General features: G+C 36.4%; 1 pseudogene; it reads right to left on the bottom strand.

The window, feature by feature from the left end:
- Positions 1 to 30169: 30169 nt before the first annotated feature.
- On the bottom strand, positions 30170 to 58212 carry LOC120138456 (annotated as a pseudogene).
- Positions 58213 to 69948: the final 11736 nt, after the last annotated feature.

Consider the following 69948-nt stretch of genomic DNA (forward strand, 5'->3'; position numbering starts at 1 on the left):
AAATATTATATATTTATTAATACAAAATACCCAAATCAAACCCAAACACATTACCCAATACCCAAACATTCCAACCCAATTACAAGCCCAGACATAGATCCAAACCAAAGCCCAAACCCTAACCTAACCCTAATGCATCCTATTCACTGAGCCGCCGCTGCTTCCAAGATTAACTCCACAGTATCCGGCTGAGTTCTTCCCATGCCCAGCCGTGCTGATCAGCCACCGTCAAGCCTAGCCAAACAAATCATCAGTAATCTCAGCAAATACCGAAAAAATTGGGGCATTAAAAGAGGAAATAATCACAAACAATATATTAGGTTTTTATTTTATTTTAAAATCTCTTTAAGTCTAGTCATAAAACCCGAAATCAGTTTGTAAAAAAGGGTATTCCCTTTTCGGATTTTCGAAGCAACAAAGCAAGAAATTTGTTTCAGTTCTTTTCTCCTTTTCTCGGTTATTTTTTTTTCTTTTCTTTCTTCAAAATAAAATAGAGGAATAAAAGAAAAAGGAGAGAAAGAGGGGGTTTACCTTTGGTCGGATTCCGCTGGCGTTCGGAAGGTTCGATCATGGATCGGGACGGTGAAGAGGAGCGCACGAGAGAGGAGAACAACATACTCTGGAACCAAAGCAATCTAACGGTCCGACAGCGAGATCGTGAGCAAAGAAGTCGAAAAGTTTCAGCATTGATTCATCATCGATGGGACATTTACTAGTGAAACCATGGCTATATCCAAACTCACGACACCAGATGAGAAAACCCCAAAGTTTTGTGGCCAACGACCACCGAAGACGACGATAGCATGGCGGCCGATGGTGGCTGGTGCGGCGGTCCGAGGCGGCGCTCATCGTCGGCTTCTAGAGAAGTGAAGAGAGAGGGGACAAAGTTTGAGTGAAGAGCGAGAGAGTGAAGAGGAAAAAATGAAGAAAAAAAGGGTATATATAACCCACATCGAATGGCGCCGTTTTGGCCCCCAAACTTATGCATTTTGGCCTCTGATGATCAAACCCTCTCCGCAACCATCTCCATTTTCCTTTATTTCAATTTAGTCACCATTTTCAGCTTATTTCGTGATTTTCTTAAATTAAATTTATCCTTGTTTTGTTATTTTACCATTTAATATTTTAATACTTACATATTGACTTATTTTCTTACAGGCCCCCCTATGTTTGTCGTGTTTTTGCGTTTTGGTCATTGAACCTCCCTTTTCTAATTTATTGCATTTTTATCATTCTGTTTTATTTTATTTTAATTTAGTCACTATTTTATTTTTCCATTTATTTGAAATTGATCATTGAATTTTATGTTCCTATATTTTAGTCACTAATTAGTTTTGTTCTCTTTATTTATTTATTTATTTATGAATTTGATGTGATACTTTCAATTTATTCATTTTGGTCACAATCTATTTCCGATTTGGCTATTTTTTTATTTTATTACATTTTGGTCCCTTGTTGTTTACATTCGAATATTAAGTCTTAATACGACCTTGCGATAACCCGCCATGGGGTGTGATTCGCGTTATTCATAGTCCGAGTAATAATTAAAAATTAACTCCTAATTTTATATTTTATATTTTACATTCAAATTTTTAATTACTGTTATTTTGCCTTTTAAAATTTTGTTATTTTAATTTCTGCTTAAAATTATTAATTGTTTACATTTTAGTCATTTCAATGTCAGTTTTAATTTTATGCACTGTCTAAATTTAAATTTTATATTCTGATTTCTTTACATTTAGTCCCAATATTTGATTTTAGTTATTAAACCTCTTAATTTAGATTTTAAATATTTTAGCCATAGTCTATATTATTTTTATTTTAAATTTAATCCTTAAATTAGACAAATTCTTAATTTGGTCTTCGCTTTTGCTCGAGATTCTAATTTAATTATTCGAATCGTATAATTAATTAGGATTAATATAAGAGCCTCCATTTTAGGCCTAATTTTACCTTTAGTCCCTAAATTAGGAGAATTTTTTATTTGGTCCTCGCCTTTGCTCGATGTTCCAATTTAATTCCTCGAATTGCATAATGATTAAAACTAATTTAATTTAATGTTAGAACCTCTACATTAGATTAAGATTTCAATTTAGTCCCTTTATTTTAAGGAGTAATCTGAGTTGGCCCTCGCCTAAATGCTCAAGGAACATACCGATTATTCGATTCAATAACTATTTAAAATCAAGTATGATTAATATTATAGCATATATTTTTTAGGTTTATACCTCTAGGCTCCTTAATTATTCATAATTTGACACTTTAAGCTTGATAAAGCCTTAATTTACCCTTAGTTTAAGTATGGTTAATAAAAACTGTTTGATTGCATCATGTTTTAAAACATAAGGCAATGTTCACTTATTAGGGAGTCAATAGTATATCTTCTGCAAGTATGCTTAGGGGGTGACTACTGATGAATCCTGAAATAGGTCGACATCCTTTTCAAGATAGCATCATGATTTCTAAAATATCGAGGCAATGTCCGGTTATTGGGCACAATAGTTGATCTCCCACATTCATGCTAGGGGTGAATGTTATTGGCTTTAATAAACGAATACCCTTTTCAACTTTGCATATGTAATGCTTTTTAAATTAGATAAAGTTTGAACTCAAAATTTTCAATTTTAAATATAGGGTAATCAACTAGGTACTAATTTTTTGGCACTGTGGGGGTACTAATCCTTCCCCACGCGTAACTGACTCCCGAACCCATTTTTTGGTTTTTGTATACCCTAACTTAGTATTTTGATAAAAATAAAATGTTTTATTAAAATCACTGGTTTTTATGGTGTCCCGATAGCAGCTTAAAATGATTGGTGGCAACTCCTCACATTTCAAAACCTTTTCAAAAAAAAACCCCTAAGTCGTACCAGGTTTCCCCCCACCTGGGTGAAAAATGGTATCGACAGCTTGGCAACTCTGCTGGGGATATTTTATTTTTTTAACAAATTGAGAGTCGAGCCACAAGTTGGTTACCCTGTATTTAGGATTCTGGAAGTTATGAGTTTGATCTTATTTAATTTACAGTTCATTATGTTATTTCAAAAGGAAAAAAAAAGAAAAAAAAAGATTTTCTCTATGGTTATTGCTTACACTTCTGTGAATATTTAGGAATGTTGCATATTATAGCTCTAAACCCAAGCTCAATCCCGATTTATTTAAGTAGGGGAAAAGTCACACCTCATGGGGAGCATTGGGATTCCTTGTATGGGTCTGACAAATTACCTCTGGAAAACATCGTAAGTTTCTTATCCGGATATCAGTTCTGAGCCACGCTTTTAGTGGTGTGATCCACTGAGCCAAATCCGATTCGCAAGTCTATAATGGGCTAGAATCGGAGTCAACCTTAGCACGTTGTAAAGATGGCTTGGAACCTTTTGATAGAACCTACCATTATTTAGAGAATTTAGTAGACCTACCTCGTTAAATCCATGTGGAGAGCCTAAGAGAACTAGAACGCATACGGTTAGGACTCTAAATTTCCTTTGTATGATTTATTTTTCAGTCTCAGCTTTGAGTTATATTTAATTATTTTTTATAAGTTTACATTTCTTTGAATAATCATTCTAGCTAACTTGATTCTTTTTATCTTGTTTTTACTAACTTGATTTATTTTTGTCTGGTCTTGTGTTTTATTGTATTTTTGCATGAGCATAACATATCGTTCAAAGGTATTGATCCTTGAAATAATTGATCTTTTAGAAGGTTCTTGAAAAATAATGCCAACAACAATGCCTTTCATTAGGTTAGATGAAATTTCAAAGATGCTTTACATAGATCGAGTAACGTCAAGAGATAGTCTACCTACTAAAGAGACAAGCCGGACATCTACCTACTGAGGTAACAAATTAGACTCAAGAAGATTCGACAATAAAGCCAACAGTTAAAGATCACGAAATAAGTAGATTAATTCCTGCAAGTAGATTAATTTCAGAAAGTAGGAGACAAAGTGGAAGCTTTGAAGGTTTTCAATATGCCTAAATCTGATGAAAGACGATGAATTACCCAAACGCTCGTAAGAGTGGGACAACTTGAAGATTGACTAGATTTTCACTTCCCCAGTGTACTGAGACATTGTTGGTTTCTCAAGAATTGATTAAGGAATAGTTACTTTTGGGATCAATTCCTTTGTTGTATTTATATTTGGCATTTCGCATTCCAATTTTGCATTCCAATTTTGTATATTTGCATTTTTGCGTTTGCATGTGCATCTTTTCATTAGCATCTATACATTGTATGACATACATTGTATCTCAATGTGCATTAATCACGGATTCTGGGAGTAACTCGCGGAGAATATTGTGATAGAAGTTTTTGAGGTAAATCGAAGTTACCTCATTCGTACATAAAAAAGGATTGAGAGTTATAGATGTGATGTTAGCTTCGTCTGAAGTTTGAGGCACATCATGGGGATCTGTGAGGCACCAAAGAGCAATATCCGGATTTGTTTGACTCAGGGATATTGACCTTTAACGTGTAATGAGACATTCTGGTGCTAATCAGAAAAAAGTTCTTACATCCATAATAAAGCCTTATTGCACTGGATTTGTCCTGTTCGAACGTGTACTTGTTCTTTCTTTGTATACTCTATAAATATTTTGTTAATTGAACTTATGTCATTTTCCAAGGTTATGAGCAATAAATCAAGTTTTAATCTTGCAATTCTTTGAATATTGAATGAATTAAAGGTTCTTTTACTACTTCATTATTTATATACTTTTGACAAGTGGCAAGATTAGACCTTCCATACCCCATCCAAAGCCGAAAGAACCATTACTTGGTTCCTTACCTGAAATAACATATGTTTACTACCAAAAGATTGAACATTGAAATCACTTCCCGATGAAACAATAAAGTCATGCCCTTATCATCTCCCATAGCACCAAAATTTTACTTTTACCTTCCCAAACAGAGTTGATCCTAAACCATTAACACTACCTTTCCCAAGATAGATGGCTTCAGCTTCACTCATTTCCCTTCCTAGACACAGAACCAACATTCATTTCCCAACCTTAGTAAAACCTGAAGGCATAAAGTACAAGATTTGTCGTGTACATGAACCATTCCCACAAGAGAAGCGAGATGACGTATTGTGGATCGACTTTTCGAAGATAAGCTCGAATAATTGGGCATACCAGGAGCGAATGAAAGAAGAATAAATAAAGGAAATAATTCAAAAATAATTCTATCATGCATTAATTACATTGTTTTCATGTAAATAAGGTTAATCTTGAATACTCGTCCCCTTGGGGATACCTATTTTACATGGACTTCCATGTATGAGATGGTGAATGGCTTTATTTCATTTATGCTTTTAAAAATATATATATCCCTTGTTGTCCCAAATTGAGCTTATAGTATTTTTTTCTTCTGATTCAACCCTAACCAAGGATCACCCTCCACATCGGGGGGGGCAAGGTGAAGGAAATCTGCTTACAGAGGCAAGTCATGGTGAAATAAAGTAAGAAATAATTAGATATCGCAAGATGGACCAAATACGAATCGCTCGAAGATCAAATCGAGCTGATAAAACAGAGAGAGAAATAAAAGATATAGCTAAAGAAGAAAAATAAAAATAGAGAAAAGAAAGAAAGAATATAGAAAAAGAAAGTAAAAAAAGAGATAGAAAAGAAAGCAAAAAGAAAAACCAGATCAAATACTTTAAGACGATTGATTCAATACTCCTCAAACCACAAGGTTAATCAAGTGTGACTAATTCAAAGATCCAGATTCAATAATAAGATCAAGAATGAGATGGCGTAGCGAGATGGAGATGAACTATAGAGAGAAAACCCAAAAATGGGTTGTCTAAAGGGATCCAGGAAAATAAAGAACATGAAATGGTTATAAGCATATTCAAATCAGACAGAGCGAGATTAAAGATGTCATTACAAGTTGATCCTTGGTTCAATCACCCTTAAACACTTGTTTAGGCCTATTTATCCTTTTCTTTCACAATCGTGAGCCCTAGCCTACATTACATGCCTGAAAAGTCCCTTCTAATCATACATGGATTTCTAAATGGAAAGACTATCTTTAGATTTCAAAAGGGAGGGTTCAAGACTTAAAATTTTAGATGACGTCTTGAAACCAAATGAGAATTTGAGTTAAAAACCTGAAAAGGCGACTCAAATACGAAGATTGTCAACCATTGCATAGAAAGCGATCTTATACATATTGATAAAGTACTACACAACCAAAAGACGTTCACGAGGGCTGGGAACCATTGAATGTTTACGGAAGATAAGCATAAAGGCTACTTCATCATATCAATAAACACTAAAATCAAGGATACAAGATTTCAACCAAAGAAGCCAACATGAAACATATTACCCCCTCAAATTAACCTGAAACATATTACCTCCCCAAATTAAATTGAAACACTCTACTTTCCCAAGTCAACTGAAGCCTTATATTAGCATTAATCTTTACACTTGGCAAATGTATATAGTTTTCGAAGGATTAAAAGAGTATTTAATTTATTTAATATTCAATGAACTCTAGTGTTACGATTTATTTTGATTGTGAGCCTGAAGAAAATGGTAGCATTTTTTAAATTTATTCATCAATTTTTCTCAATTTTATAAAATTGAAAAAAAAGAAGAGAAATATTTTCTAACAAGACAATCTCAAATGAAAAGGTTCCTTGCAGCTGGTGAGGTTTATTTTACCTCAATTGGAGAAAAAATAAACGATACCATAATAATGAACCATTTCACAATCTTGAAAGCAAATAATTCGAGAGATCAGAAGGAATGGAGGATAGAACTTTTAACACTTACTTGTGACGTTGTTGGTAACCCGTCAAGAAGCAGATGATCACCTTACTTGAAAGGGGACATATCCCAGCTTATAGAAAAATTCAAGACATTTCTATTAGAAGAATTGAGCATTTCTTAAGTGTCTATTTGATTGTGGCATCATGAAGAGAGTCCCTCAAGCTATTTGATAACATTATTGTTTAGTGACACTAGAGTGAGACCATTCGAGTTTAAGACTTTGGCACGAAGAGAGCCATGAGTACCTGCATTGGGGCATTACCAAAACTAGATCTTGCTGATATAATAAGATTCAAATAAAGCAGATATGGTAATAAGCCTCACCATTTGAAGTGCCAAGGGAAGAAGATGAAAACAAAAAGAGCATACCTTAAGAAACAAATCATTCATGCTTCAGTTGAAAGACCTGACTTGAGAAATAAATTTGATTGAGTGGTCGAGTCAGAGACATAAGTGGTGTCAAGGCCATATACATGGCATAACAAAGAATTCGAGAGAGAAGACATTTTCTCCGAAATAAAGACGGAAAACCAAATCCACTATATGATCAGGCTAATCCCCAGAAGATTGTAGACCTGAGCTGGCTGGTTGCTACATTTATATTGAGGCAGGATCCACTCAAGAATAATCAAGTGAAGGAAGTTTGAATTCTCCACTTTAAATCCATAAGAAGAATTGATGATCAACATTTTGTATTCAAGAACCTCATGTATTACATATAGATACATATCTATTGCATTAAATTTCATGCATCATGGCATATTTATGTATTGTTCAAAGAAAGAAGAGATCGAAGAAATAGCTTATTCAAGCCTCGAATGGAGAGGATTTTGTTCAAAGTGGCTAAGCTTCAAGGATCGAGGAGCCCAATCGAAAAGAATCATTACGTTAATATGGGGGCACGTTACCCAACGAATATGATGCTTTTAAATAAATTTTTAAAGAATTTGAACTTGATTTTCAGGGTTTCTTAATGTTTTCTAATGAATTTTTAAATAAGCTAAGCCTAATTTTCAAGGTTTCTTGATGTTTTCAATTGTTTTTTTAAAATAAGCTAAGCCTAATTTTTTAGGGGTTTCTTGATGATAACTGTAAATGAATTTTTGAAGAAACTGAGTTTAATTTTCAAGGGTTTCTAGATGATAATTTCTTCGGGCATCATAACATACAGTTGCATTATTCTAGTGATTTGATGTGCATAAATGTCGAAGTCACAAGAAATGATGAATGCTTCTTGTATCAATAGTTATGATGCTCAACCAATGTTGAGTTCATAAGGGGTTTCTATAAATTCTAATTTCACCCAGTTTGAAGGTTATGTTCTATCTGCGCCAAGATTAAAAGTGGATAATCGGGAAGTCCTCTTTCCGTTAAATGGGCGATAGAACTTTGAAAAAATCAATGCAAAGTTTGGAGTAAACACCTTCAATTTTAGTTGTTTCTAAGGTTATAACTACCATCATTAGCATAGGTATATTGTAGAACTTGTCAGGGAATGCGAATATCCTATTAGTTTCTGCGATGGTTAGTTCTAGACAGTGGCTATTAATGTTTCGCTAAAAGTTAGCAATGAGTACACGGTCTCCAAAGCTTGAAATGATAGATTCTTTTTTCAAAAACTCTTTGAAAAAGATGAAATCTCTAATTTATTTCTACACAAGGCAAGAGAAGCCAAATTTATCAAGGGCTGAAATTTACTGGGGCAAGATGTGCCAACTCACAAAGAAGACAGCCAAACCAGGAAGAGAATGAAGACTGCTCTGGCAATGAAGATTGATAAATTTTGATTTCCCTCTCATGAGAATGCCTATAAAATCTATTTTGAGAAACTATTTTGTCATTATTAGGGTAATGTTTTAGAAAATTATTTGAGTCTTTCGTAGGACCATTTTTATGGGATGTCATTATCTCCCTAAAAACCTTTTCAGTAATATATTTCTTCAACTTGACTTTTTTCGTGTAGATAAGTCAACCATGTACCAAGAAGTGGCCAGCTTTAATGTGAATGAGCAGTGTCGTTTCCAATAGGGACCCAACAAAGACGAAAACTCAGCAAAGATAAAGGAACAAAGATTCACTAGACAATACAATTTACTACCCTAAAATGTCATCACACATGAATTGAATTTTGAACATCTGAAAGGAATTCAAAGAGTCCACAAAGATTTCATTTCACGACTTCAGGAGGAAGAAGATTATTTCAACAAAGAATTAATCCATATTTTTCATCATTGAAAGAAATGGATCTCAGCAAAATTGAGGACCATCAGGTTGTTACCTTCATGTATTTTAAATACAAATAACTGACATATGATAATGTTTTGTAGGTTTAAAACTTTTCAAAAAATGATAAACTAGTCAACATTTTCAATGGAATGATTTATAATGAAAAGAACTAATCTGACGAAAGAGAAGAAGTTCATAATGAGAATAACTTGTTCAACCTTAGCACGATTCCATCATAGAAGGAGGTAGATCAACATTTTCAGTGGAGAGTTCATAATGAGAAGAACTCATTCGATGAGGGAGAATAAGTTCATAATAAGAAGAACTTGTTCAACCTTAGCTTGTTTCCCTCACATAAGGAGTTGGAACAACACCAATACTTGGCTCATCCATCGCATATGGAGTTGGATCAGCATCATCACTTTGTTCGATTCCATCACAGAAGGAGGTAGATCAACATTTCTAGTGGTGAAGTTCATAATGAGAAGAACTCATCCGATGAGGATGAAGAAATTCATAATGAGAAGAACTTTTTCAACCTTAGCTTGTTTCCATCACATAAGAAGTTGGAACAACACTAATACTTGGCTCATCCATAGCATATGGAGTTGGATCAGCATCATCACTTTGTTCGATTCCACCACAGAATGAGGTGGATCAACATTTCCAATGGAAGGGTTCATAATGAGAAGAACTCATCCAATGAGGGAGAACAAGTTCATAATGAGAAGAACTTGTTCAACTTCACCTCAATTTCATCACAGAAAAAGGTGGATCAACATCTCAAGTGGAGAGTTCATAATGAGAAGAACTCATCCGATGAGGGATAAGAAGTTCATAATGAGAAGAACTTGTTCAACCTTAGCTCGTTTCCATCATATAAGGAGTTGGAACAACACCAATACTTGGCTCATCCATCGCATATGGAGTTAAATCAACATCATCACTTTGTTTGATTCCATCACATAAGAATGTGGATCAATATTTCCAATGAAATGGTTCATAATGAGAAGAACTCAACTGATGAAAGAGAAGAAGTTCATAATGGGAAGAACTTGTTCAACCTTGGATCGATTCCATCACAGAATGAGGTGGATTGACATTTCTAGTGGAGTGTTCGTAATGAGAAGAACTCATCCGATGAGGGAGAAAAAGTTCATAATGAGAAGATCTTTCTCAACCTTATCTTGGTACTACACCATTGGCTCGTCCATTGCATAAGGAGTTAGATCAGCATCACCTTGGGCCAACCATCGCAGAAGGAGTTGGGTCAACTTTACCGAAAGAATAAGTTCATAATGAGAATAACTTGATCAATCATGTCTTATCCATCACAGAAAGAGGTGGATTGACATCCCCATCGAATATTTCGTTGTTTGACAAGAAGAGACCACGTTGAAAAATAGTGTTTTGTTTCTTTGCTCTATTATCGTTTAACTGTAATGAGCAAAGAGGGGCAGTTGTAATCGCCATTTTTCAACCCTATTATTATTATTATTAAAAATAATAATATTATTTATTTATTATTACAAAATACTCAAACCAAACCCAAACCCAAAACCATTACCCAATACCCAAACATTCCAACCCAATTACAGGCCCAAACTCGGATCCAAACCAAAGCTCAAACCCTAACCTAACCCTAACCATAACACATCTTATTCATTCAGCCACCGCCACCACCAAGATGAACTCCACATCAGCCGTCGAGTTCTTTCCATTCCCAGCGACGTCGATCAGCCACCATCAATGTAACACCCATCTCCCGTATACCCATTCGTATAGGATACACAAATGTTACATTACCAATATTAATGTTCCTAATAAGAAAACACGTAAAATTTTGTTTCATTTTTATAAAAACATTTAACTTTTTTAAAACAAAACATATCTTAACTTAAATAAACAACGAAAGAGATGTTTAAACACTTCATCATTTTACAACCATTTTATCTAAATACTTATCAGAGTGTTTGTACTAAATCATATTACATGCCAACTAAAATATAACAAAAAGTAGACAAGTATGTCATACGATTACTGATGAGGAAACTCTTATTGGATGTCCAAAAGTTCTCCTTACTTAGCTGTATTTGACCTACACGTGAAATGAGCACACGTTAAGTATTACATAGTGAGGCATGACTAATCACAAGTAAAATTCTAATCACAAGTTATTAGATTATACTTCTCATTCCAAAGAATCTTTAAATACCATAAGTAAGTCTATAATTTGTATCACTGACGCTTTTAACCTCATTTTTTCAAAATTACTAGCATCTACAAAATCAATTGGAATTTCATACAAACAGTATGATTTCCTTATCATTTTAGCACATAGAGTGCCCTATCTGGAAATTCATACACTTAGTATGATTTCCTTAATATTTTAGCACACAAAGTGCCCTATCTAGAAATTCATACACTTAGTATGATCTCCTTACCATTTTAGCACACAAAGTGCCCTATCTGGAAATTCATACACTTAGTATGATTTGCTTACCATTTTAGAACACAATGTGCCCTATCTGTAAATTCATACACTTAGTATGATTTCTTTACCATTTTAGCACACAAAGTGCCCTATCTGGAAATTCATACACATAGTATGATTTCCTTACCATTTTAGCACACAATGTGCCCTATCTAGAAATTCATACACTTAGTATGATTTCCTTACCATTCTAGCGCACAAAGTGCCCTTTGGTAATTCACTATACATACATCAATAAATCATACTATCATGACTACTATAATATATACATACATAATTAAATGCACTCACTTGGCTCGCCTTGCTTAGATATCCAAAATGAGAAGATAATTATTCTAGAGTATGTTTCCTAACAATTATAACTTAACATTAATCAAAATATTTATTATCAACTTCCTATAACATTATCAGTCCTAACTTAACATTTTCAGCCCTTAGGTATCGATACCCCTACTTATGGTATCGATACTACCCTATTAGGGTATTGATACCCTCTTCATGTATCAATACCAAAATCAGCTTTGAAGTAACATGGTATCGATACATCATCATGGTATCGATACCCCTAAGCTATGGTACTTATACCCCCTCTATGTATCGATACCCAAATTAGATTCAAAATTTACTGGTATCGATACCCTTACCATGGTATCGATACCTCATTGCTTGGGTACTGATACTGATTGAATCAGTATCGATACCTCTTATATAATTTAGCATAAATCTTGCCTAGAGTATCGGTACTGTTCCATAGGGTACTGATACCCCTACCCAGATTTTTCAGTTTTTCACTCGAAAATTATTCATCCTTGGGCAATTTTTATCTCCTTTACCCCTAGCAATACCATATAACACTTCTCTACTTAACCTTACTAACTTTCATTCATTTAGTCTCTTAGAACATCTAAAACCATTCAAGAACATTCTATTCTAAGAATCAAACCACTTTTTCTAATATGTTTTAAATCAAAAGCAAGGCTTCTAATCTCTTATATATCTCTTTGACAAGTCAAATTTACCAATAAACATCCATAAACATTCCTATTTAAACATATCCCTCAAAAACCCATTTTGTTCAATCTCTAATATTTCCTTCATAACTTATTTTTGATCCCCTTTTATCCTTCCATAAGCTTCTAGTATACTCAATGCATCCAAACCCCAACAAAAACAAAGGAGTAAACTAATAAATTAGAAACTCACCCTTGAGCTATAGAGAAAAATTAAGCACGAGAATAAGAAGAAGAAGAAATGGAGTTGACCAAGTTTTTCTCCCCTTTTTCCCTACTCTATACTTTAATACCTTAAAAGAATTAATTTAAAATGCATCTAATTCCCATTTGACTAAAATGTCCCTTTATTCCTCTATTACTACAATTTAGCTTTAATTATTATTCCCAAATCATTATTATCTTTTATAAATTACTCAAATAAATTCTAAAATCTTAAATCCTTTCAATAAAGTCCCTAATTCAACATTTTGGGGCATTACAATTCTCCCCACTTAATAAATTCATCCCCAGATTTTAAAGAAATACCTGAAGCAAAGAGATGTGGGAACTGCTTTTTCATATCCTCCTTTCTCTCCCAAGTAGCCTCTTCAATCTTATGGTTATGCCAATGTACTTTGACTAACGGAGTCCTTTTACTACGTAATTCCTTAGTTTCTTTCACCAAAATCCGTTCTGGTTCTTCTTAATACGTCAAATCTGGTCGGATTTCTATATCTTTAGGAGTGATAATATATGAGGGATCTAATATGTACCTCCTAGGCATCGATACATGGAAAACATTATGGATCTTGTCCATATCCGGAGGTAGAGCTAATTGATAAGCCACGGGTCCAATCATTTTCAATATCTCATACGGTCTAATAAACCTCGGACTTAGCTTTCCTTTTAGCCCAAATCGTAATACCTTTTTCCAAGGCGATACTTTTAAAAATACTTTATCTCCCTATTGGTATTTTATTGCTTTTCTTTTAAAATTCGCATAAGATTTCTGTCGATCTGAGGCTATCTTTAGATTACTTTGAATAATCTTTATTTTATCTTCCATATCTTTCATCAAATCTGGACCAACCAATTCTCGATCTTTCAATTCAAACCAGTTTAAGGGTGCTCTGCATTTTTTCTCATATAGAGCTTCATACGGGGCCATTTTAATATTGGATTGATAAATATTATTATACGAAAATTCTGCTAAAGGCAGATATCTTTCCCAAGATCCCTTAAATTCAATCACACATGGCTTAAGCATATCCTCCAATATCTGAATCAATCTCTCTGACTGCCCATCGGTTTAGGTTTGAAAAGTTGTACTTAAATTCAATCGAGTACCCAATGCTTCATGCAAAGACTTCCAAAATCTTGAAGTAAACCTGGGGTCTTGATCGGACACTATCGAAATCAGAACTCCGTGAAGTCAAACTATCTCCTTTATATGCAACTCTGTATACTTATTCATTGGGTAGTCTACTCGAACTAGAATGAAATGAGCCGTTTTGGTCAATATGTCTACAATTACCCAGATTTACCCGGTGAAAATGATAACCCTGAAACAAAATCCATCATGCCTCACTCCCACTTTCACTCAGGAATAGATATAGGTTGCAGTAACCCGGATGTCACTTATGTTCAGCTTTCACTTGCTGACATGTCAAATATTTGGCAACAAACTCTATGACAACTCTTTTCATGCCAGGCAACCAACAACGACTTTTCAAATCCTGATACATCTTATTCCCACCTGGGTGCATAGTCAAAGGGTTATAATGGGCTTCGTAAAGAATATCTCTCCTCATATCCTCATCATCGGGAATATAAAGTCTACCCCCGGTAATATAGACATCCATTACCTTTTCTTTTAAAATCTATGTTCTCTTCTTTTTTAGTCAACCCCAATTTCATCAAACACTTTTTATCACTCCCTTGCATTTCTTTTACTTGGTCCAATAACATCGGTTTTAACTTTAATTCATTAATCACATCACCATCTCCATCCACAGATATACATGTATCCAAAGCCCTCAAAGCTGCAAAAGTTTTACGACTGAGTGTATCCACTACCACATTAGCTTTTCTCGGATGGTAGTCGATAATCAAATCATAATCTTTCAAAAGCTCTATCCATCTTCTTTGCCTTAAATTCAGCTCTTTTTAAGTCAGCAAATATTTTAGACTTTTATGATCTGTGTAAACATGGCAACGCTCATTGTACAAATAATGGCGCCAGATTTTTAAAGCAAACACAACTACAACCAATTCTAAATCATGTGTCGGGTAATTTCGCTCTCGAGTCTTCAATTGTCTGGAGGCATAAGCCACAACCTTCCCTTCTTGCATCAACACACAACCCAACCCATTATAGAGGCATCACTATACACGACATATTCTTTACCCGACTCAGGTTGCACAAGCACTGGAGCCTCAGTTACAATTCTCTTTAACATTTCAAAGCTTTCTTGGCACTTCTCAATCTAAAAAAATGGCACATCCTTTCGCAAAAGCCTAGTTAGTGGAAGAGATAACATTGAAAAATTCTTCACAAACCGTCTGTAATAACCTGCAAGCCCTAAAAAACTCCAAACTTCCGTAATATTATTGGGAGATTGCCAATCTATTATGGCTTGAATATTCTTGGGAGATTGCCAATCTATTATGGCTTGAATTTTCCCCTAACCAGAATTACACCCAGGTCCCTCCCCAAAACGACACCATTCAGGGAGGGGTATAAATAGGCCTTATTAGGCCTAAAGAGGTTTCAAACCTCATTTCTCCTTCTCTGCTTCTCTCTCTTAGAGAGGGAAGCTCTCGCCTCTCACTAAAATTCCCTCACCGGAGGGAATTCGTCACCAGCCGGTAGCTGATCGCCGCCGTTAACCATCACCGTCGGCCACCACTCACGGTGGCTGAAAACACTAAACTTACCCAAAATACATATCTGAACACCCTTTTCCAAAATCCAACCTCATTTTCACCTAAAAATCCCTAGAAATTAGTAGATCTAAGAAAATATACCTTCGAAGTTCAACTTCTCCGGTGACACTTGGGCTCTTCCGACGATTGTAGTGCTTCCTTCACTATTTTTCTCTCTATATTCTGATTTTGGTTGCTGTTTGTGTTATTTGCTTGCTCGTTGTTGTGTTTATTTCCATTGTAGGGTCGGGCTATTTATAGCCTTCATCGAACCATCCTTCGGACTGGTTAAAAGGATGAGCCCGGTGAGTCACCGAAGCTATGGTGGTGACTCAACCTAAGGTTTGTGAGCTTTACGGTAGAGAGACTGGGTACAAATGCACCCAGATCTTGTAGATTCGGTGAGGATGTGGCTACTATTGGTTGGAGCGTTCGGCGGTGAGGATATCATCATCTCTATAGCGGCACCGGAATAGCCCTAGGGTTGTAATGAGCACCCTAGGGTTTTGCTAGTTGCACTGGTAACCGTCGATTTGCTTCCTGGATCAGATGGTTGTGGAGGAACGGTTGCTACTGCTAGGGTAAACCCTAACTAATAGAAGATCTAAGCCTTCCATCTTCATCTGTATTGAACGGTTGAGGAAGCTTGCGGTGCTAAAACATGTATGAAACCCTAAACCAAACTTGGGCCTATTCCTTGAGCATGCTGGACTGCTTGGGTCGGATTCAGGTCTGAACCGAGTCTGTTGGGCTGCTTGGATCAAATCTGGTTGTAACATGGGTTCTGGGCTAGGCTTGTAAATGGGCCTTCGGGTTGTAATTATTTTTATTTGAGGCCTGTAAAATTATAACTATTAAGAATAATAATAATAATATAAATATAATATAATAATATTTATTATAATATTTATAACGTATATATAAACGTCACTCGGAAGAAAACCATTATCGACAGCTGCCCCTCTTTGCTTATTTTTTTGTTAACAAGAATAAAGCAAAGATAAAAAGATAAAAAGTTTTCTTCGAGTGGTCTTTTATTTGATAAAAATTTGTTCCACTACTCTTTCATGGAGTTCAAACTTTTGATCTGATCTTGCTTCACTACTCTTTTTTGTGAAGGCTAAATTTGCGTTGCTTGTTTCCACTACTCTTCCGTGGAGATTGGGTTAATTTGGAAAGAATCTATTTCACTACTCTTCTGTGAAAATCAGATTCGAGGTTGATTTGCTTCCTCTACTCTTCCGTGGAGACTAAATCTACAATTTTGAAAAGAACTTGTTCCACTGCTCTTCCGTGAATACTAAGCTCATGTAATCTTTTGATATCCCTTTTTTTAAGGATTTTGAGTTGATTACTCATATTTCAAAATTCCAATATCTTGAACCTCTGGCTTTCTTTTGAAAGAACCTGCAAATGTGACATTGTATTTTCTATCATTCACTGATGAATGTCATGATCCTATTTATGCCTATATTGTGTGCAATGATAAAATTTCAGGGTATTCTCTTTTTCTTCGAACAAGGACCCCTTTTTACTATCCATTCTTAACTCAAGCTTATCATGGGTGTAGCCATCTTGATCCTTTTTTGGTTGAAACCAAACTTCTCTTTGTTCTTCTTGACTTCCATTATTATAAATAACAACCGTTCAATTGATAACAAATATTTTAGACCATTTTCAAGTATCTGAAACCTCATATGCTTCAATGTTTCATATACCATGTCATCATATGTTAAAATATTGCTAGCCTCATAATGTATGCATTTTTCAAAGACTTTTTTGTACAATAATACACCATAATTTTATATACTTCAAATTAAACTACATGTTTTAAAATTTCAACTCCAAATGCTTTGCAAAAAGAAAATATTTTTATTCATACAAAGAATTTACATGGCAAACTTTTATTTATAAAGACAAAATAAGCAACATCAAATACCAATAGCATAAATGCTCTTGAACTGGCACACTGCAAAGTGATTTGAGTGTAGCTTCTGTCACAATGATCTCGAAATTATGATGCAGATATGGAATTCTTCAAATCATCCCTTTCTTCTATGTAAAATATCTTTTAACTACATCTGAATTTACTGGGTAAGGTAATTCAGGTCCATCTATTTCAATAAGGACTAAAACTCCTCCATAAAAAACCTCTTTTACAACATAAGGTCCTTCCCAATTTGGCATCCACTTTCCTCGATGATCCTTTTGAAATGGTAAAAATCTTTCTGAGCACAAGATCTCTTTCATAGAATTATCGGAGGTGAACTTTCTTATCATGTGCTCGTATCATCCTCTTTTGGTACATTTGACTATGACAGATTGCTTTCATTTTTTTTCTTCAATCAAATTTAACTAGTCATATTTGGGTTTGTACCCAGTCTACCTCGTCTAGTTTTACTTCTGATAAAACCCGTAATGAAGGAATTTCTACCTCAACTGGTACGACAGCTTTCATCCCATAAGTTAATGAAAATGGAGTTTCCCCAGTTGATGTTCATACTGAGGTTCGATAGGCTAACAGAGCAAATGTTAATTTTTCATGCCAATCCTTATAAGTTCCAGTCATATTCTCTATAAGCCTCTTGATATTCTTATTAGCTGCCACAACCGTTCCATTCATATTTGGGCGATAGGTGGTGGAATTATGATGCTTTATCTGGAATTGTTCACATACTTATTTCATCATTTTGTTGTTCAAATTCAAAGCATTGTCTGTAATAATTCTCTCTGGAAGACCATATCAACAAATGATATCTTTTTTCAAGAATTTACAATCTGTGGACTGAGTAATGTTCACATTAGAAGCTGTTTCTACCCAATTGGTAAAATAATCTATCGCTACCAAAATGAAGGGATGGCCATTTGAAGCTTTGGGAAAAATTTGTCCAATAACATTTATGCCCCACATAGAGAATAACCAAGGAGTTATCATTACATGCAATGGATGAGGAGGAGTTTGCTTCCTATCTCCATAGATTTTACACTTGTGACAGTTTCGGGCATAATTAACACAATTTGTTTCCATAGTTGACTAGTAGTATCCAAATCTCATAATTTGTCTAACCATTGTATTCCCATTAGCATGAGTACCACATACTCCTTCATGTACTTCTTCAAGAATTGATTTAGCTTCTTTGGTATCCACACATCTCAACAGGACTTGATCTAGGCTCTTTTTGTACAAGACTTCCCCATCAAGTATATACCATGACGACATTCTTCGGATAGTTCTCTTATCATTTTCAGTTGCTTGTTCAGGATAACTTTGGTATCTGATATATTGCAAAATATCATAATACCAAGTTTTCTCTTCTTCTTCTTCTTCAATGTTAAGACAATGAGCTGGATATTCATAAGCCTGCATTTCAATAGGCGTCATACTTACATGTTCATTTATCTTAAATGTGGCTGCCAAAGTTGCCAAGGCATCTGCCATTTGATTTTCTTCTCTGGGGATGTAATCAAAAGTCATTTCTTCAAACTCTTTGATGAGTTTCAGAACCAGTTTCTGATATTTTACAGGCTTGAAATCTTTTGTCTCCCATTCTCCTTTGATTTGGTAAATTACTAGAGCTGAATCCCCATAAACCTTAAGCATTTTTACTTTACATTCAATGGCAGCTCTAAGACCCAAAATACATGCCTCATACTCAGCTGTATCCCAAAGCATTTGAAGCACCATCAAAAGTCAACTTCTAATATTCATTGATGGATGTAACCGATTCTCTTACTGATATTGCCATCAAATCCTCATCAAGAAAATCAAAATCTATCGGTTCATATTCTTGAGAAGTTCTACTTGCAATAAATTCAGCTATTGCACTGCCTTTTACTACTTTTCGACTGACATATTAGATGTTGATCTCTGATAACAAAATTTACCACCAGGCTAATCTTCCAGATAATTCAGGAACATTCATTAGATATTTCAAAGGATCAAATTTGGATATGAGCCAGGTAGTGTGATATAACATATATTATCTAAGCCTTCGAGTGGTCCATACCAAAGCACAACACAATTTCTCAATTGAAGAATATTTGGTTTCACATTCAGTGAACTTCTTACTGAGATAATAAATAGCTTTTTCCATTTTCTCGGTTTGATCATGCTGTCCTCATACACATCCCATTGAATTATCCCAAACTAACAAATAAAGAATTAAAGGTTTGTCTGGAATGGGTGGTACCAATATTGGAGTACTTGATAGATATTTCTTAACTATCTCAAAGGCTTCTTGACATTCTTCATTCCAAGTCCCAGAAATATTCTTTCTAAGGAGGTGAAAAATGGATCACATTTCTCAATTAGCTGCGAAATAAATCGAGCTATATAGTTAAGTCATCCTAAAAATCCTCGAACCACCTTTTGTGTTTATAGGGGTAACAAATCTTGAATAGCTTTGACTTTATCTGGAACTATTTCAATTCCTTTTTTACTTACAACAAATCCCAAAAGTTTACCAGAGGTTACCCCAAATGTGCACTTATTTGGGTTGAGCTTTAACTGACATTCCCTTAATCTCTGAAAAAGCTTACTTAAATTCCCAACATGCTCTTCTTTAAATTTGGCTTTGAAAATCATATCATCGACATAAAATTCTATTTCTTTGTGCATCATGTCATGAAATAATGTTACCATAACCCTTTGATAAGTTGCTTCTGCATTCTTTAATCCAAATGGCATTACTTAATAACAAAATGTTCCCCATAAAGTGACAAATGTTGTTTACTCCATATCATCAGGGTAATTTGATTTGATTATAGCCAAAGAAACCATCCATAAATGAGAATAAAGAATTCTTAGCAGTATTATCCACTGATATTTCTATGTGTGGCAAAGGGAAATTATCCTTTGGACTGGCTCTATTAAGATCTCGGTAATCAACACACATACGGACTTTACCATAATTTTTTGTTACATAGACAATATTTGGTACCCATTCAGGGTACTTGGCTACCTTAAGGAACCCAGCATCGAATTGTTTTTTTACTTCTTCCTTGATCTTAAGTAGAGTTTCGGGTTTCATTCTTCTCAACTTTTATTGCACAGGTTTACATTCTAATCTTATTGGCAACTTATGTACTACCAATTCTATATCTAACCCTGGTATGTAATACATCCTTGTATTCTTGCAATAATTCAATCAAGTCTTGTCGCCCTTTATTAGATAAAGTGGTACCAATTTTTACCTCCTTCTTATCCATATTAGATCTTAAATTTAAGATCCCAATAGGTTCTTTATGAGGTAGAATTTGTTTATCTTTTTTTCTACCATTTTTAACAGCTCAGAGGGTAAATCATACCCTTAACCATAATCCTCGACTTCCTCATTATACATAGGCTGCTCAAAATCAATTTCTGGGTCAGCGTCATTAGCATCTATGCCATTGATATTTGAGTTCCTGAAATAAAAATAAACAAGAGTTTATACATATAATCATGAAAATGCATTTAAAAATGATTGCCATTTATAACTAATGCATCTTTTATTGAAAAAGAAAAGCACATAGTTTAACCCTTTACACAAAATCAAACTATTGCCCCATGGTATAGGAGACAATGAAAGTTTTGGTGTATTACTCTGAAAAAGTCTTGAAAACTACAGGTAATTTTTTCGCATTCCAATTATTTAATTCAAAATCTGATGATGCAGGGTAAATGCCCATAGCTTCTCTTTCTGCAGGTTCATCATCTAATATGACATTGCTACTCATTTCTTTCAAAGCATTTTCAACAATCACCCTTTCGCTCTGCTGATTCCTTTGAAAAATATGTCCTCCAGACACAAAAGTAGCATTTAATGGTGGAAAAGTCATGAGTTCCCATGTGAGATATTTTCTAGCTAACTTTTCTTTTCTTAGTTCTTGATTCTTTCTAATGCCCTTCTGTCTCCCTTTTATTGTCGGTTGATACCCTAAACCAAATCGATCTTTCTTGGAAATAAGAAAAACTAGATTCACTGGTCCTTACAAACAGCTCCCTAATCATTTTTCAATTTTTGCCCCTTTTCCTAGGGTCAATCTGAGTCCCATTTTTGTGCAATTGGAAATTTTGGGTTTAGGTATCCTTTTCCCCTGAGCCAAAAATATTGCGTTGACAAATTCCAAGGATCTGAAAGAGCATTCAATAGCTTCTTCATCCAATTCAACATATGGAATAGTGGTAGAGAATGAAGCGATGATGTCTTCTTCAGCATTAAGACATATCAGCCTACCATCTATTACAAATTTTATCTTTTGGTGTAGTGTAGATGGAACCACCCCTGCCTGATGAATCCAGGGTCTTCCCAACAATCAATTATAAGTGGGTATAATATCCATTACAAGGAATTCTATCTCATATGTAGTCAGACCAATAACTAAGGGAATATCGATTTTTCCTAATACCTCCTTTTTGGTTCCATGAAAAGCTCGAACAATACTCTGACTACTTCTCATAAGTGTGCTATCAATCGGTATTTCTTCAGTCACTAATGGCATTACATTCAAAGCTGAGCCATTATCTACTAACACTCGAGATAAAATATGTCCTTTGCACTTAACTGTAATATGAATAGCTTTAGGGCTATCATTCATTTCAGAAGGAATTTCATCTTTAGAAAAAGAAAGGAAATTATTTGCATGTATATTTCGATCAGCCTATCCAATTTGTTTACAGGAAATTCCTTTGGTAAAAAAGTTTGATTTAACACTTTTAACAAAGCATTACGATATGCTTTAGAGCTTAATAAAAGTGCTAAAACTGATATACGATCTGACAATTTGTGTAACTGTTCAACAATGTTGTATTCACTATGCTTGAGAAACTTCAAAAATTCTACAGCTTCATTTTTAGTTACAGGTTCATTGATGACAATTTCATCCTCTTGTAGCTCAATCTTTTTCCCTTTATCAACTGGACATTGTTTATCTGATTCCTTAAAATTACATATCCCACTTCTGATAAAATGTCCAACTTCATCTACCTCTTTATTTCCTCCCATTTTTCCTTCATTTGGCATTCATAATTCCATGGAACGTGCTTGTCATCTTTATAAGGAAACAGGATAGTGAAGTGATAACCACCTTTAGAGCTTTCTTATCTGGTATCTGAGTCCTTGGTGTGATAATTAGAGGATGATTAGAGTTATAAACCTCTCTAGATAATCCTCAGATGCACAAATATCCATTTCTTCTTCTGATATTTCCTTAAAAAATTACATCTCCTTTTCATTCATCATTTTTTTACCAAAGCCCAAAAATCTAAACATTGTCGTATAACATGTCCTTCATAACTATGATAATAACATATATTTCTACAATTTAATTGTTCTGGTGACAGATCAGATTTTAGCAAACCAGCTTTGATCATTTGAGTCCATACCCATAACATAGGTGATTTTACTTCACTGACTTGTCTTATCACATGCTTTCATTTTTCCTCAATAACTGCTTTGATCACTGTTCCTGTATGATTTTGCAAAGGATTTTGAGCCACATTTGGTTATTCTTTATCACCAAAATTTATGATATTCTTTGTTCTCAGGCTTTGAACAATTCTTTTGAATGCAATTCAGTTTTTTATAGAATGCCCACGGGCTCCTTGTACCACTTAGGATATGGAAGTTGTATAGGTGATACATGATAGGGTGATATTATATGGTTTTCATATAATATCTGGTATAACTCTTTGTAGGTCATCGGAATTGGGTCAAACTAGAATTTCTCTCTTTCCACCCTTGGTTTCTTTGTTCCTTGTTTGGCGAAGTTCTGTATAGAAGATCCAATATCCTGAGGTCGAGACACTGTGATATTATTGGACTCATACTTCCTTGCATCATTTACCTCACTTTCTTTCTTTTTCATAAATGGCTTCTTACTAGATTCACCACTTTCAAGTTTCCCACTTTTAACCACCATTTCAATCATCTCGCCTACTACAACAATGTCAGCAAAGCTTTTGAAATAATTCCCTATAAGGTGAGTAAAGTAAGGAGCTTTCAAAGTGTTCACAAAGAGCGCATTTGTTTCTTCTTATTCCATGGGTGGATGTACCTGTATAGCTATGTCCCTCCATATCTGGGTATATTGTCTGAAACTTTCATTGAATTTCTTTTCAATGTTCTGCAGTACCATTCGATTAGGCCTTATGTCCTTCACATGCTTATATTGTTCCAAAAAGGATTTAGCCAAATCTTTTCAGGATTTAATATAAGTTATTCTTAGTTGGTTATACCATTGGATGGACGAACCAGTTAAACTTTCTTAGAAACAATGGATCAGTATTCGATCATTCCTTATATAACCCGTCATTTTCCTGCAAAAAATCATGATATGGGTAGAAGGACATTTCATACCATCAAACTTTTCAAAGTCTAGGATTTTGAACTTGGGTGGTAATACTAAATCAGGTACCAAACTCAATTCCTTAGCTTCGATTCCATATACATTAGAGCCTTCCTTTATTACCCTAACTTCTTCTATTAGTTGTTCCAATTGTTTGTTTGACTCTTTCTTTTCTTCCTGATCAAAATCTGGAATATTCTCAACTTGTTGTTGGCTTATGGAAGCACTAGGTAAATTTATGTTTACCCTTCTTGTTTGAGTAAATGCTCCAGACTAGGCTTTGACATGAGAGGTTGTATGATCCAAAGGCTCCTCAATTACTTTAGCTTTCAGACGATCTGCTCTTAGTGTAAAGCCTGGAGGATACAAAGGAACTTCAGTGAAAGCACCAACAGTTGGGGCATTTATTTGATCCATACTTTTCCCTTGTAACATACTTACAAATTTTTACATCATCTCATTCTGGGATTTAATCAACTGTTCATGCATTTCTTCCTGAATTCTCTTGAAATTCTCTTTCATATCAATTTGATTCCTTTCAATTTGAACGATCTTATCATCCATTTCCCTTTTCCTGGTATTATATAGATGCTTAGAGGGTCCAATATTCTTCGAAAATAAGAAAAACCTTTTTAATGAATATGGATGAAAAATATAATGTCAAAATATTCATGCTTAATATGTACATGCAAGGTGTTGGTATCAAGATGTTTTCTTAAGAACAACTTTTATATTAAAATAAAGTTTTAATACAAAGTTTTAAAACATAGTACATATTACAATACATCTGAGCAGCTTCTCCTAACTGTTGTATATGTTCAAGTAACTCAAAGACCTTATGATCTTCTTTGGTTCCTGGTTCTAGTTCTTCAATCAAAGTGGTAGCTTCATATGTCAAGTCCACTAAATATTATGCCACTCCTTGAGTTTGTTCCAAATACTTTATAATGAGGTCGTCTCTTTGTTTGACTTTCCATTGAGCACTTTCCCAACGGTAGCGCCATTGCAAAATTCCTTCGTATGGGACAATGGGGAGCTGATTTGCCTTTCTCTGAAGATCTTGGACTTTGGTTTCCAGCTCATTCACTTGCTTCCTTAGATTCTTAGCTTTCGAGTTACTTTCCTGACTTCACAATGCAGTTTCCAACCTTTCGATCTTGCTTTTTAGTCTCTGGTTTTGAGCTTGATTTTCCAATAGTCTTTGCTCTAATGCCTTCTTTTCTTTAGCAAGGATCTTGGTCTGGTGTTTACTTTGCTTGATCTCCTCTTTACCTTCTTCGATTTTCTCTTCAGACTTGTTGACTCTTTTTTGCTTGATCTTTCGGTATTCTGAGTCTTTACCACCCGTTGATAAGTTGATTGGAGATCATTGAAATCTATTCTTAGTTGCTTTTTAACTCTGCTAACTTGATATGCTCTCCTTTTTTAGATATCTATCTCGATTTCTTTATGATAGACTTTTTCTTCCAGCTTTTGCAGAGTTTTTCTCCACTGTTTTCTTTCGATCTCAAAGTCTTGTTTCTCCAGTTCCAATGAAGATGGTATAATACTCAAATGTTCTTTGATGGGTTGAACATTCTTGAAATGAACCACTGGAATATTGTCGTTGACGCGGTTGATTCTCCATTGCTCATATTCGGGTGAGATCTTTTAACTGAAAGTAAATAAATTTACTCGATGAATGCATTTCCAAGCCTCAATAACCTTTCTGATTTTTTCCATGTACTGATCGCTTCTGAATGCAAATTTTGTTTCAGATAAACCAGATGTGACAGGAATAAACTGCCTTGATCCATATTGTCTGGAGACCATCAAAGGTGTTTATCCTACGGAACCCCATATACCAGGTAAGGGAACCCAATCATGTTCTCTACACTTATACGTTATGTTTGAATAAGTATTCCATGAGGCTTGCCATAACACATCTTTATCTTCGAGATATTGAAAGATGTTCATCCATTTTTCTTCATCATAACCTCTAGGCCATTTGAGAGAAAGGAAATCTTGTAGAGGTGAGAAGCCTTATAGATATACCCGTCCAGGAGCTCTTTCTTCATGTTTAAAATGATTCAGAATCCATACCAATAATAGGGGTGCACAACCTATAAAACGTCCCTCTCCTCGCGTCTGCAGGAATTCAATGAACGAAATGTTTCAGCTAATATAGCAGGAACAGGATCTACATTTTTCTTCAATCTTTCAAACAGGTCTACAGTTGATATATCCATATGCCCCAGAATCTTCGGGAAAATGATTAATCCATAAATTCCTAAAGCCAGTATATCAATCTACTTCCTTTTGTCTGGATGGTGGTACATTACTTCTTTCAAGGCAGTCCAAGTAATGCATTCACTATCACCCTTTTTCTTGATATTTCTTGTAGCTCATTCTTCACTCGTCCCGGTCAATAAAAACAATTTCTTCTTGAAAGGAGTAGTATTAGGCGACTTGATATATACCTTGTCTCTGTAGATTCTGGGATAGCGAATAAGAGCTCGATATTCTTCTATAGTGGGTGTCAAATCTACTTTGCCAAAGGTGAAGCAACTGTAGGCAAGGTTTCAAAACTGCGATAGAGCTCTGAACAGATGTTGGTCAATAGGAATGTCCAAAAGATAAACAATGTCGCCATATAACTGATGAAATAACTGCTTGTCCGCTATTTCCCACCTTTCCTAGATTTCTTTTAACTCACCCAGGTTATTTTGGCGAACGTTGATATGTGTATATTTGACCAAATCTGACACGTATCTAATGATAAACTATTTCCCTTAATAAGTTGAGACTGCTTAAACCATCTTAAGATAACTGCATTGTCTTCTACTTTATATTGGACTCTTTGTTCCATATTTCCATCTCTCTATATGAGATCAGTCATGAATAAACACCATGATATGAAAATGCAAAATGCAGAAATGAAAATAAAGCATAAAATTAAAAAAAAAATAATTAAACCCTAATTTTATACAATCTAGTTTCATGCTTTTATTTAAAACAACAAACCTAACCATATGATTTCTAGTTCGCATGTGTTTATTCAAAAAACAAGACAATATAAAATAAAATAAAATAAAATAAAATAAAATAAAAAGACTCAACATGTTTTTCCTTGTGTGCTCATCTTAAAAGGCTTAATCGGGTTAGGCTCCACCTAAACTTAAGTTCTAAGTTTTACTATATGCTAGGTTTTGGCTCTAGATTAAGAGGATTAATGAATTATCCTTTGTTGGTGTCCTCTTGGACTGCTAACCCTCAATCCTAGTCCATTATAGACTTTCGGATTAAGTTCAATTCGAAGGAACACACTTCCTTAAGTCTATACGGAGGTGGAACATAAGGTGTGAGCTCAAATAATGGTCTCCTATCCCATATGGAGGTGAAAACCACATGAGGGAGTAGTTTCTCATTCCCTTAAACTGGATAAGAGCGGGGTTTAGCTCATGTCATGAATGTAGTGCATAGTTTATGAGGAAAAACATAAAATAAAAATAATATACAACCTATTATTCTATTCTATTAACCCAAAATTAAATTTGTACACATAAAAAACAAAAGTTAGTAAAATAATAAAAATTAAAAACAAATTTATTATTTACTGAAAAGATAAATAATTACTAAATTGTTGGCTAGACTCTCATTTTTAAAAAATGTCTCCAGCGTAGTCGCCAAGCTGTCGAGACGTTTCTCTATCCGGCGACGGAGAGTGCAAATAGTACACCCTGAACAGTGTAACTAATCTCGAAAAAGTAAGTGTTTATCCTCCTTGAATCAGATAAAACACCAAATTGTAGAGTCATCACCAATCTTTTAATTTGGTGAGATTGGTCACCAAAATGACATATTATTTTAATAAAAATTCCTAAGAATAATATTCAAATAATACAACTCGGGTCTGCGTACTAAAAAATGAGTTCGAGAGTCGGTTATGTGTGGGGAAGGATTAGCACTCCCATAATGCCCAAAATTGTATCGGTGTTTATTAATTAATGTCTTTGCAATAAATGATAAATTTTCTCAAATAATTTAATTTAGAGGATTACTAAATAATATTAATCGTAAATATTACTAATCCTACTACAATGTTTAAAACTATCAAATTATGTAAATCGATAATCCTAATATAAATACTAATAGTGTAATTAATAATTAAAATATAAAATATTAAAATCAATTTACTTAATTTAAAATATTATTAAAAATAGTATACTAATAATGTAATTTACCCTAATTTATTATATAGGTCGAAATGTACATTATTAAAGATATTAAGGACAATATATGGTATTTATCTTAAAATATATATAAATATGTTGCAGTGATCAAAACATAAATAAATAAAATTAAAATGCATAAAACATGCTTTCAGTGACTAAATTGAATGTTTACAAAATTACAGGATCACGAGTACAATTTTCCCCTACCAAGAATTACACCCAGGTCCCTCCTCAAAACGACATCGTTCGGGGAGAGGTATAAATAGGCCTCATTAGGCCTAAAGAGGTTTCAAACCTCATTTCTCCTTCTCTGCTTCTCTCTCTTAGAGAGAGAAGCTCTCGCCTTTCACTAGAATTCCCTCATCGGAGGGAATTCGTCACCGGTCGGCAGTTGATCGCCGCCGTTAACCACCACCGCCGGCCACCACTCACAATGTCCGAAAACACTAAACTTACCCAAAATAAAGATCTGAACACCCTTTTCCCAAATCAAACCTCCTTTTCACCTAAAAATCCCTAGAAATTAGTAGATCTAAGAAAATATACCTTCGATGTTCAACTTCTCCGGCGACGCTTGGGCTCTTCCGACGATGGTAATGCTTCCTTCACTCTTTTTCTCTCTATTTTCTAATTTTGGTTGCTGTTTGTGGTGCGTACTTGCTCGTTGTTGTGTTTCTTTCCTTTGAAGGGTCAGGATATTTATAGCCTTCATCCAACCATCCTTCAGACTGGTTAAAAGGATGAGCCCCCGTGGTGACTCATCCTAGGGGTGGTCAGCTGTACGGGGGAGAGACTGGATGCATTAAATGCACTCAGATCTTGCATATCCGGCGAGGACATGGCTACTGCTGGTTGGAGTGTTTGGCGACGAAGATATCATCATCTCTATGGCGGCACCGAAATAGCCCTAGGGTTGCAATGAGTACCCTAGGGTTTTGCTAGTTACACTGGTAACCATCGATTTGCTTCCTGGATCGAATGGTTGTGGAGGAACGCTGGCAATTGCTAGGGTAAACCCTAACTGATTGAAGATCTAGGCCTTCCATCTTCATCTACATCGAACAGTTGAGGAAGCTTGCAGTGCTGGAACATGTGTAAAACCCTAAACCAAACTTGGGCCTGCTCCTTAAGCCTACTGGACTACTTGGGTCGGATTCAGGTCTGGACCGAGTCTATTGGGCTGCTTGGATCAATTCTGGTTGTAACATGGGTTCTGGGCTATGCTTGTAATTGGGCCTTTGGGTTATAATTATTTTTATTTGAGGCTTGTAAAATTATAACTATTAAGAATAATAATTTAAATATCATATAATAATATTTATAATAATTTTTATAATGTATATATAAACGTCACTCAGACGAAAACCATTATCGACACTTATGCCGACACTATATGAACAATAAAGGAAATCTCAGACAACCAAAATTTGCATTTGGACAGTTTAGCATATAACTTCTTGTCGCGAAGTATTTGAAGGACCACTCGAAGATGAGCATCATGATTCTCCTTTGACTTGGAATAGACAAAGATATTATCTATAAACACTACCACAAACTAATCTAAGTATGGTTAGAAAATTCTATTCATTAAATCCAAAAATACAACAGGAGCATTTTTTTTAATCCAAACGGCATTACTACAAATTCGTAATGTCCTTACCGAGTTCGAAAAGTTGTCTTGGAAATATCCTCCTTTTCGATCTTTAACTGATGGTACCCTGACCTCATATTTATCTTAGAGAACACTGTTGTGCCTTTTAATTGGTCAAATAGATCATCAATCCTCAGAAGAGGATACTTGTTCTTTATTGTTACCTTATTTAGTTGTCAATAGTTAATACATAGCCCCATAAACCCGTCTTTCTTTTTCACAAATAGTAAAGGAGCTCCCCACTGAGAGACACTAGTTTGGATAAATCCTTTCTCAAGTAATACTTGCAACTGAGCTTTTAGTTCCCTTAACTCCGTTTGAGACATCAGATATGGAGCCATAGAAACAGGTTTAGTACCTGGATAAACCTCAATTCTAAAATCAACTTCACGATCTCGAGGTAAACCCGGTAACGCATCAGGAAAAACTTCTGGAAACTCCCTAACTGTGGGAATATCATGCAATCGCGTACCCGATAATCGAGTGTCTATCACGCTAGCAACAAAAGCAATGCATCCTTTTGACATCATTTTCTTTGCGGTCATAGCTGATATCACATTTTACATGGACTGTGACTTCTCCTCTATCACCACAATTTCAAAGCCTTCCGCATCCTTTAAGAATAATCGCTTCTGACAACAATCTACCCATCCCTGGTGTAGAGACAACCAATCCATACCCAATATGATTTCGAACTCCTCAAAAGGAAACTCCATCAAATTTTCCAAAAATACTACCCCTTGAATCTTAATTGGACATTTCCTACACACCTTAGTTACCCTTGCACTTTGACCCATAGGATTTATCGCTATCATTTCACTAGTAATTAGTTCTAAAGGAATTCCTCAAGTTCAATTAGTTTGATACTAAAGTATGAATGAGAAGAACCAGGATCTACTAGAACAAAAACAGGCTCATCAAAAAGGTGAAATGTACCTGTTATGATCTCTAGATCATTCCGATCATCATTAGTCTTAATATTATATACTCGAGCCACTCTTCGAGTCTCTTATCTTTGGCCAACCTCAGATTGACCACCAGAGCTTCTTCTCCCTCTGCTTCCTCTCCCTCTGCTTCTATTAGGTGCTGCTACTGATCTCTCAGATTGTACTGATATGTCACCATATTTCTTCGGGCAATTTCGAAAAAAGTGACCCTCTTCACCACAATTGAAACAACCACAAAAAATCAACCTACATACTCCTCCGTGTAACTTGATGCATTTTTAACATCGAGGTTTCTCTCCATGAGCTCTAGTCGAGCTAGAAGCATAGAATTGGGACTGTATAGTTTTCCGTGAAGCTGTAAAATGATCAGTTCTAATGGTGAATTGAGACCCTGAGCCCTTACCCCTTTTTGCATACTGTATAGATGAAGAAGTTTCAATTCTTTTTCCCGTCTGCATACTCTGTTCTGCCGTTAGAGTCTCCTCTTGAGCCCTTTCAATCACCTTTGCTCTAGTTATTACTTCTTGTAGGCTAGAAAAATTTAATACCAACATTATTTCCTTTATCTTCGGCCTTAAACCCTCAATGAACCAATCTCGGCGAGCTTTATCATTTGGAACAACTACTGTAGCATAACGACTGAGTTTATTATATTCAGCCTCGTATTCATGCAACGCCCGATCCCCTTGTTTTAAGCTCAAAAACCTTAGTAACATCGATCTCATGAACTGCTCCTCAATATATTTATTTTTGAACTCCTCTTAGAAGAACTGCCAATTCACCTGCACGGGCAACGCATACATCGTCTTGTTTGTCCACCATACCCGAGTCGATCCTCTGAGTAATGAAACAACTCCACCTAGTTTCTTATGATCAGAGAACTGAAAACTTTCCAACATTTCCTTAACATCATTCAACCATAAGTTTGCGTCCATCGGGCCATCACTTTCTTCTCCCCTAAACTCAAGAGCTACCAAACTTCTTAACTCATTTGGGATTAACATTCGCGGTACTGGAGGAGGAGGAGGAGGAGGTTGAAATCGTTTAAGAATAGCATCAAGAGCTTGCATAAAAGTTTTGAATTCCAGAACAGACATGCCCTGAGGTGCCGGTGCACTGGCATTGTAAGACAGAATCGGATGTTCGTTATTTTCTTCGTAGCTCTCACTACCCGATTCGTCTCTACTCTCTCACCCAGCCGCTCTTCTTGAGTTTGTAGAATAAAAAATCTATCCTATTATTCATAAAATAGTAATTACGTTAGTTAGGAGAGGCATCTTTCATATTCATTCTATACTCTATCAGTAATCTTGACAATTTTAGTGGCATGTAAACTCTTTTTATATAAAATTACACTTTCGACCGAGAATCGGCTAAAACTATAGTTCTGATACCAATAAATGTAACACCCATCTCCTGTATACCCATATGTATACAAGGAACAGATGTAACATTACCAATATTAATATTCCTAATAAGAAAATACGTAAAATTTTGTTTCATTTTTATAAAAACATTTAACTTTCTTAAAACAAAACACATCTTAACTTAAATAAACAACAAAAGAGATGTTTAAACACTTCATCATTTTACAACCGTTTAATCTAAATACTTATCAGAGTATTTTTACTAAATCATATTACATGCCAACTAAAATATAACAAAAAGTAGACAAGTATGTCATACGGTTACTGATGAGGCAACTTTGACTGGATGTCCAAAAGATCTCCTTATTACTTAACTGTATTTAACCTACACGTGAAATGAGCACACGTTAAGTATTACATAGTGAGGCATGACTAATCACAAGTAAAGTTCTAATCACAAGTTATTAGATTATACTTCTCATTCCAAAGAATCTTTAAATACCATAAGTAAGTCTATAATTTGTATCACTGATGTTTTTAACCTCATTTTTCCAACATTACTAGCATCTATAAATTCAATTGGAATTTCATAAAAACGGTATGATTTCTTTATCATTTTAGCACACAGAGTGCCCTATCTGGAAATTCATACACTTAGTATGATTTCCTTACTCTTTTAGCACACAAAGTGCCATATCTATAAATTCATACACTTAGTATGATTTCCTTACCATTTGAGCACACAAAGTGCCCTATCTGGAAATTCATACACTTAGTATGATTTCCTTACCATTTTAGCACACAAAGTGCCCTATCTGGAAGTTCATGCACTTAGTATGATTTCCTTACCATTTTAGCACACAAAGTGCCCTATCTGAAAATTCATACCCTTTGTATGATTTCCTTACCATTTTAGCACACAAAGTGCCTTATCTTGAAATTCATACACATAGTATGATTTCCTTACCATTTTAGCACACAAAATGCCCTATCTGGAAATTCATACACATAGTATGATTTCCTTACCATTTTAGCACACAAAGTGCCCTATATGGAAATTCATACACTTAGTATGATTTCCTTACCATTTTAGCACACAAAGTGCCCTTTGGTAATTCACTATACATACATCAATAAATCATACTATCATGACTACTATAGTATATAAATACATAATTAAATGCACTCACCATGCTCGCCTTGCTTAGATATCCAAAATGAGAAGATAATTATTCCGAAGTTTGGGTATTGCCTTTCGTCTTACTCGACTCAGGAGCTTGTTTGGGATCTATTTCACATTCATTAAAGACATGCATAAAGTCAATTATTAGTATGTTCCCTAACAATTATAACTTAACATTAATCAAAATATTTATTATCAACTTCCTATAACACTATCAGCCCTAACTTAACATTTTCAACCCTTAGATATCGATACCCTTGCTTATGGTATCGATACCCCCTTCACGTATCATACCAAAATTAGCTTCGAAGTAACCTAGTATCGATACCCTCATCATGGTATCGATACCCCTAAGCTATGGTACCGATACCCCCTCTAGGTACTTATACCCAAATTAGATTCAAAATTTACTGGTATCGATACCCTTACCATGATATTGATACCTCATTGCTTGGGTACCGATATTGGTTGAATCAGTATCGATACCTCTTATATAATTTAGCCTAATTCTTGCCTAGGGTATCGGTACTGTTCCATAGGGTATTGATACCCTTACCCAGATTTTCCAATTTTTCACTCGAAAATTACTCATCTTTGGGAAATTTTCATCTCCTTTACCCCTAACAATATCATATAACACTTCTTTACTTAACCTTACTAACTTTCCTTCATTTAGTCTCTTAGAACATCTAAAACCATTCAAGAACATTCTATTCTAAGAATCAAACCACTTTTTCTAATATGTTTTTAATCAAAACCAAGGTTTCTAATCTCTTATATATCTCTTTGACAAGTCAAATTTACCAATAAACATCCATAAACATTCCTATTTAAACATATACCTCAAAAACTCATTTTGTTCAATCTCTAATATTTCCTTCATAACTTAGTTTTGATCCCTTTTTATCCTTCCATAAGCTTCTAGTATACTCAATGCATCAAAACCCCAACAAAAACAAAGGAGTAAACTAATAAATTGGAAACTCACCTTTGAGCTATGGAGGAAAATTAAGCACGTGAAGAAGAATAAGAAATGGAGTTGACCAAGTTTTTCTCCCCTTTTTCCCTACTCTATACGTTAATACCTTAAAAGAATTAATTTAAAATTCATCTAATTCCTATTTGACTAAAATGTCCCTTTATTCCTCCATTACTACAATTTAGCTTTATTTATTATTCCCAAATCATTCTTATCTTTTATAAATTACTCAAATAAATTCTAAAATCTTAAATCCTTTCAATAAAGTCCCTAATTCAAAATTTTGGGGCATTACAGTCAAGCCCGGCTAACCAAATCATCAGCAATCTAAACAAAGCCCGAAAAATATGGTGCATTAAAAGAGGAAATCTTCACAAATAATATATTAGGTTCTTATTTTATTTTAAAATCTCTGTAATTCTGGGTATAAAACCTGAAATCAGTTTGTAAAAAAAGGGATTCCCTTTTCAAATTTTTGAAGCAATACAAAGCAAGAAATTGTGTTAAGTTATTTTCTCCTTTTCTCGATTATTTTTCTTTTTTTCTTCAAAGTAAAATAGAGGAGAAAAAGAAAAAGAAGATAAGGAGGGGGTTTACCTTGGGTCGAAGTTCCTCTATAGTATTCGGAAGGTCCGATCATGGATCTGGACAGTAAGGGGAGCGCACGAGATAGGAGAACAACATACTCCGGAACCAAAGCAATCCAACGGTCCGACAACAAGATCATGAGCAAAGAAGTCAAAAAGTTTCGGCGTTGATTCATCGACGATGGGATATTTTTCGGTGAAACCATGGCCATATCCGAACTCACGGCACCAAGATGAGAAAAACCCCAAATTTTGGTGGCCAACGGCCATCAGAGACGGTGGCAGCGCGACTTCTAGAAAAGTGAAGAGATAGGGGAGAGAGTTTGAGTGAAGAGAGAGTGTGAAGAGAAAAACGAGAAGAAGAAAAAAATGGTATATATAACCCAGACCAAACGACATCGTTTTGGCCCCCAAACCTGTGCGTTTTGGCGTTTGATGGCCAAACCCTCTCCGCAACCATCTCTATTTTCCTTTATTTCAATTTAGTCACCATTTTTAGCTTTTTTGTGATTTTCTTAAATAAAATTGTCCTTATTTTGTTATTTTACCATTAATGTTTTAATACTAATTTAATACTAACATTTTGACTTATTTTCTTACAGGTCCCCTATGTTTGTCGTGTTTTTGTGTTTTGGTCACTGGACCTCCCTTTTCTAATTTATTGTATTTTTATCATTCTGTTTTATTTTAATTTAGTCACTGTTTTATTTTTCCATTTATTTGAAATTGATACTGAATTTTATGTTACTACATTTTAGTCACTAATTAGTTTTGTTCTCTTTATTTATTTTTGAATTTGATGTGATACTTTCAATTTATTCATTTTGGTCACTATCTATTTCTGATTTGGCTATTATTTTTTATTTTTTTACATTTTGGTCCCTTATTGTTTACATTTGAATATTAAGTCTTAATACAACCTTGCGATGACCCGCCCTGGGGTATGATTCATGTTATTCATAGTTCGAGTAACAATTAAAATTTTATGTTATTTTAATTTCTGCTTAAAATTATTAATTGTTTACATTTTAGTCATTTCAATGCCGACTTTTAATTTTCTGCGCTGTCTAAATTTAAGTTATATATTCTGATTTCTTTACATTTAGTCCCAATTTTAGATTTTAATTATTAAACCTCTTAATTTAGATTTTAAATATTTTAGTCCTATTTTATATTATTTTTAATGGAAGTTTAATCCTTAAATTAGGCAAATTATTAATTTGGTCCTCGCTTTTGCTAGAGGTTCCAATTTAATTAGTCGAAACGTATAATTAATTAGGATTAATATAAGAGCCTCCATTTTAGAGCTAATTTCACCTTTAGTCCTTAAATTAGGAGAATTCTTAATTTGGTACTCGCTTTTGCTCGAGGTTTCAATTTAATTCCTCGAATTGCATATTGATTAAAATTAATTTAATTTAATGATAGAACCTCTACTTTAGATTAAAATTTCAATTTAGTCCCTTTAATTTAGGGAGTAATCTGAGTTGGCCCTCGCCTAAATGCTCAACGGACCATACTGATTATTCGTTTCAATAACTGGTTAAAATCAAGTAGAATTAATATTATAGCCTATATTTTTAGGTTTATGCCTCTAGGCTCCTTAATTATTCAAAATTTGACACTTTAAGCTAGAGAAAACCTTAATATACCCTTAGTTTAATTAGGGTTAATAATAAATTGTTTGATTGCATCATGTTTTAAAACTTAAGGCAATGTTCACTTATTAGGGAGTTAATAGTATATCTCCTGCAAGTATGCTCAGGGGGTGACTACTGGTGATTCCCGAAATAAGCCGACATCCTTTTCAATACCGCATCATGATTTCTAAAATATCAAGGCAATGTCTGGTTATTGGGCACAATAGTTGATCTCCTGCATTCATGCTAGGGGTGAATGCTATTGGCTTTAATAAACGAATATCATTTTCAACTTTGCATCCGTAATTATTTTTAAATTAGAGAAAGTTCGAACTCAAAATTTTTAATTTTAAATTAGGGTAATCAACTAGGCAGCAATTTTTTAGTGTTGTGAGGGTGCTAATCATTCCCCACTCATAACTAACTCCCGAACCCCTTTTTTGGTTTCATAGACATTAAACTTGGTATTTTGATAAAAATAAAATGTTTTATTAAAATCACCCAGTTTTTATGGTGTCCCGATCGCACCTTAAAATGATTGATGAGAACTCCTCACATTTCAAAACCTTTTCAAAAAAAAACTCCCAAGTCTTACCAGGTTTTTCTCCGCCTGGGCGAAAAACGGTGTCATCACACTACAATTGTAATTTAAAAATATAATTATTTTTTAATTCATCAAGTAGCATCAGTGATTAAAGGGGGTGTTGTTTTTCTAAGAAGTTCTGGGTTTGAGTTGCATCTGCATGATATGTGTACATTGTCAATGGTTAAGAAATATTATAAACAGATACTACATTGTAATTACCTACTATTCAAAAAATATATTTTTAGAAAACAAGTCACACCTTAACCTCTGTAACATCTATAATCTCAACCAAAACCATAATTGAAACCTCAACCTCCATTTAGTACCTACGGTTAAACTCAGACTGGTAATTATAGTACTAAATTATGGTCACAATGTAATATAACTTTTACATAATAAAGATTTTCAAGGTTACTGCAACACCAAAAACATAGTTATTTTCTAAAAATATCAATCAGACTATAACATCTGCAACATCTATAACCACCATTTAATACTATGATGGGGAATTGAGCCTTCGGCAAGTCCCAAAACCAGACTTACAAATCGTTCTTGGGAATCAATCGGCAAGGAGAAACTTCTTAACAGTCCTTGACAGAAACTTTAACCAATGCAATCACATCAAACTCAAGTTTCAGATCAGTAATAGCTGTATGAATTTCATCAATGCTTTGTAGCAGTGCAAAATCTGGAGACCAAGCTGGTAAAAAAGCTGAGAAATTTGGTCAGAATTTGATGCAGGCATTAATTTCTCTAAATGGGAAAGATGTTGGAAATAAAACACTCACACAAACAACTTTTATTGAAACTCAAACAAATATTACAAGAGTATTCTCACTCAAAAACAAGAACTACAACTCACTCTTATAAGACTTTGCTTCTTCACTCACTTAGAGGCTCTTAATTTTTCTTGATGCTTAAAACTAAAATGGGAAGGGGTATTTATACTACTCAAGAACAATCCTACACCACACAAATAAACTAATTTAAACCATTACAAATTCAACAAATATCTAACTCTCACCTAATTAAATTGATGTAAGCAATGACATCATTAATTAAATGATGTAAGCAATGACATCTTTAATTAAATGATGTAAGTAATGACATCAATTTAGTTTGGGTTTGGGTTTAGGCTCCCATAATGGATCAAGTTTATGATCCAACACCCTCCCTTAAACTTGATCTCGTGACCCCTAGTAGGTTCCTTAATCTTAAGAAGTCTTCGCTGGTCAGTGGCTTGGTAAAAATATCAGCAACTTGATATTGTGACTTCACATATTCAACTTCCACATCTTTTCTTGCAACACACTCCCTTATATAGTGGTAGCGAATATCAATGTGCTTGCTTCGATCATGGAATACTGGATTCTTTGCTAAGGCAATGGCTGACTTGTTGTCGACACAAACCTTGGTAGGCTCTTCTTGTATCAAACCAATCTCCTTCAATAGATTTCTAAGCCAAATTGCATGACAAACACATGAGGTAGCAGCAACATATTCCGCTTCACAAGTGGATAATGTGACAATCGGTTGTTTCTTTGACATCCATGTGAATGCAATATCTCCCATGAAAAATACGAATCCAGTAGTGCTCCTTCGATTATCTATGTCTCCACCCCAATCACTGTCGCTATATCCAACAAGCTTGTAATCATTAGAAACTGAATAGAACAAGCCAAAGTCAATTGTACCTTTCAGATAGCGAAGAATTCTCTTTGCGGCTTTAAAATGGGTGGTTGTTGGGGATTCCATGTAGCGACTAACCAATCCAACTGCGTGAAGAATATCGGGTCTCGTGCAAGTTAGATAGCGTAGACTTCCTACCAAACTTTTGAAGAATGTTGGATCTACACTTTCGCCTTCTTCATGTTTGGTCATCTTGATCCCGTATTCTGCCGGTGTGCTTATTGGCTTACAGTTCTCCATCTTGAACTTCTTCAGTATCTCCTTTGCATAGCTTTCCTGTGAAATGAAAATTCCATCATTTTGTTGCTTAACTTCAATGCCAAGGTAGTACGCCATGAGCCCCATGTCTGTCATCTCGAATTCTTTCATCATCACATCCTTGAATTCATTAAACATGCTTGGGTTGCTTCCAGTGAAGATCAAATCATCCACGTAGAGGCACACGATCAAAATATCTTCATCTTTGATCTTGATATATAGAGCATGCTCGTAGGGACATTTGTTGAAGCCATTCTCTTGGAAGTACTTGTCGATTCGGCTATTCCATGCCCTTGGTGCTTGTTTTAGCCCGTAAAGAGCCTTCTTCAACTTCAACACCTTGTCTTCATGCCCTTTGACTTCATAGCCTGATGGTTGCTGAATGTAAAGTTCCTCTTCAAGAACTCCATTTAGGAAGGCGGACTTTACATCCATCTGTTGTATCTTCCACTTGTTTTGAGCTGCCAAAGAAATGATTAGTCTGATAGTCTCCAATCGAGCAACAGGAGCAAATACCTCATCATAGTCAATTCCAGCCTTTTGACTATAGCCTTTAGCAACTAGCCTCGCCTTGTGCCTTTCAATCTCTCCTTTGGCGTTTTGCTTTGTTTTGTACACCCATTTGACACCTATCGCCTTATGTCCCTTGGGAAGTGAGGTAAGTTCCCATGTGTCATTCTTCTCAATGGCCTTGATTTCTTCGTCCATCGCATCTCTCCATTTCTTTTCTTGTACCGCTTCTTGAAAGCTCACTGGTTCACAATCGGCAAACAGACAAAATAATGTAAGATTATCTTGTCGTTCAGTTACCTCATAGAGATCTCTAAGGCTTCTTGTGCGTTGCACAACTCTTTCACTTTGACTCCCACTTGACGATGATGAAGGTGATGAGTCTCCTTGAGTGGTTGATGTTGGTGAAGTGGGTGGAGTTGCAAGCTCTTGTTGAGATTCATCTAGTTGCTCCCTCATTGTCTGCTCATCTTCTTCAAACTGAGGAAAGAAATTGAAGTCATCTGTATGAGAGTTAAAATCCCATTCTCCTTCTTCGTTGAAGACCACATCTCGACTAATCACAAACTTCTTATTGTCTGGATTGTACAACTTGTAACCCTTCGAATTAGCATCATAGCCGATGAAGATAAAACTCTCGCTTTTATCATCAAGCTTCGTTCTTCTCTCGTCTGGTACGTGAACATGGGCTATACTTCCAAAGGTTCTCAAGTGGGAAATGCCAGGCTTTCTTCCACTCCATGCCTCTTGCGGTGTCTTTCCCCATACACTTCTTGTTGGAGATCGATTTGACAAGTAGACTGCACACGATATTGCTTCCGCCCAAAATTCTTTGGGTAGTTTCTTGCTTTTGAGCATGCTTCGTGCCATGTCGAGGATTGTTCTATTCTTTCTTTCTGCCACACCATTTTGCTGGGGGATCTAGGAACTGTCATTGGTCGACGAATTCCATTTGCTTCACAGAACTCTTGAAACTCCTTGGAAGTAAATTCTCCACCTCGATCGGATCTCATGGCTTTGATCTTTCTACCGCTTTCTCTCTCCACTGCTGCTTTGAACTTCTTAAAGACTTCAAAAACTTCTGACTTCTGTTTCAAGAAATATACCCAGGTTTTTCTTGAAAAATCATCAATGAAGAGAAGAAAATAGTTATTGTTACCGAGAGAGCTTGGCTTGATCGGTCCACACACATCGGTATGGATGAGCTCAAGTGGCTTCTTAGCTCTTGTCTCTGACTCCTTTGGAAAGCTTTTCCTGAATTGTTTCCCGACTAGACACCCTTCACAGAGTTGGTCAGGATGGTTGATGTGAGGTAGTCCTTTCACCATCTCCTTCTTAGATAATAGCTCTAGACCTCCAAAATTGAGATGCCCAAATCGAAGATGCCAAAGCCATGATGCATCTTTGTAGCAAGCTTTCAGGCACTTTGGAACATCATTTTGTATGTTGATCAAGAACATTCTATTCTTTGACATCGGCACTTTAGCAATGAAGTTATTCTTATCATCTTTTATAGAAAGATTATAATTATTCATATGAATATCATAACCTTTCTCTACCAGTTGCCCTAAACTTAAAATGTTACTTTTCATATTGGGCACATAGTAGACATTTGAAATAAATTGATGTCTCCCATCTTTCAAACGGATAAGAATGTTACCTCTCCCTTTCACTGCTATTGTGGAATCATCTCCAAACGAAACATTTCCACTTACTGACTCGTCTAGCTCCACAAACATGTCTTTCCTTCCACACATGTGATTGCTTGCACCACTGTCAAGATACCAGGAATTTGCTTGGCCACCATCAGTTTCCTTTCGTGCTAGAAGAAGAGTTTCTTTGCCATCTGTCTTTTCCTCCACGTAATTGGCCTTCTCCTCAATTTTGTTGTTGGGAGCTCTACATTCTGAAGCATAATGCCCAAATTTTTGACAATTATAACATCGAATTTGAGATTTGTCATACTTTGAGTTTGGATTAATTCTTCCACGGCCTCGTGTTGAGCTTTCTCCTTTCTCATAGTTGTTGTTGGAATTGTTATTGTTGTAATTCCAGCCTCGTCCACGACCTCGACTTCCACCTCGTCCATGGCCTCTACCTCTGCCTTGGCCACGTTGGTTTCTATCATTGCGTTGGCTCTCATGCATATCCTTGAGTTGCAGCTTGAGGAGTTGCTCAGTAAACTCATGCTTCTTTTTATGCTTCTCTTCGTATGCTTGCAATGATCCTTGGAGCTGTTCGATCTTCATTTCTTCCAAGTCTTTAGTTTCTTCAATCGTCACGACGATGTGCTCAAATTTGGGATCCAACGAACGGAGTATCTTCTCTATTATCCTCACATCGTCTAACTTTTCACCATTTCTTTTTAATTGATTAGAAACAGCTACTACTCTTGAGAAATAATCTGAAATAGACTCAGATGCTTTCATGTTTAAGGATTCGAATTCACCTCTTAATGTTTGGAGACGAACCTTCTTCACTTGCTCGGATCCTTTGTAAGAGGTTTGCAGCTTCTCCCACGCTTCCTTGCTAGAGCTTGCACTTGAAATCTTTTCAAAACCATCATCATCTAATGCTTGATAGATTAGGTAGAGAGCTTTCTTGTCTCTCTTTCTTGAATCCTTCAAAGTTGTCTTTTGATCTGGTGTAAGAGTAGCAAAACATCATCATCCGCATGCTCATTATAGCCTTTCTCTATGATATCCCACACATCTTGTGATCCAAGAAGTGCCTTCATTTTGATACTCCAATTGTCGTAGTTGTTGTTGTTGAGTGTCGGAACTTGGAATGGTGCCATACCATTTGCCATATCTCTCAATATAATGAGATTTTGTAAAATCCGATTGCACGGATGAATCCGGAACGATGAAAAAAAACTTTGGAGGGACTTGGACAACTCGGTCAAGAGCTCCAACTCGGCTGAATCGGCTCAACTCGGTGAGTCAACTCGATTTTCTGGCAGCAGTCTTCCGGCGGTGCGTGGCGGTGCGTCAGAACTCAGATTGAGAAAATTCTGGCGGCGTCGTATTCCTCTCGTCGAGACCTTCGATCTTTCCAACTCTCTCTGATGCCACTTTGTTGGAAATAAAACACTCACACAAACAACTTTTATTGAAACTCAAACAAATATTACAAGAGTATTCTCACTCAAAAACAAGAACTACAACTCACTCTTATAAGACTTTGCTTCTTCACTCACTTAGAGGCTCTTAATTTTTCTTGATGCTTAAAACTAAAATGGGAAGGGGTATTTATACTACTCAAGAACAATCCTACACCACACAAATAAACTAATTTAAACCATTACAAATTCAACAAATATCTAACTCTCACCTAATTAAATTGATGTAAGCAATGACATCATTAATTAAATGATGTAAGCAATGACATCTTTAATTAAATGATGTAAGTAATGACATCAATTTAGTTTGGGTTTGGGTTTAGGCTCCCATAATGGATCAAGTTTATGATCCAACAAAAGATCAGTAATCATGTTCATCAAGCTACTTCAATGGATTGTCATCTTCAACTTCTCAAACAGGAAGTTCATTGCTTCAGCCTTATTCCTTTCCCCCATTTTCAACGGTGCCTTTAAACCATATTCTGATTACATGGAACTCAATAATTAACAGAATAGGTAAAACAAGGGCTCTCTGAGATTGTTATTCATAATGTTTTTGCAAATAAGAATCATTGTGGAAAAATTAATTGATTTTAAGCATTTTATCTTAAAAAAAAACTGTAAAGAGATGTATGCTATTTCATCTACAAATTTAAATAAGCACTAAATATCAGCTTTATTGAAGATTATAAATGGCTTAGTTTATTGCAATTTGTCTTATCGGGATCGATCAAGAGACGCAAAAGGCAAACAGTGAGTTTCCTGCAGTGAATTCTGGATTGTTGAATCCAATACTAACCTTGTATCCATGTCCTATGTAAACACATGCATTGCTAACTGACGCGCCACCGTATATGGTGGCCCCTGTGTTATAAGACCACAAGATTTCTCCTGTGTTTGCATTCATGGCATAAATTGGTCCTTGCTTAAATGTCGAACCACCGAATAGAACTCCGTTTGCCACGGTCACAGGGCCACTGGCTGTAGCATTGCTAGGGTCGGCTGTCGACCAAAGGATGTTGCCATTTTTAGAACCCATTGCTACCCATCCGCCACCAGTAGTGACCTTTGTGGATGGCTTTAAGGTGAAGTTTTTGCGCCCAGAGTTAGCAATGTTGGTGTAGACTCTCTTTTCATCTGTGGCAGCTCCCCATGTTCCTCCGCCGGCGAGACCACCAGGTCCAGCTTGCCGCATTCCAAAAGTACCAGTTGAATTTAAGGATGTAATGAACATGTTTCAAGGATGTAATGAACATTTAAGATATCTTACTGTGGACCATATAAGGTTGCCATTGTCACGGTCTAAAGCCCAAGCAACTCCACTTTTCTGAACAGCAACAGCAAGGTCTCGCATAGTTCCATTAACATATGTGGTTAGCATCATTGGTGCAGCTGCAAAATCAGCATCGGGGTTGGGAGGAGGAGGACACTTCGGGTTCGACACATTGTTGTTGCATGCGAAAAACCAAACATCATAACTGACGCCAGACAGAATAACGATTATCCTGTAGGTTAGTTCCAACAGGTGATTCACAAGAGAAAATTCGCCCAAAAACCAGAGAAAAAGTCTCTAGAGTTTAATAAAATATTATAAAATCAAAAACTATCCAAAATCAGTCCACAAGTCGAACTGTTATAGCCAAAAATATTGTTTATCGGAATTTTACCAAAAATAGCAAAATCCCGAAAATCACTCTTAATTGAAATTCAAAATAAAATAAGCAATCTGCAAAAAATCCGGCCGAAATTGGATTTAAAATGACTTCCTAATTGACAATCAAAATATTACCATAAATAGTAAAAAATATCTAAATCTAGTGATTCGGAGGGGAAAACGACAGAATTTGAGGTCTAAAAAAGGTCACATGGAGCATAGCTCATGTGGACAGCGTGCGCGTCGAAAAGAGCTTTCTGGATTGGGGTCTTATGCGCGACTCTGACACCCGTAGCCAAAGTTATGGCCAAAAGACTGAAGCACACTCAAAACGGCCCCAATGAGGAACATATCACAATCAATTCCCGCCTTTGCGCTGATCTGCCAACTCATGGTATCTCAGAGCCATCAAGGTGCAATCTGACAGCTCAGCATCATCTGTCTCGGATCCCTCTGCACCAGTCACCCCGGGTTGGAAAGAACTCGTCCTCGAGTTCAGAGTAGTGTCATCAGAATCCACAAAACAATGACTCAGATGCTTCACATTAAAGACATCAGAAGTCTTCAAGTGACTGGGAAGGCGCAACCTGTAAGCATTATCATTGATCTTCTAAACGACCTCACAAGGTCCAATATTCTGATCCTTAAGCTTATTATACTCACCAACAGGAAAACGATCACGAGTTAATACAACCCAAACAAAATCACCAACATCAAAAAGTACCTGACGACGATGATTGTCAACCCAAGTCTTGTACTTGGTATTGCTCTCATGAATGGTCTGTTTCACCTGCTCATGGATACCCCGAAGATACTTTGTCATCTCATATGCTTTAGGACTAAAACGTCCTATACGTGGAATAGGGGCTAAGTCCAGCACCCCGGTTGGGTTCTGACCATAGACAATCTCAAATGTGCTTAAACTTGTGGTTCTGTTTTTTGATCTGTTGTAGGCAAATTCTACCTAAGGCAATGCCAAATCCTACTATTTCGGCTTCGTTCCTGCTAAACACCTCAAAAGGTTTCCCAAACTTCTGTTAACCACCTCGGTCTGGCCATCCGTCTGGGGGTGGTAGGCGCTATTGAAATTCAACTGCGTTCCCAGTTTCCCCCACATGCTCTTCCAGAAATGACTGATGAACTTAGTATCACGATCTGAAGTGGTGGATCGAGGAACACCATGTAAATGCACAATCTCCTTGAAATAAAGATGGGCAATCCGGTCAGCATCCATAGTCTTTCTGCAAGCTACAAAATGAGCCATCTTGGAAAACCTGTCAACCACAACAAAGATAGAATCCGAGGCCCTTTGGGTGCGGGGTAAGCCTAGTACAAAATCCATCCTGACATCAAAACAAGGAGCTTCAGGAACATGTAAGGGAGTGTACAAGCCCGCATTGGTGAGAACTCCCTTAGACCGTTGGCACACATAACAACGGTCCACATAATGGGCCACATCACTAGTCAACTTGGGCCAATAAAAGTCAGAAGAGATATGGGCAAGGTCTTATCTCGACCAAAGTGTCCCTCATTATGAAGTTCACTTATAATTTGCTGCCTCAATGAACAATCTGGAATGCACAACTATAATCCACGAAACAGATACCCATTATGCAAAACAAAATCATGACGGTGACCCTCAGTTACCTCCTGAAATATTCTTCCAAAGAAAGGATAAGTTGCATACATATATGTGAACGTCTCAAAGCCTGCAACTTTGGTATTCATGGTGGTGAGGAGTAAGGTACGATGACTCAGGGCATCTGCGACGCGGTTCAAACTCCCTGCTTGGTGCCTCAGCGTAAAAGTGAATTCTTGCAGGTATGCCACCCACTTGGCATGACGTCTACTCAGCTTGTGTTGGACATTGATGTACTTCAAGGCCTCATGATCAGTAAATAGAATAAACTCCTTCTGTACTAGGTAGTGACGCCAATGCTTCAGTGATTGAACTATGGCATAGAACTCCAAGTCATAAGTGGAGTAGTTTTTTTTATCCTGATAGCTTCTCACTAAAAAAAGCAACCGAATAGACTGCATGACTCAGAACACCACCAATGCCAACGCCAGATGCATCACAATTTACCTCGAACACTTTGTCAAAATCAGGAAGTGACAAAACTGATGCCTCGGTCATCTTCTGCTTGACCAGTTGAAAACTGGCCTCTGCCTCCTCAGACCACTGGAAATCACGCCCCTTGAGGCATTCTGTGATAGGGGCAATTAGAGTACTGAAATTTCTAATGAACCAACGGTAGAAAGATGCCAATCCATGGAAACTTCGGATGTTATGTAAGGTCCTTGGTCTGAGCCACTCCAAGACTGCATCTATCTTTGACTGATCTGCATGAACACCATCAGTAGACACAACAAAACCAAGAAAAGTCACAGAAGTAGTGAAGAAAGAACACTTCTTTTTATTGACGAACAAGCACTCTTTTTTCAGCATCTCAAAATCAGCACGGAGGTGATCAAAGTGTGAAGTCCATGTCGGACTATAAATGTGGATATCATCGAAGTAAACTACAAAAAATTCCCCCATAAAAGGTCGCAAGACCTGATGCCTAAATCTCATGAACGTACTGGGCGCATTGGATAGCCCAAAAGGCATGACCATCCACTCATACAAACCTTGAGGCATTTTAAATGATGTCTTCCACTCATCTCCATGCCTTATTATGATTTGGTGGTATCCGCTTTTAAGGTCAATTTTTGAGAAGATCTTAGAACCGGATAGCTGATTTAACATATCATCTAGATGGGGAATTGGAAACTGGTACTTCACTGTAATTCTGTTGATCGCTCGGCTGTCAACACACATACGCCAAGAACCATCTTTCTTTGGCACTAGCAGGGCAGAGACTACACATGGGATCATACTCTCTCGGATATAGCCCCTCTCCAACAACTCTTTTACCTGTCGCTGTAACTCTTCAGCCTCCTTGGGACTGACGCGATATGATGGTCAATTTGGTAAACTTGACCCAGGAACAAGGTCAATTTGTTGCTGAATATCCCTCATAGGTGATAGCCCAAGAGGAGGATCCTTTGGCATCAAGTTAGAGAATTTTGCTAGCAGCCGCTGTACCTCTACTGGTAAATCCGTATCCACGTTTACTACACTATTCTTGCAAGGTAGTAAGGCAGAGACCACGCCTCCATGCTCAATCTAATCTAAAAACCTGGACATAGAAAGCAGGTTAGTATTATTGGTTACCGGGGTAGGAGTGAGTCCTTCCCGCCGGGGCGCCAACACAATCTTGTTTCCCTTGATGCTAAGGGAATATGTATTCTTCCGTCCGTCATGAATGACACTGCGATCATATTGCCAAGGTCGACCCAACAATATATGACAAGCATCCATATACACAACATCACACCAGGCATTATCAAAATATTTTCTACTAATTGAAAAAGATACGAGACATCGCCTATCAACTATTACCTCACTTCCTTTATTTAGCCATGATAACTTGTATGGTTTAGGATGACGGTCCGTCTTCAACTGCAATTTCTGGACAACCTCCTCGGAAACTACATTCTCACAACTGCCACTGTTAATGATCATTTTGCAGACTTTATCTGCAACTGTGCAGGTCATGTGGAAAATACTGGTTCTCAACCAATCGTCCCCTGAATCACCCTTGGGGGTAAGTAGACTCTTTCTAACGACCAGAGTCTCATGACCATCTCCATACAGCACATCATCAGTCTCATCATCGTCATACACGGGTTCGCTAATCTCCTCAGTCTCGTCTTCCGCGTTTTTCTCAATCAACAAATGTTTGCCCTTTTGACTAGCAGGCTTCCTGCAATCAGTCGCCCTATGCCCTTGTTCACCACAACGAAAACATCTAATAGTAGGGTTAGAATTACCCTGCGGTGGCTGCTGAGCAGGACGGGAATCCTGAGGGTGAACTGGTCGACTGTTGTGATCGTTTCTGATCACTGGTCTCCTGTTTTTCTATTTTTCAACAGCAAGTGCACGCTGGTATGCTTCCGAAACACTCCACAATGAATGAAGGCTGAGGACATCTTGCAAAGGTTGGCGTAAACCCCCCAAATATCATGCCACCATCTGCTCATCCGTCTCAGATAAATTGTTCCGGACGACCAATTGGTAAAACTCCTCCGTGTAATCATCGACTGATCGCGCGCCCTGCCTCAACACATGAAGTTGCTGAAATAAGGTTTGCGTATAGCCGAAGGGAAGGAAGTGACCCTTCATCTTCATCTTCATCTTCTCCCAATCAGTGATCTTGGCCTTGCCCTATCTTTCTCGTGAACGTCGCAACTATTCCCACCACGCAGATGCTCTGCCCTTGAGTTTGATGGCGATCAATTTCACTTTCATACGATCGGGGACTTCCTTATATTCAGAAATATGCTCCACTTCATTAATCCAATCCACGAATCCCTCGGCCTGTAACGTACCAAAAAACTCAGGGAGATCAACCTGAAAACCGAGGTCTCCATGACGCTCCTCCCGACCACGGTGCTCCCGGTGCTCCCGGAATTGAGCACGATTGTGATATGGGTTTTCGAAAGTGGAATTGGTATCGTGGTCAGAGGCCTCATGATCCTCGAAATCCTGCACCGCCAGGCGCTGGGTTAATTCTGCGACTTGCCTCTGCAAATCCGCAATCACCACATCCTGAACGCTGCGATCACGGCGTTGGGCTTCCTCATTCGGAACCTGCTCACGACGACCACGACCACAACCTCCAGCCATTGAAACTGGTGAAATTTCCCAAGAAGATGTTGAAGCTCTGATGCCAACTGACGCCAGACAGAATAACGATTATCCTGTAGGCTAGTTCCAACAGGTGATTCACAAGAAAAAATTCGCCCAAAAACCAGAGAAAAAGTCTTTAGAGTTTAATAAAATATTATAAAATCAAAAACTATCCAAAATCAGTCCACAAGCCGGACTGTTGTAGCCAAAAATCTTGTTTATCAGAATTTTACCAAAAATAGCAAAATCCCGAAAATCACTCTAAATTCAAATTCAAAATAAAATAAGCAATCTGCAAAAAATCCGGCCGAAATCGGATTTAAAATTACTTCCTAATTGACAATCGAAATATTACCATAAATAGTAAAAAAATATCTAAATCTAGTGATTCGGAGGGAAAAACGGCAGAATTTAAGGTTGAAAAAAGGCCACATTGAGCATAGCTCATGTGGACAGCGTGCGCGTCGAAAAGAGCTTTTCGGATTGGGGTCTTATGCGCGATTCTGACATCCGTAGCCAAAGTTATGGCCAAAAGACTGAAGCATACTCAAAACGGCCCCAATGAGAAACATATCACAATCAATTCCCGCCTTTGCGCTGATCTTCCAACTCATGGTATCTCAGCACCATCAAGATGCAATCTGACAGCTCAGCATCATCTGTCTTGGATCCTTCTGCATCAATAACCCCCTAACTGATTGAACCACTTGATCTTTCCTCTGTCCAAATCAAGAGCTAGAATTGAATCCGAGTGGTTTTCGGGTTGCACACATTCATCATTAGTAGGTGTATCTGTTCGATTGTTTTGTCTCTCCTGACAATCTCTTACCCTTTTAGGTGCCGAGTAGAGGTTTCCTGTGGCAATATACAAATGGTTCCTTCGGATATCGATCGACGGGCTGCTTCCCCAAAGGGTGGCTCCGGCATACTACCCGAGGCGGCCGAAATTGTCAGGCAACATATAGGTTCGCCACAGGATTTTTCCAGTCCGGGCATTTAGTTTAACAAAACTTCCTCGAAAGAAACAACATTGTTCAACGCTGACAGTCACCTCTACTGAAGATGTGCCAAAGTAGAAATGTCCCTTGTAATAAGTTCCCGACATGGTGATGACTGCTTTGTAGTGTTTATCGAGTTGGGCTAACCAGAGAAGTCGCCCATCCGATCGTCGAACTGCAACAACATAAGCCGGTCCACTAAGTCCAAAGATAACCAGATCATCTGCCATCACCGGAGTGGATCTCGACACTGTTGCATTGGCGTCGACATTGGATATAACTCCTGTTGAATTAAGACCAGTCAGCTGTCGCAAATTTTTCTTCCAAACAAGACTTCCGTCTGATACTTTGATGGCATAAATGTATCCATTCCAGCTGGGGAAATAAAGGGTTCCATCAAAAATTGCTGGTGTTGCAGAAATATCTCGACTTGCAAAAAATTTCCACTTCAATCGTAGCCTTGAAGCTGTTCTTGGGCTTATCTTGGTTTCAGTGTCCGCAAATCTCCTGTTTAGCATATTTCCTCCTTGGTTTAGCCAGTCCTGCACATCATCATTGTCACCTTTAACAAAACTACTTCACTATTTGACATAGGAATTTAAATTACGGTTACGATTGTATTTTTTATTGTATTACATTTATCATGATTATGAACATAACATATATTGCGGTTACAGCAAGTATTGCGGTGATGAATTTTTTAGATTCATATAATTTATTGTGAAACATAATAATTTTAATTGTCACACAACAGACTATTATACTTTTTATTTTATTATAACTGAACAATAACTGGAATAACAGTCTCTTATTAGCCACTACCCGTTAAATTATGATCGTGATTCACTACTATCAGTATGATTTTGTTTCACATCACTATTTTCTAAGATAATAGTTTTGGAAGGTATTGTTATCGTTATATAATGTTAGAAATATAACAATTCGAGACAATAAAATAAATAAAAAAATATAAAAATAAATACACAATTGGAGACAAGTTGAATCAATAGTTATATAATTGGATTTGCATCTTGCATGAATACATGAGGCAAAATTTCAACTCAAATCATTTAATAACATATTAGCGGATTGCTGTATATAAACATTTTCTATGCTTGTTATCCGACTAATATGGAATATGGATTTTTTTCATTTTCCTTACACAATGCATAAGTATCATATTTTGAGAATTAATTTCTCATTCATCACTCAAACGTTTTGAGCATATGAGATATTTTTGTAAAGATCTCATAGAATAGAATATGAATCAATAAATTACTATTTGTCAAAAAGATTGAAATTTTCATTATATTTTTTTTAAAAAAAATTAGACTATGTATGTCCCCTTACGTTTTAAAAATTAGATTAAAAGTTTTGAATTTTATATTCATATAAATGTCTTGTACTATAATCGTCTAATTATTAAATAAATTAAATTAAAACTAATTCTCATAATAAACTATATATGTTTAATTGATATTTATAAAAATAACTTAAAATAAATAAATAAATCTTATTAAAAGGTGGAAACGATGCAAATAATAATTACATATAACTTTTTTCCTTCAATCGCAACAATAAATTATGCACGTATGATATTAAATGAAATCAAAAACGTGGCACGGAAGTATAAATTATTTTTGATATTAATAATATATGAATAATGTATTTTTAATTGTTAAAGTAAAATTTTCATAAAAAGTTTGGGACATATAAAATCATGGATAGTTATCAAAACAAGATTCTACATTAATTCCATTAAATTTATAACATTTTTTTCATAATCACAAAATAATTAGCAAATATCAATTAAATTAATAAATATATGTTTAGGGATTAGTTGTAGGTTGTGTTTGATGCTCCATTAATGGTTGACTGCTTGGCATGACTGAGTTGTGCGGGTCTTATTGAGAAGAGGATATTTTCGATACTGTCAATTTGTATCGTTTGATTATTATAGATAGATCATATAGTCATAAATTAATTTTAAAAAATAAAGTGGAGTTTCAATATCCAAGATAACAAAGTTGCCCACAGCTATGAATTTAAGAAACATTAATTGAAGTACGAACCTACGTGACTTCGGTGTTAAATAAATTATTGTTATTTTTAAAATTTTAAGTTAGAGCATTAAAAATATTAGGAGTACGATTATTTAATGTTTAAAAAATTAAAAATTATCTTTAAAAATATATTACTTTATACTTACCTCATTTTTAAAAAAAAAATATTATTTGAATCAATTAAATTAAAAGTGCACCCTTCTAATTGGAGATTCAATTATTTGGCACAATACCTAATTCCACAAGTCAATGAAAGTTTTCTTCGTCAAAATGGTGGCATGTGTGGTTATGACGCAAATTGCGTTAGCTGGTTTTTGTTTGTAGGGGCATTTATTTTCGGATATCGAATATTATTTTTATTTAAAATTTTGGATATCTATACATTCGAGTTATTAAATTTGTGATATGTATCTTATTTGAAAAAGTCAAATATCAAAATTTTCGGATATATGAATATTTTGATCTAAACATAAAATTTAATTTGAGAAAAAAATTATATATAAAATTTAAATTTTTTGGCTTTATATCTTTATAAGCATATTTTATACCTCTATTGTATTTTTTATACATTTAATTATTCACACATAATAATTAATTAAACATTCTAATTTTTATTGAATTAGAGTCTTAGTTGGTTATTGAATTACTTATCTGTTGAGCTAAATAGTGTCTAAACTCTAAAGACCCAATTGTTATCGGATTTTCGAATAATCTGAAATTAGAATTTACTTGATTCATATTCAATTCGATTTTTATCGAATATTCGATCTAAATATTTGAAAATAAAAAAAAAGATCAAATTTTTCATTTTTCATATCAGATCATATCGGTTTTTTTACAGACCTCTATCCAGCAGCACTTGCTTTTATTAAAAACAAGTTAGACAAAAGAACACTAAATTTTAGAATGCCTGCGTTTTAGTCATCGAAATAGAAAGAATCATTTGAATTATGGAATTAAAGAAAACTTTGATTTCGTTCATTGAGTCATTAGATCATCAATAAGAACTAATACGGAACACTCGCATGTCAACATTTTTTAAATAAATTAAAAAGGTCCGTCTAGCTCAGTTGGTAGAACACAATGCTCTTAACTTTGTGGTTATGGGATCGAGTCCCACTGAGGGCAATTCATAACAGAGGTCTTCCACGGAAGCTGCTCTCAACCTGGCGTTGGGGATAACCTACTACCCTATCTCCCCTTATCCCATTATATATGGAAACATGATTAGCTAATTTATTTTATTTATTTTAGAAAGGTCCATGAACTAACCACTTAATTAAGTTTCTTGAATATTCTTCGCAAAATAATATTTTGAAGAATGATATTGAACCTTTATAACACAAATAATAAATATTATAGAAATATACTTATAATATTAAATAAAATATATTCAATTTAAACGAGGGTTGCAAGCTGTGGAGGGGTGTTGAGAACATCATCAGGCTATGTAAGAGAAATTGGATTGATTTACCGTTAATGAGGCCGTAGATATTGTAGAATATTTTTGATGATATTGTAGAAATTTCGTTGGTGCAATTTATATGTATCAAGAATTCAAAATAGAATGACAGATCATTTAACTAAGGAGGGTATGAAAAGGTCTGAGCTCTTTAAAGTTTGGTGGTGATAAAGGGTAAATCATGTGTAGAGTATTTTGCATTAATTGGGTCATGTTCTATCTTTTTTTTTTTTTTTTTTGAAAGAGGGTACTTTGTATTTTAAACGAATGTAAAGTACATTACCTCAATGCTCTCATTAAAAACCTCCCTAATCCTAAATGGAGAAAAAAGAGTGAACCAAGAGGTGGAAGGAAACAAATACAATGACAAACACATAAATCCAGCATAACAAACCCCATACCACAAGAATGCTCACACAAACACCTATACACATAAACTCCAATCATAACATATTGGACTACCGAACCTGAACTAAAAACGAAACAAACATCAATATGGATGGTCCGCTCCACTGCGAGACCCAGATACACCAAACCTGAAAAACACTACATAACACCAAAACTTCATCGATCTTCAACAAGCATGCAAAAACAGCGAAACATTCCTTAACACTCCTCCACTATTATGCCACCGCAAAAACCTCGTGCATAGGAATCACATACTCACCCTTCATATTGTATGCTTCTTGTATTGCTTAGTTATCTATCTGGTATAATAGCTCTATCCGAGTTGTATTATATTCTTTTTCTTTTATTTAAGATTAAGAAGATTTTTAGTAAGACACACAATCTAAATTCTATTAATTATTAATAAATTATTTTGCCGTAAAAATAGAAAAACAAAAAAATCCTAAAAATTCAATGATTATTAGTCTATAAAATCAAATCTCTATTTAAATCAAAAACCATTACATTATCAATTCAATCTGTCGACATTTTAATATTAAATAAATATAGCAAATAGTGTTCTTCCTAATCATGTGACAGTACCTTAGCCAACAACTTAACGTATTTTGATACAAAAGCACACAAAAATAGATTAAACGTCTTGTACACAAAAGGCAAAGAGTGAAGTTCCAGAAGAAAAAGTTGGAAAAAAGGCTCCTAAATTAACCTTATATCCATTACAAACATAAACGCATCCATCATTCACCGACATTCCACCATACACTGTTGCTCCTGTCTCATATGACCACAATATTCTCCCATTTTCAGCATCAATGGCATATAGGTCCTTGTTTATATGTTGAACCGGCAAAAACTACACCATTGGCTACGGTCACAGGCCCAGTAGCCATGGAATTGCTTGGATCCGCCGTCGACCATAAGATCTCGCCACTGTTAGCATCATCCATTGCCACCCATCCACCCGCTGTCGTGTTTATTTCCGATGGTCTCAAAGTAAAATTCTTGAATGCTGAGTTGGCTATGTTGGTGTAGACCTTCTTCGTATCCGTAGCTGCGCCTCCTCCGCCTGCTCCACCAGGTCCGGCCTCCTATACATACAGGACATGTATAAATATAAGTGAAGCATTAGAAGGAAAACTATGGATACTAAATGATGAATTGAAGCCAAATTACAGTAGACCAAATAAGTTCACCATTGTCTCTGTTTAGAGCCCAAGCAAAACCACTTTTCTGGACAGCAACAACAATATCTCGCTTAGTTCCATTGACTTTGATGCTAGTAATCATCGGTGCCTCGGCGAAATCGGCATCGGGATTCTGACCGGGAGGGCAGTTTGGGGTCGAAAGATTGTTGCAGGCAAAGAACCAAAGATAGCTGACGGAACCACTTGATAGCACCTGCGTCCAAATCAAAAGCTAGGATTGAATTTGAGTGGTTTTCAGGCTCAATACACTTGTCTGGACTAGTTGGCACTGTTTGATTGTTCTCGGCTTCTTGGCATTGGAGTATACGAAGAGGAGCCGAATACAGATTCCCGGTGCCAACATAGACAAGGTTTCGAGTGGCATCGATCGATGGACTGCTTCCCCAGATACTTCCTCTGGCGTACTCGCCTTTTTGCCCGAAATTATCCGGTAGAGTGAAGGTTTGCCATAGGACTTTGCCGGTCCGGACGTCTAATTTGGCTAAGCTGCCGCGGAATGTGCAGCATTGCTCGATGCTCAGACTTTCTTCTTGTGAAGATGTGCCGACGTAAAAATTTTTTACCTGCAAGTTTGAAACTGAACGCTAAGTTAACGTAATAAGATTACACATGCACGTTGTCCATGATTATCTATCCAAGAACAATGGTGCTTCATATTTATGAAGGTTTAATGTAAAATATTGATCCCAAATAATTTGGTTTTGAATATATTTCACTCTAAATTCAAACTAATATTTAATTTTTAAATTAACAATTAAACTGATAAATGAACATGATTAATAATATTAATATTTTAAGAAAAATCAAAATATAAAATTAATATAAAATTAGACAACATTTAAGTTAAATTATTATAATAACATTCTTTTAATTTTTTTACTAAATAGTACCTAAAAAATTTAATTCCTAAAAACAACTACTTTTCCATATAAATGAAAGGTGTGCTTACTTGGTCTTTTGAAAGACTCTTCCTCAAAGAAGCGTCTTTCCTAATGTGACAACTCCAAGAAGACGTCAATATTGAGAGAAACAACCCATGTGATCTATCACATAAATAAAAACACTTCCTCAAGGAAGAGTGCTATTCTAAAAATAAAGTGTTTTGAATGCTATTTTGATAAAAATAAATAAAAATTTTATTTTAATAATTTAACCCAACATTTGAGATATTTGGAATAATTAATAAAAATTATAATATTCCTCTAGTTGGCTTTTACTCAATTATAGGCCTTAATATAAATAATCTATGCAGCCTGCAGCATATTGGCCTTATCTAATTGTGCTCTAAAGTGTCAAACAAGATATTTATTATTTGGTATATCAATTGGTATATAATCAATAGACCAATTAGTCTCGATTGAGTATTTTAAAAGTAAGAGGGATCATTTCAATCCATTTTATTCTATTTACAAACGTTAGGATTTGAACTCTTGATCTTGCGTAAGAGTTCTAGTATCTCATTCCACTAGATTGCTAGTGTCTAACAAGATTTTTATGACAGCTGAATTCTTTCCATCAAATTGCAGCACTATATATCACAATACTGATTCTAAAGTCAGAAATGACGGTCCGTATAAGCAGAATTTAATTCAATCTAAATCTATAGTAAGATATGCATCGAATATGAATGTGAAATACGAGTATTTCAAATGTTACGGAGCTTTGTAGTGAATTGACTAACCGTTTGTAGTAAGTTCCAGACATGGTGATAACACCAGTGGCATGGTTATCAAGCTGGGTTGACCAAACAAGCTCACCACTTAATCTTTCAACTGCAATAACAATTGCAGGTCCATATATTCCAATGATCAACAAATCGTCGGCAATGGTCGGCGATGCTCTTGAAACTGTCCAGTTCACATTAACATTAAAACCAGTGGCATTAAGCCCTGTTAGGTCCCCCAAGTTTTTCTCCCACGCAAGGGATCCATCAGAGGCATTAACAGCATATATGTTCCCATTCCAGCTCGGGAAATAAAGGGTTCCATCGGAAATCACCGGCGTCGCTGTTATGTCTTTTCCGGCGACGAATTCCCATTTCTTCCGCAAACGGGAAACAGTTTCAGGCCCGATTTTGCTCTCTTTCTCCGCATACCTTCGGTTATATAAGTCCCCGCCATGGTTCACCCAGTTTTGTGAAGACGTGTACTGCAAACAACAAACATCCACAAATGCTAATATATACAAAACTTAAAACTTTGAGGGTGGGGGGGTTTAGGATGAAACAACTTACTGCAAATCCTGCCAAGATTCTGTTGAAATATGGAAAAATAAATAGGAAAATGAGAATAATATTGTTTTGGCATATGGAAGTCGCCATTGAACTTGAAAGTTGATGTGTATGATATCACTGTACGAATTTATATCAAATGACATTACCAATTCCAGACCGGACATGATTTTAAACAACTCAGTTGTCTTCATCGTGATTGGTTTGACTTTGTGTTTTGCAACTTGTTTTTTGCTTCACTGTCATTCACTTGTCTTTTAAAAATTATGTCATCCTCTATTTGTAACGTGTAAGCAACGTGCATTTTACAAAGTCAAAGTTAGAAATTATCCGGACTTATAAGTCAATAACTTATTTCATTTTTAAAAAATAATAAAATAAAATTTATGTTTTCGTAATTAATTTTTGTATATATTATTTAAAAGTAATAAAAGAGTCAAAGTTGATTTATAATATGACATTCACATTTGATTGGAATGAGGATCTGAACCTTCCTATTACCAACTTGTTATTCCATTTTTATTAGAATTAATTATATAAAAATATATAGTTCAATCCCTATTAAAATTTCTGACATGGACGAAGTTAAGATTGTATTATGATAGGAATTGCTTAACTTTAAAATAAATATATAGGGTCCTGAAAAATAATTAAATCATATGATATTAATAATAATAATAATAATAATAATAATAATAATAATAATAATAATAATAATAATAATAATAAATCGTTAGTTACATGGGAGAGCTCTCTATCGTAGGAAACCCTAACCCCGCCAGAGCATCTATCGTGGAAGCCTTTGGCACCACCAACGGCACACCACCAGATGAAATACCAACCCTGGGATTACCGAGTACCGACTATCTTGGAAAGACCGGGATCCCCATTGTCAAAAGAAGACCAGCATGTGACCAAGAAGGTAAAGAAAATCGCAGAATCAAACAATACAAGAACAACGGACACAGAGACCACCGACATGGACGCAGATACTGAGTCAGTCACCATGCGAACAAGTAACGAAGAACAAAGCAACACGCACAACATGCAAGGAAGAATTTCATATGCATCAATAACAGCCAATAACCCGTTTTCAGAGGAAAGAATAAGTTCTGAATCTGGTTTCGACATGGATGAAGTTGTGGTCACGGACGAGGATTGCATCGTGGATGATTCAGGTGAGTTCCCAACATAAAGTTTTCTTAAAAAATACATGAACAAATCGATAAGAGCATGAGTATATCGGTCATAGTGAGACTCCTTGGCCGTTCGATAGGGTACAAAACCCTACTTGACAGAATACACGCCTTATGGAGACCCAGAGGAGAAATCCAACTGAACGACCTAGAAAATAATTACTATATGGTCAAATTCGAAGACGAATGACTATAGAGACGTTCTAACAGAAGGACCATAGATGATTTATGGAAACTATCTGACGGTACAACTTTGGAGTAGATCTTTCTCGACTTCGGAAAAACACCCTTCGCATGTTATCGTATTTTTCCGATTTAGTTAATTATAATATCCAGGCAGGAGAAAGAGGTAAGTTCGGTCAACTCGCCGTTATGGTGGATTTAAACAAACCACTAAGACCATGCATTGGCATCGATGATTTCGTTCATAAGCTGGAATAGGAGGGACTCCAACACATCTGTTTCACATGCGGGATTTATGGCCACACTAAGAAGGCGTGTCGAACGAACAATCAGGCAATGGAAATCACAGAAGAAAATAAGAACAAAACCCACATCCAAATCCGAGGGACTCCAACACATCTGTTTCACATGCGGGATTTATGGCCACACTAAGGAGGCATGTCCAACGAACAATCAGGAAATGAAATCACAGAAGAAGAAAAAAGAACAAAACCCACATCCAAATCCATAAACAAATGAACTTTATGGACCATGGATGGTCGCTACGAATCAACGAAGCCGAACTAATACTAGAGCTGCTACCGGAGCAAAGGAAGGTAACACAGGTAACACCTCAGAGGGTTCTCGGTTTGCAATTCTAGGAGAGGAGGATACAACACAAGACAGGGCAGATGACCAAACAGAAGAAACAACCACTGTGAAAAAACAAAACGCTCAAATTATAGAGTTGACTGACCATACCCAAGCTGAAATACAAAAGAAAACTCTCATAAAAAATGCAGCATACCTGGTATCAAATCCAGGTAAAAAGAAGAAAGTAGCAGAACACAACAATCCAGAAAAAATACGAATGAACATTGTCCCATCTGTGGAAGGACAGCCAGCTGTAGTCCATCCCCATAGAACCAATCAAAAGAAAGGAAATCACACATCTATTTCCATAGTGGAGAAAGGATATGAACAAGGTGCTTCAACCAGTATCTTGCATAACAAAAACAAAAAGGACCTTAATAAAGCAAGTTGGAACAGTAGACACAAAGGAGTGAAAATCATGAAGACAAAAACGTCACAAGCTCCCTCAAATACAGCCCCAAACCGATTCAGCTAAGAATGTTTCAAAGAAGTTAGAAGCTTTCACTTCACACGGTGAAAAGAGAGAAACCAAACAATGTCGGCAAAGCGACCAGGATACACCAATGGATCTCTCATCTGAAACCGCAGAAGAACCGATGGAATCCACCACGCCAAACCTAGTTGAGGTGGAAGTTCAGGAATAAACCGGTCATCAAACCGAGTTTTGAAACTTGGTGCACTAAGACTCGTTTTAACCATGTCGATCATCTTTTGGAACTGTCAGGGCGCAGTAAGCCCAACTTTCCGCAGAACCCTTGTTAAAGAGCATCGACCAAAAGTGATAGCTAGCTTTATTTGAAACCCGAATTTCAGGGAGACAAGCTGACAGAGTCATTTCAAGCTTCGGATTTCCGCACACATTCCGCGTTGAAGCTCATGGCTTCAAAGGAGGTATTTGGTTAATGTGGCGAGATTCCATTAACATGGAAATTCTTCATATTTCAAACCAATTTAAAAATGGGCGGTTCCGAGACGAGAGTGCTGACGAATGGCTATACTTTACAGCAATATAAGCGAGCCCTCAAAGAACCAGACGAAAACATGTCTGGAACCAAAAGATGAGGCTAGACCCAGGCAAGGACGAGGAAGCAGCCATCGTTTTGCAAATTTCATCCACAATGCAGGTCTTATGGATTTGGGGTTCATAGGACCACCTTTCACATGGTATAGAGGTAACCTCCGACAGAATTGGACAGGTGTTTAACCAACCCCTGCTGGCTTGACAAATTTCCAGGTACCACTGTTAAACACCTCAAAAAAAAAGGATCGGAGCATAGACCTATATTCCCTAAAACACCGAAAAACAGAAAAGCAATAAAAGCAGGCCATTCCGCTTTATAGCAGCATGGAAGAAGCATGAACAGTTTAAACATTTTCTGAAGGAGACATGGGTAAAGGAACACGACGCTCTTGATAATATACAAGCTTTCACAACAACAGTCACCGAATGGATTTGGGAAGTTTTCGGCCACATAGGAAAAAAGAAAAAGGAACTGCTAACACGACTCAGAGGTATTGATAAAAAACTTCAAGAAAGTCATTCCGAATTTTTAGCCAATCTGGAAATCCAACTCCCCTAAGAACTATTAACAGTCCTAGAACACGAGGAATCAACGTGGAAACAAAAACCATGCTCCCAATGGGTTCTTGAGGGAGATAGTAACACAAAATTCTTCCATGCATCAACCCTAGCACGTAGATGTGCGAATACTATATCAGCACTTAAAAGAGACGATGGGACTGTTGGAAATAAAACACACACAAAACCTTTATTAAAACTCAAACAAATATTACAAGAGCACTCTCACTCAAAACCAAAAACTACAACTCATTCTTATAAGACTTTGCGTCTTCACTCACTTAGAAACTCTTAATTTTTCTTGATGCTTAAAACTAAAACGAGGAGGGGTATTTATACTACTCAAGAACAATCCTACATCACATAAATAAACTAATTTAAACCATTACAAATTCAACAAATACCTAACTCTCACCTAACTAAATTGATGTAAGCAATGACATCATTACTTAAATGATGTAAGCAATGACATCAATATAGTTTGAGTTTGGGTTTAGGCTCCCATAATGAATCAAGTTTATGATCCAACACCCCCCCACTTAAACTTGATCTTGTGACCCCTAGTAAGTTCCTTAATCTTATGAAGTCTTCACTTTTCAGTGGCTTGGTAAAAATATCAGCAACTTGATCTTGTAAGTTCACGTATTCAACTTCCACATCGTTTCTTGCAACACACTCCCTTATATAGTGGTAGCGAATGTCGATGTGCTTGCTTCAATCATGGAATACTGGATTCTTTGATAAGGCAATGGCTGATTTGTTGTCGACACAAACCTTGGTAGGCTCTTCTTGTATCAAACTTATCTCCTTCAATAGATTTCTAAGCCAAATTGCATGACAAACACATGATGTAGCAGCAATATATTTCGCTTCACAAGTAGACAATGTGACAATCGGTTGTTTCTTTGACATCCATGTGAACGCAATATCTCCTATGAAAATATGAATCTAGTAGTGCTCCTTCGATTATCTATGTCTCCACCACAATCATTGTCGCTATATCCAACAAGCTTGTAATCATTAGAAACTGAATAGAACAAGCCAAAGTCAATTGTACCTTTCAGATAACGAATAATTCTCTTTGCGACTTTAAATGGGTGGTTGTTGGAGATTCCATGTAGCGACTAACAAATCCAACTGCGTGAAGAATATCGAGTATCGTGCAAGTTAGATAGCGTAGACTTCCTATCAAACTTTTGAAGAATGTTGGATCTACACTTTCGCCTTCTTCATGTTTGGTCATCTTGATCCCGTATTCTGCCGGTGTGCTTATTGGCTTACAGTTCTCCATCTTGAACTTCTTCAATATCTCCTTTGCATAGCTTTCCTGTGAAATGAAAATTTCATCCTTTTGTTGCTTAACTTCATTGCCAACGTAGTACGCCATGAACACCATGTCTTTCATCTCGAATTATTTCATCATCACATCCTTGAATTCATTAAACATGCTTGGGTTGCTTCCAATGAAGATCAAATCATCCACGTAGAGGCACACAATCCAAATATCTTCATCTTTGATCTTGATATATAGAGCATGCTCGTAGGGACATTTGTTGAAGCCATTCTCTTGGAAGTACTTGTCGATTCGGCTATTCCATGCCCTTGGTGCTTGTTTTAGCCCGTAAAGAGCCTTCTTCAACTTCAACACCTTGTCTTCGTGCCCTTTAACTTCATAGCCTGATGGTTGTTGAATGTAAACTTCCTCTTCAAGAACTCCATTTAGGAAGGCAGACTTTACATTCATCTATTGTATCTTCCACTTGTTTTGAGCTGCCAAAGAAATGATTAGCCTGATAGTCTCCAATCGAGCAACAGGAGCAAATACCTCATCATAGTCAATTCCAGCCTTTTAACTATAGCCTTTAGCAACTAGCCTCGCCTTGTGCCTTTCAATCTCTCCTTTGGCATTTTGCTTTATTTTGTACAGCCATTTGACACCTATCGCCTTATGTCCCTTGGAAAATGAGGTAAGTTCCCATGTGTCATTTTTCTCGATGGCCTTGATTTCTTCATCCATCGCATCTCTCCATTTCTTTTCTTGTACCGCTTCTTGAAAGCTCACTAGTTCACAATCGGCAAACATACAAAATAATGTAAGATTATCTTGTCATTCAGTTACCTCATAGAGATCTCTAAGGCTTCTTGTGCGTTGCACAACTCTTTCACTTTGACTCCCACTTGACGATGACGAAGGTGATGAGTCTCATTGAGTGGTTGATGTTGGTGAAGTGGGTGGAGTTGCAAGCTCTTGTTGAGATTCATCTAGTTGTTCCCTCATTGTCTGCTCATCTTCTTCAAACTGAGGAAAGAAATTGAAGTCATCTGTATGAGAGTTAAAATCTCATTCTCCTTCTTCGTTGAAGACCATATCTCGACTAATCACAAACTTCTTATTGTTTGGATTGTACAACTTATAGCCCTTCGAATTAGCATCATAGCCGATGAAGATAAAACTCTCTCTTTTATCATCAAGCTTCGTTCTTCTCTCGTCTGGTACGTGAACATGGGCTATACTTCCAAAGGTTCTCAAGTGGGAAATGCCAGGCTTTCTTCCACTCCATGCTTCTTGCGGTGTCTTTCCCCATACACTTCTTGTTGGAGATCGGTTTGTCAAGTAGACTGCACACGCTACTGCTTCCGCCAAAAATTTCTTGGGTAGTTTCTTACTTTTGAGCATGCTTCGTGCCATGTCGAGGATTGTTATGTTTTTTTCTTTCTGTCACACCATTTTGCTGGGGGGGATCTAGAAACTGTCATTGGTAGACGAATTTCATTTGCTTCACAAACTCTTGAAACTCCCTAGAAGTAAATTCTCCACCTCTATCGGATCTTATGGCTTTGATCTTTCTACCACTTTTTCTCTCCACTGCTGCTTTGAACTTCTTGAAGACTTCAAAAACTTCTGACTTCTGTTTCAAGAAATATACCCAGGTTTTTCTTGAAAAATCATTAATGAAGAGAAGGAAATAGTTACTATTACCGAGAGAGCTTGGCTTGATCGGTCCACACACATCGATATGGATGAGCTCAAGTGGCTTCTTAGATCTTGTCTCTGACTCCTTTGGAACGCTTTTCCTGGATTGTTTCCCGACTAGACACCCTTCACAAAGCTGGTCAGGATGGTTGATGCGAGGTAGTCCCGTCATCATCTCCTTCTTAGATAACAGCTCTAGACCTCCAAAATTGAGATGCCCAAATCGAAGATGCCAAAGCATGATGCATCTTTGTAGCAAGCTTTCAAGCTCTTTGCAACATCATTTTGTATGTTGATCAAGAACATTCTATTATTTGACATCAGCACTTTAGAAATGAAGTTATTCTTATAATCTTTATATTATAATTTATAAGAATATCATAACATTCTCTACCAGTTGCTCTAAACTTAAGATGTTACTTTTCATATTGGGCATATAGTAGACATTTGAAATAAATTGATGTCTCCCATCTTTTAAACGGATAAGAATGTTACCTCTCCCTTTCACTGCTATTGTGAAATCATCTCCAAAAGAAACATTTCCGCTTACTGACTCGTCTAGCTCCATGAACATGTCTTTCCTTCCACATATGTGATTGCTTGCACCACTATCAAGATACCAGGAATTTGCTTGGCCACCATCAGTTTCCTTTCGTGCTAGAAGAAGAGTTTCTTTTCCATCTATCTTTTCCTCCACGTAATTGTCCTTCTCCTCAATTTTGTTGTTGAGAGCTCTACATTTTGAAGCATAATGCCCAAACTTCTGATAATTATAACATCGAACTTGAGATTTGTCATGCCTTGAGTTCGGATTGATTCTTCCACGGCCTCATGTTGAACTTTCTCCTTTCTCATAGTTGTTGTTGGAATTGTTGTTTTTGTAATTCTAGCCTCGTCCACGACCTCGACTTCCACCTCGTCCATGACCTCTACATCTACCTTGGCCACGTTGGTTTCTATCATTGCGTTGGCTTTCATGCATATCCTTGAGTTGTAGCTTGAGGAGTTGCTCAGTAAACTCATGCTTCTTCTTATGCTTCTCTTCGTATGCTTGCAATGATCCTTGGAGTTGCTCGATCATCATTTTTTCCAAGTCTTTAGTTTCTTCAATCGACACGATGATGTGCTCAAATTTGGGATCCAACGAACAGAGTATCTTTTCTATTATCCTCACATCTTCTAACTTTTCACCATTTCTTTTTAATTGATTAGAAACAACTACTACTCTTGAGAAATAATCTGAAATAAACTCAGATGATTTCATGTGTAAGGATTCAAATTTACCTCTTAATATTTGGAGACGAACCTTCTTCACTTGCTCGGATCCTTTGTAAGAGGTTTGCAGCTTCTCCCATGCTTCCTTGCTAAAGCTTTCACTTGAAATCTTTTCAAAACCATCATCATCTAATGCTCAATAGATGAGGTAGAGAGCCTTCTTGTCTCTCTTTCTTGAATCCTTCAAAGTGTCTTTGATCTAGTATAAGAGTAGCAAAAACAGAATCATCCACAATCTTGTTAGTCTTTCTCTATGATATCCCATACATCTTGTGATCCAAGAAGTGTCTTCATTTTGATACTCCAATTGTCGTAGTTGTTGTTGTTGAGTGTCGGAACTTGGAATGGTACCATACCATTTGCCATATCTCTCAATAATGAGATTTTGTAAAATCCGATTGCACGGATGAATCCGGGACGCAAAAAACCTTGGGAGGGACCTAGATAACTCGGTCAAGGGGCTCCAACTCGGTTGACTCGGCTCAACTCGGTGAGTCAACTCGATTTTCTGGCAGCAGTCTTCCGGCGGTGCGTCAGAACTCATATTGAGAAAATTCTGGCGGCGTCAGATTCCTCTCGTCGAGACCTTCATCTTTCCAACTCGCTTTGATGCCACTTTGTTGTGTAGACACCCATTTTTATCCGGGCAAAAAATATTTATGTTATTATTATTATTATTATCATTATTATTAATAATAATTATATTATTTTGCTGCCCTCCATGCAATTCCAATGATCAACTTATACTGAAGGAAAGGACTGCTGAGTCAACTCGACATCAGCTAAGGCATGATCTAAATGGCCCCATTTTTAACCCCCAAGTATCTCAACCATTCCACTAAACCCCTAAAAATCTGGCTAGAATCTCTAGCCAATGCAACCTCCCAACAACTTTTTTCCTAAATAAATTTAAGTGATCAGGGGAGGAATGGGAAAAAAAAAGGAGAGATACGGGGGCACAGACGGAAAGCAAAAGGGTGGGGAGCAAGAAAAGCATCAAAAAATTAAAGAGAAAGAGGTGTTGTGGCCTCTCGGCTATGGCACGAAACCATCCAGCACATGCCCTCTTCCATGAACCAGAAACTCAAGCATTTTATCTCAACATTCAAGTCTTCAAAGAACATTGAAGACAAAAAAACTTTCCTTGTTGGCATTCAAAAACTTCGTTCATGACCATGAAGGACTGCGTGATATGACTTCCTATGCGAAGCACATTTTGAAAGGTTTAAGAGAGCAAAGAAAATCTAGTAAAAGTTTTGGGGTCATTGTGGATTGTCAGATATAGCGAGAAAGCTTGATCTCTCACAACATGAGATGCTAGTATGAAAAGCGGCATAACTCTGGCGCCTCTGCGATGTCCAGTTTGATTCCTCCATTATCGGCGTCGGAGAGGTTTGTAAAGCTGTTGTTTGCTTAGAAATTACTGCTACAAGGGGGCTTCTGGTGGGATCAATTCCACCCTCTTAATTTTCTCTCTTCATCATTATTACACTTTTGTAACCACACTGCAAAACCAGAAAGCTTCCACGTCTACCTCAAAGCTTCCATTTTCCACCTCCACACTATATTCTCAACTTGGAAAATGGTTGGCACGTGAGGAAGCAATTCCAAAAATAAAGTTCTTTCCCTGAGCAAGGCATTCCCTTGAAGCTTTAGTGACGTGGGATGTGACAACAATCAATACTTTGCTGGATATTATGCTCGAGAAAGTGAACGTGCTGAATTCACTTGCATAATCGTTAATTCCAAAAGAAGGAAAATTTTGAAAGTTTTATGTCTTGAGGGTGCCTAGTGGAAAGGATCTTCAATCGAAAACTTCACAATGAACCGCAAGCGCATCACGCTACAAAGCATGTTAATGGAGTTGCCGAGCAAACGAATGCTCCTGCTCCTGTTCAAGCTAATAGTGCTACAGGCTGGGAATTGGCATTTGTCACTGCTCCAAGCTCAAACGAAGGCGTTGCAGCTGCAAGAAAATTAGCCGGATGACTTGACAAGCTTACACTGGACAGCCTATACGATGGTACAATCAGAAGAATCAACCAGAATATGGGCTAAATCCATGGGCATATATAATTCAAGGTTTTTCTTCAACAATGGTGGATCTTCAAATTGTTTGTTGTTTGTGCGGCGAAGTTGGTTTCCCCGACAAACTCTTCGATGCAACAAATGCCACCACCGCTTTCAACACTCGTATTACAGTACCAATTATAGCGAGTTCGCGGAGCCAATTAAACAGTTTGATTGGTGCCAAAGTGAAGAAAGAAACTCGAGGCATGGAAGCTCTTCAAAGAAATCACGCTGGAAACGGAACTGGAATAATTGTAAAGCGGTCCGAGTATTCTGGCGACAAAAGAGATGAGAGTGTAGTGATCACAAAGGGAAATAGCAGTGGCACTACCAAGACAATTATTTGGATCCTCAATGTAACATTGTCTAATTAACATGATTCATAGTTGTTGCAACTTCAATTGTTTTGTCATTTGTTTAAGAATGGTGTGAGAATATTATTTTGTAAGATTGTGTTGTATGGTGTGGAATCTATTGCTTGTTAACATGAGATTTGATTTATGTTTCATATTCGATTTGAGTGTTGTGGTGTGTTATTTTCAATTCCTTTAAGCTTTCGATTTGATGGCTTGAATTATAATTCATTATCTTATTTTATTTATTTATTTTTCTTTTTTCTTTGATTTATTTATTCATTTTATATAACATTTTTATTTTTTTGAGGAATTCTAACAAATCAAATGTAATTAATTTGAATCGAGTTTTTAAATTTCAATTTTACTTTTAATTTTTCACAATTAAGGCAACCGACAAATTAATTGGTACCGAAAGGGCAGTTCAAGAGTGTTAATCCTTCCTTGACCGTAACCGACTCCTGAATCCGACACATCTTTGGAAAGACACATATCAGGTAAGAAATGGGTATCCGATCAACCCATTTGTTTTAAAATAAATGATCGGTGGCGATCCAATTAGTTTAATCCAAGTCGAAGCCTAAATTTGGGGTCCACCCGAAAGACGGTTACGACAGCTTGGCGACTCCACTGGGGACATGTAAGTGGTCAGGCCGAAATTAATTTCGGTTGTCTTTTATGCGAAAATGGTAAATTTAAATTTAAATTTAAATTTATTATTCGACTCCAATTATTTATCTTTGATTATTTTCAAATAAATAGTTGTACTGACGTTTTTTAATGATTTCAGATTTTTTCAAAATTGTAATCTCTAAGCTCTAAACCCGAGCTCCAAACCCATTTTAAGTGGGGGTGAAAGTGACGCATTCATGTGAATTTATTCACCGCATATACCTAGCAAGTAGCCTTCGGGATTCATATACCTTACGTCTTCATGTGAATTTATCACGCACAGACATAAGGGAATGTGTCCTCTCGAGTTTAACTTAGTCCACGCAAGCTTGTAATAGGCTTAGGACTAAGGATCTGGTAAGCCCAAGGGGGCACCGGCAAGGAGAACTCGGGTACCCATTTTAGAACCTAAACCGGGAGAGTACAGGGAATTAGAGCCCCCCCAAGACCTCATTCCAAACCCTAGGATGCTTTGTTTCCTACTTTATTTTCTGTTCAAAGCATGCGAACTAGATAAATATGCGGTTAGGATTTGTTTGAAATTAGCATGCGAGATGGAGATCATGTCCGGGTAGGAATTAAAGCATGCGGGGTAGATATCATGTGGGGTAGGATTTTTTATTTTTATTGTTTTGATTTACCTCACTAACCCTTTATTTTTTGTTCTCTTTTATTTTGTGTTCATCGTTTGCATCATTTAAAACGATGTGTTGATCCACCAAAAATGTGTTTGTTAAACATGAATAATCTGCATTAATGGACAAAGGGGTTATAATACAAAGAGATAAAAAGCTCAGAAGTCCAGCCATGGTCAAAGAATACTCAGAGGAAAAGGTTGCAGGGGCAAGACGAGGAAAATGTTGCTGACCCAGACGCTCCTTTTGAAAACTACGATAACAAGTGGCGAAACCCCAGCTAAGCTGCAGACCATTATTGACGAATTCTAGAAACAAATTGATAAACTTTGGATAGAGGGCTACAATGGCACTTTCGTTTGGATCAAGCTCGACGTAGAGTGAAAGCCGGAGATGCAGTCCTTCGAGACCCCTTTTGGGACAACAGCCCATCACCTGCACAAGTTTAGCCAAAGGAGCCGGAATGGTTCGATAGGATATTCAACCAGTGAAAAGATGAATCAACTTGTCAGAAGCTGTGCAGGATTTGTACCATCAAAAAAGTTTTTTGTCTCTTCAGACGTACACTTTGTCACCAATAAGGTTATTCAAAATAACAGGCACATTTTTTGGATCAATGCCTCGGACATTTCATGCATCTACATTTAGACATTTTGCATTTTTTATTTTCTTTGCATTTTGTTATTTTCTTTGCATTCACATTAACTAGCATAAACATGTCTCATCAAAGGGAGCAAATACTGGATACACCGCCTCAAGCGTGACACACCCCATCCGCATAACACTTGTTTGAAGAAAAAGAGGATGGAAGCCAAATTACACAAATCGAGAATATGTTGAACTACAGAAAGAGCTAGAAGACAAGATAAACCAAAATAGTCGAATACTCTAGAAACAATCACAAAGAACCAAGAGTCCTTGGTTGATCAGATCGTTGCCAAGTTAGTTGGCCTACAACAGACCAGTGCGCCTGGGGTAGTTCACCGAAGGGGTAAACCTACCCGCAAGTGGTTATCTCACCTGAAATCTTACCAGAACTTCGAGGGGACTCATCGCTGCAAAAGTAAAGCCCTCGTCCTCTGTATTTAACCCTAAGAACAATTCGGGTTATTACCATGTACCGGATTTGGACGAAGAGGACAAAGCG

The sequence above is a fragment of the Hibiscus syriacus genome, unplaced genomic scaffold, assembly GCF_006381635.1.
Source record: "Hibiscus syriacus cultivar Baekdansim isolate YM2019G1 unplaced genomic scaffold, ASM638163v2 tig00110692_pilon, whole genome shotgun sequence".
NCBI lineage: Eukaryota > Viridiplantae > Streptophyta > Magnoliopsida > Malvales > Malvaceae > Hibiscus > Hibiscus syriacus.